Genomic DNA, 72,089 nt, shown 5'->3' on the forward strand with positions numbered 1-72,089 from the left:
GTATAATGATTGACAAAACCCAACCTGCAAAGGCATTAGCATAGACACACACGAAACGCACGCACGTAAATACACGCTCTCCATCGCACAAAAAAGGCATAAATAAACCTCCAAATAAAACCGAAAAAACAAACCCATGGGAGGAAGAAAAGCTCGCGCATGTGTGCGTACGCGTGTGAGGGATGGTGAGAGGGGTGAGGGTGAGCCCCACGCAGGCGCGCGGTGGACCCCATCGCTCAGACGCTTCACGACACCGGCGCTGCGTGAGCTTGCCCCCCGCTCCCATCACCAGCAAGCATCCCCCATCTCTCTCCCTTGCTCCTCTACCTCTCCTCTCCTCTCCTCTCCTCTGAGTTGTATATAAAAACAGGCCTTCTTTTATATATTTTCCCTGGTGTGTGCATAGGCCTTGGAAAGAGGTCAGAGAAAAATCTCATAAAATATTTTTAGGGAGAGAGGGGGGCCATATAAGAGTGTGGAAGGAAAGGAGCAGGAGAAGAGAGAGAGAGAGAGAGAAAGAAAAGTATGACAAGGAAATGAAAGAAATGAGACAACAACCTTGTTAGCCTTCCTCTTCCATCCTCTCCTCTCCACTTCTTGTTCTATCTTCTTCTTGGAGAGCTAGCAGGAGGAGCAAAGCAGTAGGGGAGAGAGAAGAGAGAGTGAGGTTGTTGTTGCATCTATATGTTTTTTGGTTTGTGAATTTTTTAATATCTCTCTGTGTGTGTTTGTGTCATATATGAGTTTGTGGGTGTGGGTGTTTGCGAGCTTTTGTTCGTATGCTTTTTTACTTGTTTTGAGTGCAACTGTTTGTTTGGATTTCCCTGTCCACTTTGTTCTTTTGTTAATCTGCGGAAGAGTCCTAGAGCGGCCGAGGCCTTGGAGTTTTTCTCGGCTTCTTGTCGATTTGTTTGTTGTTTCAGATCAATTCATTCCAAGTGAATACATATGAGATAGGTATAGCCAGCCATTACTCCTCAGGGATTTTTTTGGGGGCGTCTCCTTCCGTTCTTTCCCTTTGGTTCTTTTCGTCCTACCTCCTTAATTTGTCATCTCGGGGGAGCAGAAATCTTTCCTGATCTTCCTCCCATGGTTGCTGCTTTCCTGCTTTGCCTTTGCTTGGTTGCTTGTGTTGTGTGCTGTGCTGTGCAGTGGCGATGACTGCTTTGCTGCTGCTGTTCTTAATTGCTGCATGCCATGTCTCACTTGGAAAGTATTTTTTTGCTTTGCTTTGTTTGCTTGTTTCAGCCGGGGGGAAGAAGGAAGGAAGAAGAAGAACACTGCTGCCAATCCGAGGAACAATCCAACGGGGGCAACAGAAAAGGAAATTTTCTGCTCCTGCGGTTGAGTTGGTAAAATTTGGGAGGTGATGGCATCGAATTCATCGGCTGCAGCTGCGGCGGCGTTCTTCGGGATTAGCAGGGATGGGGACCAGCATGACCAGATTAAGCCGCTGATATCACACCAACAGCACCAGCACCAGCAGCAGCAGCTGGCAGCGTCACTGACCGGCGTGGCAACAGCGGCGCCTACTGCGGCGTCCAGCCAAGGCGCACCGCCGGCGGCGCCACCGGCCAAGAAGAAGAGAAATCTACCAGGCAATCCATCCAACCAACCCAAGTACCCTTTTACGATTTCAGCCATGCATGCATACATATCTGTTCTCCGAGATCTTGTCTCGATTGATTGGAGTCTTATCATTTGGTTTCTGACAGTGAAAGCATCTTATCGATCTCACAGGCGCGCTTGATGATTTTCTTTTTCTCTCTCTATCTAGTCTCTATACTTAATTGTTGCATCTGTTCTTTGGTTTCTTGCTTCCGAAATATCATTCCTCATCAGTGCTGAATTGCCTGTTTCTTTTTTATGTAGACTGAATTTTGTGAACTGGTTCTTTGTCTTTTTGTTTTTTTACCCAGTTCGTACTTCGTCATCTATCTTTTCCTTATTCCATTTCTTCAGTCTGGAATCTGGATCCCTTCCCTACCATGCATCTAGGCGTCTACCAGTTCAATAAAAGCGAATAGACATGAACAACTTGGCTTTCATCAGTTTGCTCCTAGTACTTCATTTAAAGCTCTGTACTGTCACCTGAAAGAAAGAGAATTAATTCAGGTGAAGAATACAGAAAGTACTCCGTCTTTCATGGTTAAACTATTCTTTTTTTTCCCTTGTCAAGGAGTATCGATCTCTTGCGTTTTAGTTAGATCAATCAGTAGTCCCAGAATTCCCAGTTCTTCCATGAGAAGTTTTAAGAGCATGGGCATAGTTCCATATATTTCGCAAGATAAAACAAAATCAGTTCATTTTTCAAGATTCCATGCATGTACATGAGCTGTTATCCTCTTCAGTAGTATAGATCAATATTCTTTTTTCTTCCCCCAATTATGAGAAGCAAATAGGAGCCATGGCACACAATCCATGTCTATTCCCTTGTTCTCTATATCTCTTCAAGCAAAGTTCTTTTTTCCTAAAATCTCATGCAAATATTCCCTTCTCCATGGTCTAGTTTGTCTCTACCTCTCAGCCCCACCAACAGAAAGAAAAAAAAAACATCTTCCCCAAATTAATCCATCATCAGTACTAGCTCCCACCACCATTAGTTAATCATGCATGCCTAACTTATAAGCAAACAAATCCAATATAGATAATTGTCGTGAGATAATTAAGACCCATACTTGTGATAATATATCCCTTCATCGCGACTACTGTTCGATATGCCTCTTTCCTAATCCACACAAAATGTTGACGACTGCCACTACCTCCATTAACTCCATGCTTGTGTGTAAAATGGATGCATTGTTTAATTTCTTTGCAAAGTGTCACGCACATATACATATATCTGAAGCGAAATGTAATATACACATTGATCATCAAGGAATTAATGAGCTGATTAACTGAACTTTGTGTGTCTTGGTACTGGTTTTTGATTTTCAGCAGACCCGGACGCGGAGGTGATAGCGCTGTCGCCCAAGACGCTGCTGGCGACGAACCGGTTCGTGTGCGAGGTGTGCAACAAGGGATTCCAGCGGGAGCAGAACCTGCAGCTGCACCGGCGAGGCCACAACCTGCCGTGGAAGCTGAAGCAGAAGAACCCGGCGCAGGCGCAGCGCCGCCGCGTGTACCTGTGCCCGGAGCCGACGTGCGTCCACCACGACCCGGCCCGCGCCCTCGGCGACCTCACCGGCATCAAGAAGCACTTCTGCCGCAAGCACGGCGAGAAGAAGTGGAAGTGCGACAAGTGCTCCAAGCGCTACGCCGTCCAGTCCGACTGGAAGGCCCACTCCAAGATCTGCGGCACCCGCGAGTACCGCTGCGACTGCGGCACCCTCTTCTCCAGGTACCCGATCTCCCTCTCCTTCATGCTGCACTGCAAATGCTCCATATATATACATTGCCGTCGTCAGTGTGCGTCGCCATATATAGGCTTTCGCATGGCCTCTGATCGATTCATCAGATCACCTGCTTGCTGGATGTGTTCGGTGAGCGGAGTAAAGTAGTAAACAAGGGTGTGGCCGGCTACTGTTGTGTAGTGCGTTTGGTTTGTTTCTTTAGGGTTAGGGTTTTTGTTTGGGCGTGCACAGTGGGTGGCATGGCTGTTAGTTCGTTCGTGCGATCGAGCTAGTGGCCGCGTCTAGCTAAGCCTGAGGAAGGAGGAGGAAGATGCACCGGCGATGGAGAACTGCTCGCACGTGAAATGGCATTCTTATAAAAAAAACATTTTTTCTTTTCTTCTCCTCTCTTTTTGTCCTTTGGCATTTGCTCACAAGACCCTCATACTTGGCTCTTCTCTCCCTTGGGAAGCTGGAACCAGCAACTCTTCTTCTCTCTCTCTCTCTCTAGCCAAAAGCTTGGTATGTGTAAGCATTCTGTTACACTGTCCTGTGGGCCCGCATTTATCATGGGCCAGCGTGTCAGTAGCAGTCCAGTTGTAAGGAGGAGCGGCAATGCAGGCCGGCTTCCTCTCTCCTGTCTACAGTTTTCTCTTCTCACTCTCTCTCTACTGAATCACTTGGCTGCCATGTAAGCCTAGCTTGTTCTCATGTGAGTTGGCTGGCTAGCTAGATGTGGCAGAACCGTTCTTTGGCCGTGGCAGTGAGCCAGGCTTGGCCAGGGGCCACGCACCTTTTCATGGATACGTTGCAAACGCCCGGCCCTCACATATATCTCATCACTCATCAGGCACCAACTAGGTGTAACTTTTAGGAACTCTTCATTTATTGATGGAATTAAACAGGCGTGTTCAATGCTGGCTAGTGGTCACTCCTACTTCTTTCATGAGTTTGGCAAAAAATTCTCCAATAGGGAGTTGACACATTTAGAATTAGAGTATCAACAGGAGTTGCATTGATGAGCCTTCGTGTTGAGTTTGTTCACTGTTTCTGCAAAAAGGAATCCATTCATGCATGTGTGTGAGTGATTTTGGGTTCCTGAAAAGGGGCACAGGAATTCTAGGCTCATGTAGAGTTTTTTGTTGTTAGTGTATGACCTACTTTAGCATTATTTTTTCCTAGTAGGAGTAGTAATTGTTTTGTGAAAACTATGGTCATTTCGGACAGGTGAATGAGCTCTACTTTAGCAATCTTTTTCCTAGGAGTAGTAATTGGTTTGTGAGAACTATGGTAATTTCGGACAGGTGAATGAGCTCGATCATATATAGCATTTCAAGTGGAATTGATGGACCCCTTGCTATATAGGAGTATAATTTTTTTAGGGATCTTTTAATACCTTTCATCTATACCCTCTCATCTTCAGATTCTTATAAAATTTCTGGGTGGGGCGCAACCAAGCACTGGTTTGAACCATTTGCTCAATTTCATATCACAGCTCAATTTTTTTTATGTTCATATGATTTTCAACTGCAATCGTATCAGTCCTCAAGCTTTTTCTTTTTCCTTGTGTGTTGGTTTCTAGGGAAGTGTGCTTACCAGCCCACAAAGTTTTCTGATCTCCTTGGTGTGTGTGTTGGTGTGCATGACAACGTCTGATGTCTATGTCTTCCTGGCTTAAAACAGTTTCCCCTTCCTGGCTTTCTCTTTTGAAGCTTCCTACTAGTGGGAACCTATGAGCGGCACATCACGGCAAGCTAGGATGAGATTTACCTCCTTTTTTACGCTCCCTTTGATTGACATGGGTTTCTGGGATCTTGGGCTAGCTTTTGTGCGTGGGTTGCATACCTCTCTGCATGCATGGATACCTAACACCCTTGACAAAAAGTGGTACTAGTTCGTTCTTCTCCTTTTTGAACAAACAAGTATGAATTGTCAAACCCTATCCTTTACTAGTAGTAGCATCATTAATGATTTCAGGAAGTAATATGACATCTTTTTTTAACTTAGATAATGTGAGTTAATAATTTGACGTGGTGTGGAACATTTTTAATTACCAGTAGCTACAGAAAGGGGGGAATGCATGCACAGCCCTGTAGAAAGTAAAGTTACTGTTCAGGTTCATGAAAACAACAGCTGCAAACACAACATTCAGCGGCACAGGCTCGCAGCGCCCAGTTGCAGCAGTGCAGCGCTCACATGCTGACCAGAAAACAATAACTTAACCCGAGATGCCGCTCCTCCTCCTCCTCCTCCTCCTCGGTGTGCGCGCCGCCCATGCACGGCCGTCTCTTGCAAGCTGCGGCTGCAGCTGCTACTGCTAGCACCTCTCACATCAACTTTTTACTGTTCACTTTTACTGCACACTCGAGAGCTCGTTGTCATGCATGGCAATGTCACGGCATGCAGAGGTCGAGTAGAGGGATCACTGGATCAAGTTGCACTCTAACCTAAGATTTTTTTTCTTTTTGTTTTGTTTTGCTGAATGCTTGTGTACTCGTGTCCATGGCGCGTGCAGGAGGGACAGCTTCATCACGCACAGGGCGTTCTGCGACGCGCTGGCGCAGGAGAGCTCCAGGCTGCCGCCGACGAGCCTCAGCAGCCTCACCAGCCACCTGTACGGCGCCAGCAACGCCGGGAACATGGCGCTCAGCCTCTCCCAGGTGGGCTCCCACCTCACCACCTCGCTCCAGGACGGCGGCGGCCACCACCACCACCCGTCCCCCGAGCTGCTCCGCCTCGGCGGCGCGGGCGGTGGCGGCGGGGCCGGCGGCGGGAGCAGCATCGCCGCGCGGCTCGACCACCTGCTGTCGCCGTCGGGCGCGTCTGCCTTCCGCCCCCCGCAGCCGGCGTTCTTCCTCAACGCCGCCGCGGCGGCGGCGGCGACTGGGCAGGATTTCGGCGACGACGCTGGCAATGGGCAGCACTCGTTCCTGCAGGCCAAGCCGTTCCATGGCCTCATGCAGCTGCCCGACCTCCAGGGCAATGGCGCCGGGGGCCCCGGCGCGCCGGGACCTAACCTCTTCAACCTCGGCTTCTTCGCCAACAACGGCAACAGCTCGGGGTCTAGCCATGAGCATGCCAGCCAGGGGCTGATGAGCAATGACCAGTTCAGCGGTGGTGCAGGCGGCGGCGGCGGTTCTGACGCGTCGGCGGCGGGGATCTTCGGCGGTAACTTCGTTGGTGGCGACCATGTTTCTCCTGCAGGGCTCTACAACGATCAAGCGGCGATGCTGCCGCAGATGTCGGCGACGGCTCTCCTCCAGAAGGCGGCGCAGATGGGCGCGACGTCGAGCGCGAACGGCCCGGGCTCCATGTTCCGTGGCTTCGTCGGCTCGTCGCCGCACATGCGGCCGGCGGCTCAGCACATGGACCAGAGCGACGCGCACCTCAACGACCTGATGAACTCCCTCGCCGGCGGCGGCGTCAACGCCGCCGCCATGTTCGGCGGCACCAACGGCGGCGGCGTCCCTGGCGCGGGGATGTTTGATCCGAGGCTGTGCGACATCGAGCACGAGGTGAAGTTCAGCCAGGGCGGCGGAGGCGGAGGCGGCGCCGGCGCCGGCACCGGCGACGGGACGCGGGACTTCCTCGGCGTCGGCGGTGGCGGCATCGTCCATGGCATGTCGACGCCGAGAGGAGACCACCACCAGAGCAGCAGCGACATGAGCTCCTTGGAGGCCGAGATGAAGTCCGCATCGTCCTTCAACGGGAGAAGGATGCCATGAATCCACCATGATCAAGTCATCGATCGAGCTTACACAAGCCGTCAAGCTCCGATCGATCGGTAGTAGTACCAAGTGAGAGTCTGAGACTTGAAGCAATGCAACTGCAACTCTGGGGGATTAACGCATGCGCGCATGAATTGGGGAGGAGCAAGCTAAGGTTATAGTATACTCATCATATATAGCCTAATGTCGAGTTAGCAACTAAGTTTGATCGATCGCATGAGCTGGTGTGCGAGCATGCATGGGATAAAAGCTATACTAAGCTAGCTCTTCAAGCATATCATGACATGGAAAACTTGGGGTTTAGTCAGGAAGAGAGGCGTCCTCTCTGACTAATTAAGTAATTAAGGCTAGTGCGAGTGGACGCGTGTGATGACCCTTGTTGCTCTCGGTGGGGTTGGTGTTAATGCCGTTGCTATTGTTCTTGTTGTTTGTTTTCACCTCCTTGTAGTTGGATCCTTGTTGGGTTAAGTATAGTTCCATAGAGCCAATAAGAATGTTCAATTTGTAGCTAGCTCAATGGGGGAAAGAGAGTGGCTTAATTGCCCCTCGTTCTCTTCCTCTCTTTTTTTCCCTTTCAATTTCTTGTTTTTATTAATTAATTACTGTTCCTTGTAGCAAAAAAAACCATATATTGCCCTGCAAAGTGCAATTGATCATGTTGGCTCAAATGCATGATTTTTCCAGTTTTTATGATTTTGTTTGAATTAATGGAGTATAATATGCACATATTTTATATAGACAGTATTATTTTTTTAGAAAAAGACAAGGTAATTTATGAACAGCCATGATATATGGTTCTACTTCTGGCTAGATTATACCACCAGCCGAGGAAAGCTAAGTTACCAGATTTTTTTATTAAAAAAATATAGTATATAAGAGTCCAACATATTTTTGTGGGGGTATACACGGATCGATGTGCGAATTAAAATCCGTCCATGCCGGTTATTTGATTGAGTCATCAAATTAATATTGATACCATATCTATACATATATACATATATGTGCATTTACATGTTATAGGAAGTGCTATTAGATTTTTTTTAAGTGATACTTTAGGAAAGGAAGAAATTAAATATGAAGTTTCACAATTCAATTGGTTCTCTCTCTCTATTTCAATAGCAGATATACATACTAGAAATGATTTATTTGTAGTTATTTTAAACTAATATTACGAGGGCAAGAAAATATCTTTTTTAACTGGAGACGCTGGCGTGCTCGCATGATTCCCATTTTCCAACATTTAGCTAACTGCCAGTTTAATTTGTATATGTGAATTTGAATTTTGTTTGTCAAGCAAACAAATAACTACTAGAACAATCACTGCACATTGTCTCATCCATATATGGCAGTTCCAGATTCAATCCATTTCAGATCATTCTATTTTGTCACATTATACCGCCTTTCTCATTTTTCTTCTCAGGAGACACATGCCTACACTGAGCAAGACCACACGACTTGTAGGGTGTGTTAGTTTGTTTCCTAGCTATATATACTTTGCCACCATTTGCACACTTGTATATATTGAGGAGATCAAATTCCTGGCCACACCTTAGCAAGCCTAAGGGAATCTTGCCACACTTTTCTGAGTCAATGACACGTGGGGTTCAGTTTGTTGAAAAAGAAGTTTGCCACATCTATGGCTACAACCAAACAGCTGCCAATATGATTAAACATGTCTAACATTAGGCGTGGCAAATTGTGGCTGGAAACCAAACATCACCGTAATACAACACATTTTTGTGGATGGGCACATTTTTGTTGAACCTCTCTTGGACTTCCTTTCTCGATTCACTTAATCAGTACTTAATCCAAGTGCTCTTGTCTTATGCCATCAAGCTGATATATAATCTTAACTGGTAATGTAGTAAAGGATGCATGGGTGATTATAAATGATTATATATGTATTTTATTGAAGTAGCATGACAATAAGGTTGATTTGGTTTTATTCTAGACGGCTTGAAATAAACATCTTAAATTGAGGAAAAGAAAAATAATTGATTTTTTATTTATATAAAAGCGCCACGAGGAGCCATTTGAGTGCCTAGAAATTATTGCATAGGTGGATATATATAGGAAAAACAAAGATGTGCATCGTCTGATTGTGGTGGGTCTCGATTACAACAATGTAGATTGATTTGATATAGATGTATAAAAAATAAAATATTGTTTATTATTGAAAATATAAGCAATATATGCATAAAATCAAATGTACTTTCAGTTACACTATAATCTAGCTATGTGTAAAATTACGCGAGAAATTTGGCTAGTTACATATATTCTGTGTTGGATAGCTCAATTATGCATGTAAAATGAGTTTTTACAGTTATATAAAAATGAATTTTCACTTTGAAAAAGAATTATCACATAATTATGCTTGGGATTCAATTACTAGCTTTTTCCTAGTAATAATTTTCAAGATGAAAATATAAATGTGGAACAAGAGAAATTGGTGTCAAATTAGTAACATAGAACAAATAGGCATCCTTATTACCAATTCCAAGACGATTTGATTCCATTCCTATCGTGATTGGGGAGCTTGAAATTATGAGAAACAACTGGTGGGAATCCATCTGGTGAGAATTTGGAGAAGTTGGGAAAATTAGCTTCTAAGTTATAGTGTATTTTCTAGATTTTGCAACTACGACTTCTCATAATATGAATGAAAAGCTAAATTGTTTGGAGGAGTTTTTATTCTAAAAAAAGCTATAGCTACAAAAGCTATCCTAAACAAGACTAGATCTTTTTTTAGAAAAGAAAAAGATAAGCGAAAGAAAAAATTCAGGTCCTTTGAAAGGTAACATAGATGTACCATGTTTTATAGTGTACAATGTATATGGTACCTCCTAGTATTGAATATATAGAGATATATTATTTTTTACACTAGAAATTATTGTTACCTAGAAACTACTCCCTCCGTTTCACAGTGTAAGACTTTCTAGCATTGTCCATATTTATATTGATACTAATGAATCTAGACATTATTATATATATAGATTCATTAACATTTATATGAATGTGGATAATGTTAGAAGTCTTACATTATGAAACGGGGGAAGTATATCCTAACAATAATTTGTGTTTATATTCCTCACTTCGAGCATTGCAACGTAGGAGAGATGCCTGGGCCAGAAGATACCCCTCGTCTAGCCCGTGACCACACCTATAGCCCTTGGCTTATATGCACAGTACGCTGTGTGGATCAGCTTCTCGCTAAGCTCGTGCTTGCTGCTGCTTGGTTGTGCTGCCTCGCTTCGTTTGACAGATGTATCGAGAGATAGGATGTACCTTTCGCCTTGTGCATGCACCCTTGTCGCGGCGCGCCACGGTATGGGCTCTCTGAATTATTGCATCTCTCTCGCCGATTTGTGCATCAGACATTCTATATATTGAACTCAAAGATGTGCTGTGCTATATTGTCGTTGTACAATATACACCCTGTTCCTTTTCTAGTACGTGAATGATGCTGGATCTTCGTGCATTTCCATTTGCAAAGTATAAAGGTAAAATCTATGTATAATTCAGTGAAAAAAAAAATGAAGCTTCAGTCGTTCAGTTGGATCTTGGAACAAAGCTTTCAAGATACTACTATATGCGTTGCAGATCGAGATGATGGTGAGTGTATATATACAGGACGGAAATTTCATGTGGAAGGACAAGGTTTGGTGGTTGGTACACATACCTCTCAGCAAAGGAATGTTTAGGTTGAACTGCTAGATTCGACAGCTAGCTAGCTAGCCGTATGCGAGAAAAAGTTTTGGCTTTCTCCGTTGGGCGCCTTGCGGTCAAGGCAATTTGCTCGCTCAGTTGCTCATCACGCTCAGCTCTCACTTTTAATTATTGATTCGAGCCGAAGCTCTCCGTACTTCTGCAGCTAGCGTCGGCTAGCCATCGACGGCGACGACAAGGACAGTCGCCGAGTAATAAAAAAAGCTCAAGGTCGCCCACAAAAGTGGCCGCGATTTCCCAGTGATTCTCCGGGGAGAAAGGGATCGAGCTGACGATGTATCTCGAGGGATATGCAGGCAGCAGGGGAAAGGAGGGCACTCACTCGCCATCAGCCTTTACTTTTGTCTCTGTTTGCTGCTGTCCGCGATGATTATGATGATGATGCATAGAGACAGATAAAGATTAGCCCAAAAGTACGGTTGTTTCCCGGAAAGCCAAACAAACGAAAAGGAGATGCATGATCGATATGATCAGCATGCATGCAAATCAATCAGCATGGTAAAAGGGGGGGAATATATGGTGACTGTAGCGGTGTAGCTAAAGCACAGGGAATCTTGTGGATCAGATCGCGTCAGAGGTACTTAGCCGAGCTATTGGATACAGTGATCGAACAGATGCCGGCCACTGCGTTGAGTTACGTAGCGTTTGTTTGTCTGACCGTCTGTCTGTCTGTCTGTCTGTCTGTCTGTCTGATTTTTCTTTTTTTTGTGTGTGTTCTAGTTTGCACATGGCTGCCGTGCAAGATTAATTTACGGCTTAGCCTAGAATTGGAAACGAACAAGGTTGGGGGCGAGGCGAGCGATCGATCGCCGTGCTAGGCGCTAGGAATATATGTAGGTACGAGACATGCGCGCGCATGTGATCTCATCAGCTCATCTCTGAAGAAGCGCGGGCTTATCTGCAACTCTGAATGTTTATTGGTGGCTCTCCAAGAACCTGAGAGAATCTTCGCGTTTTCCTAATCGCCCGCCCAAGTCGATCGTCAAACGTGGGAAGCAGCATCTCGATCGATCAATCATTTTTCTTATGTTTCGCAACCTGGGAATTCCAGCCCGCTCAGTCTGCTGCTCATCTATGTAGAGCAGGTACAATAGCAAGCTACAAGTCAGTTATAAATATATTTTAAGTATATAAAAGATAAGAGAGAAGAGCTACGGGCTATAGATTTGTAGCCAGCTGCAGCACGGACTTCAAGATACGTGTGTATGATAGGTGGGACCAGACAATAGACAACTATTATATAAATTAGCTATTAAATTAATTATAAATAATTTGGAGCCAACAATTAGTTACACTATTAAACTTGCTTGTAGAAGTACTACTGTACTCCTATTTTTCTGATCTGCAAACGTTCCACCAACCGAGACCAGACATGACAGTCGAGTATCTTTCTTATGACCGGCACAGTGCTGCTCCATAATACTACTAGTTTAATAATCCTATACACTAATATGAGCAGCTGGGGCAAGTGTAATACTAATCTGGGCTGCGAATCAGCGTGTGTGGGGGAGGGGTTTGTTTTTGTTTATCGGTTCAGAGATTGGTTGGGAGAGGCGATGGCGCGTGTCGTTAGCGTCGTCGCGGCATGTTTGGCCCGCGCGGGAGCGGGGAGAACCTTCGCCCACGCGGGGGGTGGTGGTGGTGATATGTTGTCGCGCGTGCGCACGCGCCCACGGCGGTCACGGGACGCGCTAACGTATCAGGCTCAGGCCGGGCGCGCGCGGGGGGACGGGACGGGGAGGGAAGAATCCGATGCGGGCGAGGGGCGAGCGAACGATGCCGCGCGCGCGGTTGATGCGTGCGCCGTGCGACGCCATGCGGATGCGGCCTCTTGATGCGTGCGGGTGGATCGACGCTAGTCTCACGGTCTCACCGCCTTTTCGGCCGTAATCATGTGTAGTAGGGCGTCGCGACGCGACTCGCGAGCCGCGATAGTGATTTTCACCGTGCACGCGTCGTGTGTGAGTCGTGCTTTTCACCGTGTGCATGCGTGGGTGGTAGATTTGGTCATTTGGAGGCCCCGCCTCGCGCGAATTGAAGGGTCGATCGCCCGGGGTACGTCGCACGAACGAAAGTCCGCCACTCGTGAAATATCTAGGACGGCGTGTTTCTTCGGGTTGCACACCTGGTCTGGCTAAGAGTAGGTACAATAGCACTATAAATCGGATACAAACATATTTTAATGAGATAAATAAGAAGAGAGAGGGGCAACGTGCTATAAATTTGTAGCCAGCTGTAGCACGGACTCCAACACACAGTGTGTGTATGACAGGTGGGACTAGGTATTAATAGTGTAGTATGTAACTATTGTATGAATAAGCTATTAGATTGGCTATAAATGACTTGGAACTAGTCGTTGGCTACTATTGAACTTGCTCTAATACGCGATTACCCGTTAAACGGCTGCGGCACGCGATCAGCGATACCTACACATTTTCCCTGGGCCACGCTCGCGGCTCACCTTCACACGCGTGTACTCGATAAATTTAGAACAACTTTAAAAGATAAGTTGAAAAAATAAAGAGAAAGATAAATAGCAAAACCAATATTTATTTGTCCATATATATATATATATATAATACATTACAAACTCATACGCTCATATAAACACGCACACACTTAAATTTATGAACACACACTCACATGTGACACCTTTATTCCTATGATCACTTCAGAAAACCGTTCGATATAGATTGACGAAGTCTTCATATGCACCTATTTATCTCGTCTATCACTGAAGAAATAATCAGTCGTAATGTAGCCACACACGTGTTAATTACTTGCCTCGGATAAGAAGGTTACAATACAACAAGGAACCTCCATATATTTATTTGTTATACCTCCCATAATAATTTGGCACTTTTTAGGGGCTATGTCAATTAGAAAGATCATCGGCATGTAAAAAAAAAGAGAAAGATCAACGCGCTAATTAGATAGATATCATTATCAATGCCATAGATCTACATTTAACATCATGAGCCACGTTAAAAACTTATCTACAGATCTGTACACCGTTTGAACTGAGGCAGTAACTTAAATGTATTAATTGGGCCTTTCCTATGAACTTCCAAATTATATGGTTTTATTAGCATGACCGTAGGTCTACCTTTAATATTGCGAGCCACGTTAAAAACCCATCTGCTAAGTTTTTATCGATTCTGAATTTCATAATTATCAAAACATGGAAAAGCTACAACCTAACTAATGCTCTAAACCGAGTATAGCTCAATATATTTAATTAAAAATTTAGAATTATCAATATTTTAAATATCAATAATAATAGAACGTCATACCGCGTGTGTGGCTGAGTCAATAGCGATTAAAGCAGACGGAAAACAATCGAGAATTGACGGACGTGTTAAAAAATAGGTACGGAGTAAACTTTAGATGCTATTAAATTAAACCGATATCTATTCATGCTATAAAATTAAAAACGTGAACTTTCGATACTATGTAACCAATTTTACCATGCCAGACATCGTGGACGGCTATAGTATGCTTAGACGATTTTGTGCGTGTTGTGCCCAAGATTGAAGTGCCCAAGCGATTGATGTACTACTTGCTCTACTGAGGCTCCATGTTCGGACCTATAGGTTCGGAACTTTTTCTCTCAAAGGCGAAAAGGGGATATCTCATTCGAGTAATTAAATACTAACTATAAAATCTTCTAAAATAGATTAATACATTTTTTAAAACATTGGTTCTATAAATTAATTTTATAAAAAATACATCGTTTAGCAATTCCATAAACGTGGTTACGAAAAACATAAGAGTGGATGATGGGAGGTTGCTGGGACTGAACAGAGCACCTGCTTATGTTGACCTTTCCATAGATTGTACTCCACTCGCAAGTCGCAAGCCATATCTTTTGAAGTCGCGGCAGAAACGGGCCGCGGCCCAACGTGTTCGGCCTGCCAGAATTTAAGTCGCTGGTAGAGCCTCCAGGGCTCCAGTGTCCTCGCTCCGAGTTATTTTTTGGTGTTATCTGAGAACCTGTTCATTTTGATATCATTTTTAACATTATCAAGTTTTGATAAAGTTGTTAAAAAAATAGCTACATTTAGTTTACTGCTAAATTTTGGTAATTATATAAGAAATCCTACCAAAATTTTAACAACTATACTAAAATTTTGACAATGCTAAAATTTGAAAAGATTTTTTTTTTTTGTCAAACAGGCCCTTTATATCTTCTCGGCAGGACAGGGCGTCGTTGGCCGGTGGCTACAGAGGCTCTGAGACGCTGTCAACCGGTCAAGTGCTCTTTGCAGCGAACACACCGTGTCAACACTTCAGACTTCAGAGCATAGTAGTACCTGTGCAGTGGAACACCCCCTTGCCTTCACCTTGTTGGGTTTTAGCTGTTGAGCATCCTTGGAAAGTCTGAATGCTGGTGTAAGTAGGTGTACTATCAACTTAATAATCCAATCAGATTAAGACAAAAGGCGCGTGATGGCTCGTACTCTCTTGCAGGGGAAAAAAAGCGAGGTGCAAAAGGTAAGGTTGTCCCTGCAGATCCGAAGTGCCAGCGTACGGATTACTCCCTCCGTTTCACAATGTAAGTCATTTTAATAATTCTCACATTTATATTAATATTAATGAATCTAGACATATATATTTATCTAGATTCATTAACATTAATATAAATGTGGGAAATACTATAATGACTTACATTGTGAAACGGAGGAAGTAATAGAGAACGCAAGACTTCACCGATAAACACACATGACAACATGTCTAGAGATATATTCACTCTCGACAGTAGACACACACTAAATGAATGCCGGTTACGAATTACTTATAGGTGCCGGTTCTTAACTAGCACCCAACAGAAGACATCAATGTCCATCGGTATTAGTGCACCAATGGCCATCGGTATTTGTGCCGATTTCAGAACGGACGCCTATAATTTTCATATGTACCCTTTTAATTTTTAGAAATTCCGATACTTTTAAATGAGCCTATCAATTAAAAGTTGTCGACCGACCGTTGGCGAGCTTTCCAATTACAGATGCCGATTTATTTAAAGGAACGATATGTAAAGTATGATGTCGGACGGTTTTATTTACGAACCATTACCTATAATAGATATTACTAGTGTCGTAATCATTGTTTTTTTAGAAAGAGGGCAGAACCCTCCCATTTCATTAACAAAATGAAAAGATTTTTACAGACTACCACAACGAACGACCCAACTCATGGCACACACGCCGTAGGATAAAAGTAAAACTCCTATTACAAACTCAGGATGGTGCCGTAATCATTGTGGGCCTGTTTGGTACAGCTCCAACTCCTAAATTTAACTTCAGGAGTTGGGTCTGGAGTGGAGTTGTGGAGCTGCCTAAACCCAGCTCCACAACTCTAGTTCATTTTGTGAGAGAGCTCCACCCAGCTCCACTCCCAATTTTGGTGGAGCTGAAACTATTTGGCTGAACTCCAACTCCAGGAGGGGTGGAGCTGGAGCTGGAGTTGTGCCAAACAGACCATGTATATCACTGTACCAGAACATAATGCAGTTCTTTTTCGTTTTCAAGCACTAATAATGCATATTTTAGTGCAAACAAATTCACATGCCATGATGCCATCCCCAATCAATGATCTCTGTGGGAAGGTTTGTGTGGCCGGCACCTGCCAGTGCAAGTTGCAGTAGCGTTATGTGAAATTCAAGCCAGTGCCCATTTCTTCTGCTTCCGGAAGTGGAATCAGTATGCCGATATGCAGTATGATGTATATGCCTCTCTGCGAACACGCAAATGCAGAACAGCAGAAGTGTTGATGGTGTCTACTAACCCATGGACGGATGCACCCCATGTCCCCATCCTCTGTCTCCATTATCGGTGGCGCTGCGCCATGACCATGAACCCTTGTCGATCAGAACGGATCCGGCTGATTCATTAGCAATGCATCTATCTACATGTTTTCTCATCCGGCAGATTCACTAGCAATTTGGCGCCCATGCCTTCGACGTCGTCAGCTAGTGACCACATGTCTACATGTCATTCTCGGTTCCTCACTCATTCTCGATTCCTCAGGTTCAAGCCTATGTCACTTCTCGTTGTTCTTGCACGTTGCCAATCGCCCCTGTGTGATTGGCCTACATGTCGGCCATGTGATTGATCTCCAAATGCGACTGATCAAGAACATGTCGTCAGCGAGAGCTATGGATTGAGTAGGGTTTTGTTTTATTTCTGTTAGAAAATCGCTCAATTGCAAAACGAGCAATCACCCATGGAACATAATTGATCTAGCGAGACATCAATGCAAAATTAAATGAAAACGCTAGAAACACAATACTTGATAATGAAGTTCAGCCAAAGGCATATGCTCCTCCCCAAACAGATTAATACCGAATTACCGATATATCAGGGTTCCAGACTACTTCCAGTGACCATCGAACGGCTAATCACCCCCAAACCTATGGTATGTACGGCCGTACAAATTGAGAAGCGTAGTCTAATACTTTTGAAACAGTCATTACCTGACCATTGTGCACTGCCATCCCAGTTCTCCTGCTAGTCAATTACCATAACACAGCCCCTAACAAATGGCTTCAAGGACACGTAGGGAAAATTGACCCAACAAGCGTGAGCCTGCTATTTTTAGATAATGAAAGTTTTATTTAGACTCAGTTAATTACATCAAAATGATACAATTAAACTAAGTCACCCTCGGCCTCTGCATAAAGTGCACACAGCCAAAAAAGAAGAAAGAAACAATTAGAGCATCTCCCAAGCATAAAAGTTTGATAAAAACATATATTTTAGTGGCTATCAATCCGTAGGCTAGACCACCACCCATGCTCCTGGGTAAAAAACTCATGTGCCACCTGGTCCAACTGTCGAGATACCACCGTATATCTTAGTGGCTATCAATCCGTAAACTAGACCGCCACCCATGCTTCTGGGTAAAAGAACTCCTGTGCCACCTGGTCCAAACATCGAGATACCACCATAATAGTATCCCGCAGTTCCGGTTGGTGGAGGATAGCCCAGGTACGTAGCCATCGGGTAACTAAGGTGATAACCTGCAAAGGAGAAGACACCATCTTGTTATCAAAAATTACTCCATTCCTACTTAGCCAAATGGACCAACACAGAGCTGTTGCACCCATCAAAAGCAGATTCCTCATTTCTTTGGGAACACATGATAGCCAACTCCCAAACATATGACCAACATTGCGAGGAGGTTTCAGATTAGAAGCCAATGAATTACAGTCCACTGAAAGAATAAATGTTAGATAGTTTCATCCTTGTGACAGTAACAACATGTCTTGCTGCCTTTCTAATTTCTCTTAGCAAGATTGTCCTTGGTGAGAATTACGCCCCGACGTAAATACCAAAGGAAGATTTTAACTTTTAGGGGTACTTTCACCTTCCAAATCCGGCTATTGATATTCGGAACCCCGGTATGTGTTAGAGCTAGATAATGAGATTTGACCGAGAAAACCCAATTCGGGGTGAGGTTCCAGTGAAACTCATCTTGCTCATGTACCAGAACCAAATCAGCTATGCGAGGTAATAAGTTATGCCAAGCAGCAATTAAATCCCTATACTGACAGGATTATTTAACTTGGTTCTTCAAGCACAACAAAGGTCCAACAAGATTTAGGTTCCCACAAACACAACGATACAAGTACCAGACTTGCGTTGTTCACGCTCTGCAGCGTCACAAACACAAATACAAAACAAGTAGTACTACAATACCCAGAATAGTCCAACAGCTTATGGTAGCATACCCGTTTTAACGGGATCAACGACAGAGTGCAAGTGCTAAAATAACATAACATAGTACTACATTCCTTGGCGCATACGGGGTACAGCCCAAGCTCTTAGCAGTAAAACATGACACGCTTCACGTTTTCCTTGAGAGCAGGTAGAGGCCTGACGGCTACATTTCCAGCAACCCTGGCGCTGCGCACACCTGGTGGAAGGCCACGGCTCGTTGCAGCTCCACTCGCCATTGATCCACTGTCAGATGTCTCTGGCTCCATGTAAAAGCGAGCTCGGAAGGCTGCCAGATGAGCATAGTACGCAGGAGGCACTGCAAGAAACCAAAGTGGTGTAGGTTAACATAGTGATTTACAAGAGTTGTACAATGCACTGGATTTAGGAGCCAGGAAACCGAAGGGGGTGATTTCAAAGATGGCTTACCAATTGATACAGAGCGAGTGCACCTTGCATACCTACAACAGTAGAAATATCATTTAATAAACCTGTAAAAAGTGAATATAAAAGCCATACTGGTGGAATAGTAAATTACGTGTAGCACAAGTTGTTCGTGAGGGTTTGCAACTCGTCTGCAGTAAATTTGTTCTCATCCCACAGAACATGATAATGAGCAGGACGGCTTGTTCCCTAGAAAAGAAAATTAATTCAAGTCAGCAATCATATACATCCATACCACTCCATTAAGTGAAGAAATTGCAAACAAGTTAAACCAACCTGTATGCCAGCATGGCTACACAGGTAGAAATCAAACTCGGTTGGATGGCAAATCTTTGAGTCAACAACAGTTCCTAGAAATTAGGCAAAAAGAAAAACAGGTACAATAAATGTCAGTCAGAATAGATCACCTAAGCCCAAAGTAAAATGAATGTGCATCAACAACTAACCAGGCAGAATGTTTCCACTTCTATCAACAGTACGCTGGTCGTTGTGATTATTAGCAAACAACCTTGTGTGATGCCGCTTCTGGACCACCACAAAGGTAACTGGAGGCTGATAGTTGGGTTCCAGGGATGCACAAGCCTGCATCCAGAAATTAGTAGATGTTAATATCAAAGAGAAAAATTTTGAAGATCAAATTCAGGTCAAAACATGTGTACCTTTCTAATGGCATCAAGCTCATACAACAAAACTTGATAAAACTGCCCCTCGCTGACACCATCCCTGAAATGACAGGTGTTGAAGTCACATACAATTATGGTCAGGAAGATGTCCATACAGGGATAAAAGCCTGCAAAATGTTGTCCTCTAAGATTTCTGTACAAGGATAAAAACCTGTAAAATATTATCCTCTGAGGTTTCTGTCCAGTAGCCCTCTTGAAAGAAATGAGAAGCTCCCTGCACATTCAACATATTTTATGCACAGTGACGTACAAACATAGGGAAGTAAAAATTTATCATCTCAATAAGTCCATACTTGATCATGCCACCAGTAACAGTTCCTCTATGCGGGTCTTGCCATACTTTGAAAAGATCTTGTATCAATTCTTGACGATGGGCTTGGGCACTCACCAATCCAGCATACTTAGTGACTTCAGGCCAGTCTTGAGAAGCAACCACCTAAAAGGGAGAACAGTTACAAACTAGCCAAACTTACATTGTAACTTGGTAGAATTTCTGGCCAATCTTCATCGTAATTGCACTTACAGCTGCAATGGAAGGACTGGAATCTTCTCCAGGATGAGGATGAGTAACATCCGCACCAAATATGATAGTTGGTCTGTCACTGACAAGGGGAATCCTCCTTGTCAAAGCATCCACAAGTACAGTATTCCTTCCCCCCACCTGAAAAGTAGGACCAATGTAAAGTTAGAAATAGAGTTCAGGTGAAAGGTCAAGAAAGTATAGTTGGCGTGCAACACATACCTTAACGTTTATTTTAAGGGCAACATTTGCAAGATACTGCTTGCTCATTTTAAAAACATGTTTTGTCAAACAACATTGGGAGACCAATCCAAGATCAGTCTCACAGATTCTTTTGAGATCCCCTGAGGAATGAAAAGAATTATGTTAAGAAAAGGTAGTCACCGCATAATGGTCAAGTGTCTTTAGGAACAGAGCATACCATAAAGAGAACCATTATTGTCAGGCAGTATTACAATCAGTAAATCAAGTTCCCTGCCCTGCGGTCTGAGCATGTTCATTGCATCTTGATAGCGTGCCTTCAGTGCTCTTTCCACATGTTCAGGTCTAGCAGTAAGTGGGGGCAGCACAGGTTCCAGTGCAAAATCCTATAGAAAGAAAAAAAAATGCATAGGTTGAAACAACTAATAGAAAAAAGAAAACCCTGAAAAATGAACTGCTACTGAAATGACTTGTAAATACCATTCCAGATATTTGGCACATGATAGCCAGCTCATGACAGAAGCCCCTGGCAGCACTATCTTGCACATTTCTAGAGAAGTTAATACATGCCCAGTTGTTGACTCTCCCACCATTGACCATTTTCTACAAAACAAACAACCAAATAAATAATACATATATGTAAACAAGCAATATAAAATTACACACAAAAAAGAGGCAGTAAGCAAGTTCCAGCTACAGGTGAAAGATTATATCAAGATTAGTAACCTAACCAAAATGACAATATTGGTCCTATGGCTACCACAGTGAAGATGGGAGTAGAAGCAAAGGAAAGTTGGAGGGAAGTGCCAGAGAACTCTGTGGTTTATAAAGGATCCTCAAATTAAATACTCCAAATCCCTCCAAAACAGTTTCTGTACGTAGGACACATGACATGAGAATGGAGCTTCATAACAGTAATGAAATTCTATCATGAGAATGACGTTTGTACACCGTATAAATATTAGTTTTATTACTGTACTGATCATGTGATGAACAGAAGTACAGCTTAAAAACTAGACCATATCTCGCGCCCTCGCAGTTATTTTAAAACCACTGGTTAATGATACATTAAACATTGGGTTCTTTATTTTGCACATACCTACGTACAATATTGACTCTGTTTTGGTACAGTTCACCCTTCTTAATATAAAAGATGAACATAGGATATGCCCAAAGGAATTAAGAGGAAGAGACATTTCATAATGATTCTCCTTTTGAAAGGTGTACCTTATTCATCATGTTCCACTGGCCAACTCTCGGCAATACATCCTTTTCTCTCCCACTATCATGGTATTTAAGCTAATAAAGAGATAGAAAAGCAATCAATAGATGTGAATATCGAATGCCCAATATGGAAATCAACTGCTGAGTCTGTCAAACCACATCTGAAAATTGATTTACCCTTGGGGGAGGCAGAACACGAGCTTCAACAGATGCAAGACGCTCATCAATTTTTATGCCAAATTCCTGCGCATACTGATCTTCATGGTATGCATTGTGAGATACAGTCTGATCAAAACAAGGAAAAACAAAGATTTAGATCCCTGAACTCAGTATCTCAGTGAAGGGTAGATAATTAAAATAAACAAAAACTGCTCCATCGGAAGTTTGCCATATTCTCTTATACATTCATGACAGATACCACTACACTCACAAATAGCTGGAACAAAAGAGGTGGCAAAATGCATGAGAATCAACCCCTCAATATAGCTGTTTTAATCTTGGAGAAAATAAATACAACCAAAAGCAATACCATATTTATGTTTTTTCATAGTACATAACCATAACATATAACACTATTCTGGTAGATCGACAAAATATACAAAAAAAGGACGACTTTGTGTTGTAACATCAGAAGTCTAGCAACAGCCAAAATATTTTTTTTTAAAAAAAAAAGAAGAAAGAAAGAAAGAAACCAACATAATTAAGCGTCTTAGAGATCGCCTACAACCAAGGATTTTCCTCTTCAAACGCACAAAGTAAATGTGAAAGTACAGAGAGCAGAAATCAAAAAGCTAAAGATCATCCTAGAAGTTTTAACTACAGCAGCATGCTAATGGACATGAAACATACAACTCATGGATTCATCAGATTATCAGCCCCATCGTTTCGCTTATGCTTATGCTTATAAACCAAAATTTGAACTTTAAAGCTTAATTTTGGAGTTGATTTTGTGGCTTTCTCATCGAAGTTTATTTTACAACATTTGCGTTTGAATTGCTAAGAACACATATATACAAGTTTTACCCATAAATTATTTTTTAGTTAGTAGTAAGTGGTTCAGATAAGTGCATTTATAAGTGAAAAGATGGGGCCGATAATACAGCACTATCAAAACAAATGTCATCACAAAATATGATCAACAGTTACCCGCAAAATATCCAGTTCACGCTCTTGAGGTCGCTGGCAAGTCACTTTCAGTAGCGCGGTAATCTGTTTCTCGTTAAGCCGCTTCGAGTAACGCTGTCCCTCAACGATCTTACAAACCTGAACTCAATTCCAAAGGCAAGGTAAATACTTGATAACATGCTGAAGCTGGATTTAGCATTTGGAAAATATTTTCGTACAAAAACAGCATGATACATCACTATAATTGAGCACAGCAAACATACTGACCTCCATAGGCAGATAATTGGGCCTTTGCTGATTGCCCACTTGAAGGCAAGGTAAAGTGGTGTGCTGAATACTAAAACCATATGTCTCCAGAAAATATTGCACCACAGTCTTCACAGTACCACGATCATCGACAGGGAATCTATCACAGGAGAACGGACCAAATCATATCAGTGCACAATCCTTTCAAATACCCATCTGCAGGAGTGCAATAGATTCTCATATAAGCTAGGGAAGAAGTACATACGATAACTCCCTTGTTGCCTGTGAAGTGAGTCCAGATATACGATATTTTCTACGCATGTTTCCTCTATGCGTCACCTCAACCTTCACACCTCTTAGAGCTTTCTTTATCTGTGAGAAAAAGGACAATAACGGTTAAAAAAAACATTTTCTTAAGCACATACGGAGGTATTGTCAACAAAGGTGGTGAGGTAATATAACCAAACCTTCACACGATCAGAATCAGATAATGGTCTAACTGAGATGTCTCTGTTCAGAAGCTGAGCAACAAAGTCAATCACAGGTAGAGGCTCAATAAATGCAGTTGATGACATATCTGAAACAACAAATAAGCAATTTCAGTACGCCAGATGACACCAATGGTGAATCTGATTATACCAAAAAAATGTTTTTTGCATCTAGATACACAATGACAAATCAGGAGAAGTGCAACAGTATCTAACCAATATTCAGTGAGAGACCCATCTGGGTAGGCCTTATGCTTTGGTAAAAACCACGCCAACTTTCCAAACCCTCACCAAGTTGCTGGCGTCTCCCTAAATTGGGAGAATAAAATGACCGACCAACTGGTGAGTACCTAAAAAAAAAGGAAATAAAGCCATTGTCACAAGAAAATCAATAAACAATAGATGGCTAGATCAGATATTACCTTGTGGTAGGCAATTCACGTAACACAATGTCAAGGACTTGAAGGGCTTCTTGAGGAGCATCTGCTTGCCTTCCAGCTAGAAACATAGCCAAATGGTGAAGATCAGCACGGGCAGCAAACTTGATCACCACCCTAAATAGTCTCTCACGCCTTAAAATAGAAGGAATGTCAGTAACAAGTTTTTAATAGATATTTAACTAAAGATAAAATAGCAATAGCATACCTTTGGGTGCCTTGGCCACCACCAAGACTATCTTCCTCATCTTGAAGAGTAATTTCAAATGTCCTAGAAGCAAATGGCAATGGTCCAGCTGTGTAAAGACTCTTCCTTCCATCATAGGCAGGTAGACGCCCGCCCAAATGGGAATATCTATACAGCGTTACTAACTCAAACATAACAGCACGATTCACGCCACGTGAAGTAACCTCAGGAGTAATAGATACCTGAAGGAACAAGATAGGTGATCAAAATCACAAAATGAAAGCTACAGCAAGGAAATAGGACTTACAAAAGCCTTACGTCGTATTGGTGAAGGTCTTTATCAGGAAGTTCAGCAAAGAAATGGTTCGCCTTCACAATGCACCTGTCCCCATATGTACCCTTGCCAGGGCGCAACGGGAATCTAACTGATTTGCTTGACGGTGGTGCTATTTGAATGGCTTGGCTGGTCGAACTTTGATCACGGGTGGCAAGTTGCTGAAACTGTTGTTGGACTTGTCCACTGCTCACCTCCGCCGCAGGCTGAGAGGATGAGCCAGCTCCCGATGGGGTTGGTGAAACCATCGGGGCTTGGTATTGGACATGTGGGGCTTGGTGCAGCTCGGGAACTGTTCTTGATGAACCTGAAGGAACACTACGTCCACCACTCCCCCTAGGTCCGCCATAGTACGGCTGTGGCATTCCACCTCTGGGGCGTGGACCACCACGTCCTTGATAGTCACGCGGTTGATACTCGGGAGGCCCACCACCTGGGTGATGTGAACCTGATCCTCCACGGCCCTGATAGTCAGGAGGCCCACCACCTGGATGATGTGAACCTGGCCCTCCACGACCCTGATACTCAGGAGGCCCTCCGCCTGGATGGTGTGAACCTTGGCCTCCACGGCCCTGATAATGTCCACCACGGCCCTGGTATTGCCCACCACCACGGCCACCCTGTTGAGGCACCCAACCACGTCCTCCCCCATGCTGTTGAGGACCTCTCTCAGCTCGCTGTGAAGAACCATGGCCAGGAGCTCCTGGAGCCTCTCCAGAACTCTCACCGGTGCTGCCAGACCCAGTTCTTTTCTTCTTCACCATGATGGGCACTGGAAAGAAAGGAACACAGAACTGTAAGACCACAAATCACATCTATCAAAACTTGATAAGAAAAATGGAAAATGAATATTCTGAATAAGGGAAAAAAAAGGAATGGGATTGTTCCACACTGAAAACTAGGCCAATCCATCCACAGAATTGCAGGACCTACAGTAGATTCTAACATCCTTAACTCATTGTGGAAGTGATAATGTTACTTTTAACCTCCATCATCATCAGCAGTAGCAAGAAAAACTTACTAAACAATGACACAATTGAAACAATTAGTCCAATCCAAATCATTTGAAGAAATGGTGCGCAAAGAGGAGACACGATTTGGAGGGATACAACACAGACAGACAGACAGAGGTTAGCAGAGTGTAAAAACAAACAGGCAAAAGAACCACAGAGAATTTTTTTTAAAAAAAATAAAAGATGGCTAACTGCTCAGAACTTCACATCTGCGCAGATAAAATTAGGACAAACACAATGTTTCAATGTACAATGAAATTTGAATAACTAACTCCTCAGCACTTCACATCACCACATACAGAATTAGGAAAACAGAGTGTTTCAATGTAAATTGGAATTTTAATAAGTTGCATCAAGGTAGTTTCAATGGAGAATAATCCTATGTATGGTTAACAGTAACAGAGCCCGCAACACACGCGCACACACACAGTGACTAGCATAGCATAAAAATACCTGCTCAGGACTTCACGTTCACACCCGCGCACACAAAATTAGGAAGAGTTTCAATGTAAATAGAAAATGTAATAAGTTCCATCAAGGTAGTTTTAGTGGAGCATGAACCTATGGTAAGAGTAATAGAGTACACAGAATTTCTGCAATAAGAAATAAACTAAGTCACTGCGAGTCTGCGACACGGCTAATAAAAAGTGAAAGTGTTTGCACATGTCGGCAATCAACTGTAAATTAGTAAACAATGTTTAAGAAAAGGATTGATAAGCACATCAGTAAGCAACATTTATGAAAGAACTAAAGTGTATTTGACTATTTTCCAAACGGTGGCTTTCATTTTCCTGTAGTGGCCTAAAAGCATTTTATGCATTTGCGAGACAACCTAAATGTAAGACATGAACTGCTAATACGCAAGCACCATATGGTATATGATCACGATCAAACGGAAGGAATCAACAATCAATGAAAACATAAAAGCATAGCATGTATAAGGGATGGCTGGCTCATTTCCATAGCTAATACAAATGATTATATGTCATTCATTTGCATGTGATAGCCTAAAGAGCATGAGCCAATGGGCAATAAACAGAATTAATCAATAATCCCTTGTGGCGAGCAGAAAAGGTTATAGACACTGAAAATGCATGTACTACTTCCAGCAATTGAAGTATGTGAGCAGGTCACGTGCAACCCGCACCAGAATATCATGTGAGCAATTGAACTACTTCCAGCAGACAGATTACTCGGTAACATGGCTGAAGAGGTGAAAATGGAAAAGCATGTCAATACGCAAGATCAGAAGCTTCCTAAAGAAAGGTATGGAGCACAACAAAAAAACTCTGCTATAGTGCTACATAGAATCAAAAACAAATATGAAGAACTTGAAAACGGAACACTACATATACAGCACATGATGATCAAAATCCCGCTACTTTATTTTGCAAAAGTCAATATTTCGTAATGATCAAAATCCCACTAATTTATTTTGCAAAAGTCAATATATGTTCCTAGCTACCAATGAAGGTGCTGAGTTCAAGCTAAGTGGGAACATTTAGCTCGAACGTAGGTAAAGAAGCTAGAACTCAACCACATTCTTGAGTGCGGATCCAATTCCACTCCTGGCTCCATGATGCATTTGAAAAACCATCAGGCATTCGTTTAGTTGCTGGACGACAGGAAAAGCAGCAACCCTTCCAAACTTAAATCAGTCACAGAAACAGAGTGAACGAAACTTTCACCGTACCTTAGCGTGATGTCATCACGCAATCACACGCTATAGCAGCAGAAGGGGGAAAAACATGTTCAGAAAATAATTTCGCCCAAATGTACACACTTCAAACCACACAAAGGAAAAGAGTTTTCTCATGCGATGCACCAACTCGTATCGCACGCACCATTAGTACTAAATCCAAAAATCCAAACGCGATCACACAGAACACGAGCGAATCGCCAAAGCCCCCTATCGGATCAGCTCGCCGAGAACTAGATCCGCCCAAATCCACCGACAAACCCCGTCCAAACCAACCCGCGCTCTCTCATGGCCGTACCATCACCATAACCACGCGGCGATGCCAGAGCCGGACCCTCCCCTGAACCGATCGAACTTATCGGCCGCACGCCCCCGCGGCAGAATCAGCGAAGACAGACGGGGGGAGACACACACAGATCTAGAGAGCGGGAGGCATTACCGGAGAGCGCGCTCGGCGAGCGGCGGCGCGGGCGCGGGGGGAGGCGGTCTCGGGAAACCCTAGGGGGCCTCCTCCCAACTCCTCCACTAGCGCTTGCACTACCGCACTGCTGCTGCTGCCTCCGCCTCCGCCTCCACCACCCCCCCTCCCCCTTTTTTGAGGAAGGGGAAAGACGACGAGCGCTTGCGGTTAATTAGCAGCAGCGGTGAGGCACACGCTGGGGAAACAGCCGAAGCGAGCGCCAGTGCAGAGGAGAGGAAGGACGGGTGCGCTCGTGTCAGGTCGCGGGGCGCGGGTCGGGTCGCGCCGGACCCGTCAGTGGCTGTACGGAACGAGAGGGCACGCGGCTGTGTCGATGACGGTGTGGGGCCCGTGCGGGGATACGGGCGTCGTCGCTGATGGCCCGGGTGGGTTCAAGATGGCGACTAATCGACCATTAAGGATCGGACTGCCGGGCCCGGGATGTCAGAGTGTTTGGTAACTGCGCCTCGCGCTCCGTTGCTCCCCACTCCCCCAGGGCCCAGGGACGTTTCGGCTGCTGATTGGATCACTCTTGCCTTTCTTTTTTTTTTCCCTCTCTCTCTCTCTCGTGTGTGTGAATTGGATCAGTATCGCCTTGTGTCCCGTGCGCACCACGCGATCAACCGGAACCATGCAGATCAGCACTCCTAGTACGTGCCTAATCCAATGCCGTCATCAAAATCCAAGAGCTGGGCTGGCTGAACATGGCTGGGGAAATGGCTGCCCTTGTGCTACTGCTACTACAGCTACAAAGCGGTGAAGCCGTGCAGGTGGACGAAATAATGGCGCAAACGGATGAGGACGGCGGGTGGGTCGCCGTCGCTGTCGCTGTCGAGGCCGTCCCGTTTTGGTTAGGCCACTCCGACCCGTAAAAAGGATAGGGAAACGGGTCAATGGGCGCCGATCGATGCAGCAAACAGGTCACAGCGGTGACGCAGCGTGCAGCACTCGCAATTGCACCAACGGGTACAGCACAGCGACACACCCTACCGGAATCGATGGTTCAGATTGGTTCCGCTTATGGGGCGCACGCGCCAGTGCGTGGGCCCAGCACCCACGGCCTCACCCTTCTCCCCCGCTCTCACCGAATGACATCTGGGCCTCCCAATATCCTCCGGCCCACCGCTCAGTCACACACCACGCCCGCACGGCCGTGACCGGATGTTTTGCCCTGTGTATACAGGACACTGAACAGACGCGAGGGGCCCACCTGGAGGGCCGTACCGAGAACGCAGCCAGGAGTCGCTCTGCTGGGCCCGCGGACCGAGGCCTGCGGCCCGTGGGGCCCACGAGGCAGGTGTGTGGGTGTGGGGGGCCTTTTTCGCGCATCGTAGCGCCAGGTCGGTCGCTGGGCTGCCTCGGGCCTTTTCCCCCCGACTAGAATCGCCCCGGCCTTCACAAAGGCAAAAGCCCCTTCGGCCATCGATGCAGCTATACCGGCTATCGCTCTCGCTTGCAGCAATGCAGCTGCAGAGCTGCAGGCAGTATTGGAGGTGTACACTACGAGCCAACTGTATGATGCTCCTCCTTTTGTGCTCCTGCTACATTGATAAATTAATAAAGTAGCCAGTGCTTATATAGGAGTAGTAGTACCTCCATCCCAAAATAAGTAAAGCTATAGATATTCGTGTTTAGTGTTTTGACCATCCGTCTTATTTGAAAAATTTATGAAAAAATATTAAAAAAAATTAGTCACACATAAAGTACTATTCATGTTTTATCATCTAATAACAATAAAAATACTAATCATAATCTTTTTTAAATAAGACAAACGGTTAAACGTGGAACATGAACAGTGCTAAAACTATACTTATTTTGGGACAGATGAAGTTCTATAGAATTTTGTTTGATGGAAGCGTTCTACTCCACCCTAGAAGCTTTTGGTAGGATAGCGATGCGCAGAATAGTTCAGTCGCTAGGATGGACTACACAGTCCGGAAATACTGGATCATTCTGCTAGGGAAAAAAAAAAGGACACGTAGAGGTACCTTGCTATCCCAATGAGAAATAAAGCGGGGGGTAATAGATAGTAAAATGTATGATTTATGAGTAATTTTTTTATGTGCGTATTATTTGTGTCTTTTAAGCCAAAGCTAAAAGATAGACTATAGTGCAAAAGCCTCAATTTCAAAATCAATTTAATTCTTAGGATTCAAATGTTGGTTACAGCTAATAAGCCAACACAGAGCGACAAGAGGCAAAAGATCATGTCTAACTATATGTAGAAAGAAAAACATCCCAAAAAAAAATCAATGTAACTACTCCGTACATTAAAATGTTTTAGTAGGAAAAAGAAGATGTTGATTCGTGGATCACTCAATAACGCGGTCGTGGATTCATGCATCGTACCATGAACACCTTAATACTTTGGGGCATTTGCAAATTACTTTACATACTAGTAACATACTCCCTCCGTCCTAAAAAAACTTAATCTAGTATTGGATGGGACGTTTTTTATACAACTGTATTTTTTTTTTTGGATGAAGGGAGTACAACTGCAAATAATAGAAATTTTAGAAAAGAATATGCAGAGCAACAAAGAAAAGACGTACTATAAGGTCAATGCAAAGACTCAGGGTGTGTTTAGTACACGCTAAAATTAAAAGTTTGACTGAAATTGAAACGATGTGACGGAAAAGTTGAAAGTTTATGTGTGTAGAAAAGTTTTGATGTGATGAAAAAGTTGAAAGTTTAAAGAAAAAGTTTGGATCGATACTCGGCCTCACATACTCTCCCTGCAAAAAAAAAACAAGGAGTCACGTACGCATAGGTAATATACATGCGCTCTCACATCCGTTGCATTGATTACGGTTACATAAAGTCCAACTCAAATGTGTGTTTCGTGCTCCTACAATGGCAGGACTTAGGGTGTATTTAGTTCACGTCAAAAATGAAACTTTGATTGAAATTGGAATGATGTGACGGAAAAATTGAAAGTTTGTGTGTGTAGGAAAGTTTTGATGTGATAGAAAAGTTGAAAGTTTGAAGAAAATGTTGGGAACTAAGCTCGGCCTTAACACTTTCAACCCCATGGTCTAAGGGTCCCTTTGAATCAAATGATTTATATAAGAATTTCATAGGATTTAAATCCTATAGAAAATTTTCCTATTTGGTCATTTGATTCAAAAGGATTAAGGGTCCCTTTGAATAGCAGGGTAGAAAAAATGAAGGAATAGAAAAAACACAGGATTCTGATAGAGATTAAAGTGTAAAATAGAGGATTGCAAACACACAAGAAAAACACAGGAATGGTCGTTTAATTGGAGCGCAGGAATCGGATAAGAGAGATAGACTCAAAGGAAATTTTCCAAGAGGTTGGAGCTCTTGCTAAATTTTCTCCAAAATACACATGCAATGTGACATTCCATAGGAATTTCATAGGATTTGAAAGCTTTAATCCTTTGAATCAAAGAGCCAAACAGGAAAATTTCCTATAGGATTTGAATCCTATGAAATTCCTACGTAAATCCTTTGATTCAAAAGGGCCCTGAAGCATTCCAAATCCTATAAAATTCCTATGGAATGATACATACCATGTGGATTTTGAAGGAAATTTAACAAGAGCTCCAACCTCTTGGAAAATTTCATTTGAGTCTATCTATCTCATCCGATTCCTGCGTTTTTTCCTGCACTCTAGTCAAACGACCATTCCTATGTTTTCATATGTTTTGCAATCTTCTGTTTACACTCCGATTCCTGTCAGAATCCTATGTTTTTCCTATTCCTCTATTTTTTTCAACCATGCGATTCAAAGGGGCCCTAAGGGTGTGTTCGGCACCTCCTCTTCCCAAACCCTGTCCCTCGTTTTCCGCGCGCACGCTTTTCAAACTGCTAAACGGTGCGTCTTTTGCAAAAAGTTTCTATACGAAAGTTGCTTAAAAAGTCAAATTAATCCATTTTAGAAAAAAAAAGATAATACTTAATTAATCACGCGCTAATAGACCGCTATGTTTTGTGCGCTAATGTTCCTGGTTAATGACATCTCCTAGCGAACACACCCTAAGGCTCTAAGCTAAATTATACGTACTTTTCCTTCAATCATAAGTGGCCCTATTCGGCAACATTGCTATGCAGCTGTAACCGGTTGCGTTGTACAGCCAGTGTATCGATTTTTCTTTATCATGCACGGTAGTGGCTACTGTTGTGCAGCTGCAGTTTAGCTACACCAAACAGACCAAGTGTTATTTGGTCTACAGTCACTAATGCTTTTCATTTTCTATCGACTTTTTTCAAACGGAGAATCAACTTTTCATTTTCTATCGACATTTTTCCTCTAAATCTGTCAAGGGGTAGTAACTACAGTGACTAATGCTTCCTTTTTAAGTCAGTTTACTCATCTCCTAATGTCCTAAACCACAGCCAGAATTCCACATGATTTAATTTACAGAATGCATTTCAGCCGTAAAGAAAATCATGCGTTGAAAATGCGACTGCAAGGGAAGAAAACGTTCTTTTTCCCCCTGAGATGATCAGAACTATAGAGGGACCCGCTCGGTCTCCATCCCGGACGGACGGACCCACCCACGGTCGCGCGACGTGACCGTTCGCGCACGCGCACATGCGCCCAGGGGAGGTCCAGCCAGCGAGCCGAGCCAACGCCGCCGTCCCGCGCCCCTGACGCGCGGGCCCGTAACCCCCACGCCCCGCAGGCCGAGAGTGCAAGCGCCCGTGAATCTGCAGCGCGGGCCAAGAGAGAAGAGGGCCGCCTCCCACCACCACCACCACGCGTCGCGCGGCTCCCACGGGCCTACGACGTGTGTCGGGCCGCTGGTGGCTCGAAACGTGTCCCACTACACGAGGGGGGGAGGCGCCGGGATCCACGCCTCCACGAGGCGACTGACTGGTGGTGGATATGGCGGAGGAGGGAGGCGTGCACAGCGAGCGAGCTCACCGCACTGTGGCGCACGCACCGCGCCGTGCTGTGGCAGTGCTGCCTCCTCATCCATATCGTCGTCGTCCTCGTCCATAATGCTGTGGAGGCCGCCGCACCCCGCACATGGGTTTTTGCTTCCACAAATTCCTATGGCCCCCACCGCGCCATAAACTTTAGCTAGCCGTCGTGCGATGCCCCGCCATGGCTGCTCCTGTTTTCCTCCACGATTCTGATCGGCCGCTTGCTCAGGAGGAGTAAAATCAACGGAGTGAAATCAACGGCAGCAAGGATCAAATGCCAACATGCCATGTAGCTATAGCACCAGCGGCGTCAGTCATGGGCGCGCAGTGGAGCACTGTGCGATCGGCTTCGCTCGTGCCGTGGCTCCAGACTGACTGATCAATGTAGGCCTGTATGTTTACAGGTTGTAGCGGTTTGGGGCGTTTGGCAAAGAGCTGATGATCTAATCCTTGCTGGGTAACGAGCTGACTCTATTTAACAGAGGCAGCATGGCAAACTAACCTAACCTGAAAAAAGATCTCGAGGGGCCAAGGCTAAACCCCTGTAGGCTGTCACTCTGTCAGCTAAACACTCAGGCCCGGGGCCGCATGGTGACAGCCAAACACAGGGTCGACGAGAAAACTCACCCAGAAGCACACAGGCGTCGAACAATTATCGCAGGCACCAACAGTTAAAACCCGTGTCACGCCCTCACGCGCGCAAGCACTGACGCGTCGTGTGTGGCCGCGGCCTCGACGCCAACTGTATACGATCTGATGGGACAGGACGAAGAGGGGAGGGAAAAAAAGGGGAAGAAAACGATAGAATCGCCTCAAAAGGCAAAGGGTTGCCGAAAACGGGAGAGAGCCGAGGGAGGTGGGGGGGGGGGGGGGGGGCGACGGCATGGGCAGGCATACCTTGATGATGATGGGGACGGCCATTCTCCAACTGCAGCGCCATGTCGAGATCACCGATCGTTCATGCGGCGCGCGCTGGAAATGGAGCGGAATTACCGACCCGACTGGGTTGTCTTTCTCCGTGAGCAGGGGGTAGCTAGGGGAAGAAGGGTGAGAGATGGGGGCGGGAGCAGTAGCGTGATGGGAGGTGTGAGAGAGCTGAGGCGCGCGTGGTCTTATCGGGTAGTAGTTGCAAGCCAGCAACAGCTAGTAGCTGCTGGATGTTACCACTGCACACCGCAGCAACGGCAAGCGAAGCAACTGGGAGAAGAGCCGGAGAGAGAGAGAGAGAGAGAGAGAGAGAGAGAGAGGTGGTGGGTGGGACTGGTCACGTAATCGAAAGATATTGCTGATGCGTGCGCCAAGATATGCCCAATTATTGCAGCCGGTGAGATGTGGCGATAGATGGTGGTACGGGCACGATTAATACGTGCCAATGGTGCCATGTATTCTTGTCTTCTGCTTTCGATGATTCGTTCATTGTTGTGTGTGTTGCGTATGATAGCTTGGTGAGGCGCTACCAGTGGGTCATCCCCCTCCTGCCGATGGTGTCCATGATTGGACGATTAAACAAAAACGTGGTTGCTATACAAAACTGGTTATGCATGTATTGAAATACCGAAAGAAGTTAGAGCAAGTGCAATAATAACATGTTATAGGTAGCTACAAACACACAGTGGCGGATCTAAAAAAAATAATTCGTTGGTGTCATAATATATCTACTGATGTCATAGTATACTAATTATACTTAGATTCATGATATTATAATATATGGATAATCAGTTAAACTATAGGTTTTACCCAAAGTCATCGGTGTCGTCTTACACCGACCGTTACACTGTAAATCCGCCCCTGCAAACACATATAGAAATGAGAGAGAAAAACAAACTATTACATATTTATAGTTAATTGTAGTACATGCTTCAATATGTTGTGTGTATAAGAGATGAGTCAAATATTAATGATATAATATATTTATATAAAACTATTGTATATATAGGCTATCAAAGCATAAGTATATGATGTGTTAATTTTTATAACTAATCCTATTAAAGAAACAAGGCTAGAGTGCATATCATCTAAGGTGGCATCTACCTCGTCTAAACAACCACTATTGATTATCCGAAAGGGTTTAACGTCGCCGTAGACAACCAAACTAATGACCTAGTGGAAAGGGACAAACGAAAGCTGAGACTGTTTCCAAGCTCATCCGTTTTGTCGCCATTGATTGGTCGATTTGGAGTCTGACATCCTTATGTATGCTGGTGTTTTGGCCTCTTTGTGGACTGCAGATGTGTCATCGACTTAAAAAAGGGCACAGTGGTGTATTACGTGGTGTTTGGCCGGATCAGGAATTATATTTTAGTTACTTTCACGTTGGACGTTTGACACTAATTAAAATTATTAAACATAGACTAATAATAAAACTAATTGCACAAATGAGAGCTAATCCGTAAGACAATTTTTTAAGCCTAATTAATCTATAATTAGCACATGTTACTATAGTATTACATAGGCTAATCATGGATTAATTAGGCACAATGGATTCGTCTCGCGAATTAGTCCATAATTATGAAATGAATTTTTTCATTAGTCTATATTTAATATTTTTAATTGGAGTAGCGTTCAAATATCTGATGTGACAGTTAGTCCTGATCCGAACAGCCTCTACCATGTACATTGTCAGGAATTGAAGAAGCCGACTTTTATCTCTCTCTCTCTCCCTCTTACTCTCTCGCCGGCATTTTGCTCTAATAAACTGTCACAATTTATTTAAAAAATCATTTAAATATAGTTATAGTGTAATTATACAGTACTTATATCATGGACTTATCTAAGGGCCTGTTTGGTACAGCTCCAACTCCTAGATATAACTCCAGGAGTTGAGTCTGGAGTGGAGTTATGAAGCTGCCTAAACCCAGCTCCACAACTCTAGTACATTTTGTGAGAGAGCTCCACCCAACTCCACTCCTAGTTTTGGTGAAGCTGAAACTGTTTGGCTGAGCTCCAACTCTAGGAGAGGAGAGGTGGAGTTGGAGCTGGAGCTGTGCCAAACAGACCTCCGAAAAACAAAACTATCCATAGCAGTGTGTTTCAAAAGTAAAACAAGGTGTGCATTGCCCAGACTTGAAAATTCAGCCCATAACAACACAACAAAACCATCCCACCAAAATAGAGCTGAAAGTGCCAAAGTGGCGCTTACTCAAAAGGAAAAGGTCCACTTCACATTCCTCGTGTAATGCTCGAGTTACAAGTATGTCCCTCGAGACAAATAGTCGGAAAAAAATATTTTTTAATAATGGAATAGAAAAGAAAAAATATATAAAAGTAAAGGAGGTTGTATGTTAAAGAAAAGGAGGAAGTACTACAACACAAAACCTTCACATTAGTAACAAAACACATACTCTCTCCGTCCCAAAATATTACAATCGCATCATAATACAACAAATCGAGTCTAATCTATTATGAATTACAATATTTGGGAATGGAGGGAGTATAGAAAGACGATAAGAAGGCCTTGCCTTTCGGTGAGGAAAAGGAGATCTATTTATCTACTATATACTAAAAGTCCATTAAATTTCCTACAAACGCTCTCATGCCGCCACATGGTGCTTTAAAAACGCTCTCAAACTGCCACATGGCGATATAATGAAATAGAAAAAAACTTAGAAATTCTGAAAAAACAAAAAAAAATCTAACCCTCAATTTTCATTTAAGTTGGTGGACCCATTAGTTTATACCATTAGATTAGATCTGTTATAAATAATCTATCCCTTCTAATCTACCGAGTAATACTTTCCAAAAAAATTAGGGCTGAGAAGGCATGCGTACTGAGTACGTACGAATTAACAACCACGACCGAGAAAAGAAGAAATGATATACAGCAAAAAAAAAAAAAAACTGTATATGTACGTACTACTGGAAATTAAAAAAGCATCGCTTTTTTTAAACTTGGATTTTCACTTCCACTGTATTTTTTTTATGATGGCCAACGTTAAATATTCAGTGAAACTACCGAAAAAAAACAACGCTCTTTAATCTAGATTTTCTATTATACTTCCTTTGTATATTTTTATTTTTTTTATATATTGATGACCAAAGTCATATATTTAGTGAAGGTGGTAGTATAAGAAAAATATACCACTTCACAAACATACAGCTAAAAGTAGATCTATAATATAATATAAAATATCAAATAAACGTATCATTTCACACTATTATTGTTAAGTATAGATAGAATTTATTTGCATCAATGGGCCTATATTGATAGTTCAAGATGAAATAATGAGTAATTAAAATATTACTCAGGACATATTTGTCAAAAACAGAAATAAAAAATGTATTGTCTAAAAATATGTCGCATGTTTTTATCGCTAAACACGGTTAGAATTTTAGCAGCTAATGACTCAATCTACGCTTTTGATTTGTACATATTTTTTAAGTATATAAGTAACAAATTTAAGGTTGAGTTGTAAAGAGCTTATCAGATTGGTTCCCTCATTTATCTTGAGCATGTTCTCCAAACTACTAAACTGTGCGTGGTGTGCAAATATATTATATATATATATATATATTAAAAAAACTATTTTCATGTTTGTAATATTTAATACTTAATTAATTATGCGCTAATGGCCTATATCGTTTTATGCGCCCTACATAAGCTCACCCAATGGGATCGAATGTAGCAGTGATCGAATGTAACCTAAGTAGGAGATAAATTAGATTATTTACTATAAAATTTAAAATTAAAGAACCAAGTTAACTATATTATTAAAAAAATTCATTACTTTGGATCATATATATTCTACGGACTAGCTATTGTTCACTAATCCATACATTTTTAAGAAAAAATCAAATAGATCTTAGCATCCCTTCCCTCTCTCTTAGCTATAAAACTAAAACAGAAACAATAAATAATATTGGAAATCTTTTAGAAATACATCATGCACGCACCCTACCCCTTTAGTACCTCTAAAAGACTATGCGAGCACATTTTGAGATTGAAGAAGTTACCACGGCGTCTCGTTATCAATGGGTACGTCACATACTACTGAAAGAATAATTAATCGTAAATGCCAACACCCATGTCAAATTTAGGACTTGAACCTGGGTGGGCAAATTCCACCACAAGAAACCTAACCAGTTGAGGTGCGTCCACTTCGCAATAACGTTGTATATTAAAACAACCATAATTTTTAAGCTATATTTCTGCAATACTCCTATGCCTTTTAAACCGGCAAACTATTAGTTATAATCGTTAGATCTATCTTACATAAAAAATAAGAATGTATTCGTGGTACATGATATTTTTGAAATATTACTGCGCAATTATATTTCGTCTTTATCGTATTCATATTCATGTTAGGCTGCATGGAGCCTCTCACCCACCCTACATGAAATGTTCATATATGACCGCCTCTCAAACTACATCAATCATATTAGTGGAGCTATATGTTCCACCTAATTAATCCTTTAATGAACTATGATAATAGATATGCAATTTAAAAACACCTTATTTTTACTTTCATTGACATGTTTTTTTAAAAAATAAGTCTACCTTAATTTCAAATGATAAAAGAAGATTATAAATAATTGTTTATAGATATTATTTAAATATGATACAATATAAAACTAATAGGTTAGAAATTTATAAAAGCAATTAATGCCGATAAAAACAATTTATGAAGAAATCGTGGTAGATGTTCTCCGTTTAATATTTTACTTTTATAAATATCTCAAACTTAGCGTACGGCACATGACTGCGCGAATAGCTTCCTAGTTCTCCTAATTGGCTAACTCTGGTAGGAGCAAGGCCTCCATCCGACTGGCCGCCCACATTACGATGATCTCCAACACGTTGCAAAGAGCGGCTTGCAAAGGGACATGTTCATGCCTAGCTCTTGCTGTTGCGCCATCTCATGTCTGTGGGACGACATGAGCAGGTCTCTCGCCGTGACCCGCCACGCGTAGCAGGCGTGTGCGGAGGCATGGGAGAGAAGGTCGTGGACACCCACCTGGGACATGATAATCAATTGTCACTCTCGTCTGATACTTCGATCGGAAGTATTATTCGGAACCCACCGAGCGCGCACGGGTGCCGCGTCGTCACTCATCAACATACTCGATGAGCGCTCAGAATCGAGAGGAAAGGGGGAAGAGAGGGATGGCAACATGCGGGGCCATTGTGAATTTTAACCGGTGGCCCACTAATTTGTTTGTCCTTTTTATTTTCGTTTCTAGTGCCACATAGCACTATATAAACTAAAATCGGTTTCAACACTGCCTTAGACTGTACTCGATACCCCTTTTCTCAACCTCTTTCCCTCATTTTTCACGCACACGTTTTCCTGTCATGGTTATAGATAAGTCATACCTCCTATCCTATGACTTATGAAATATATGGATATGACATACCTTCATGTACACAGATTGTTCCTGTGCACGTTGTAGGAATCTGTTGCAAATTATGGAAAATATTTCCACGAGTCAAGTGATTTCCAAAGCCCTGCCCGGAGGGGATAGAGTTTATGTCAAGATGATCCACGGTATAAAAGGAACCCCCAGGGAGGGGTGCAAGGCATCGAATATCATCGTCGACACACCCATCATAGTTTACGAAGCCGGAGTATGCGGAGCCAAGTCGCCGGGAGATCTCGTCGAGAACATCGACTACGATTTTATCGGTATCGTCAGTTTCTCTACTTCCATTGTAATATGTGGTTTTTCCATATCAATCTCATATAAACTAGAGTATGGCTATTACCTAGTAAGGGGTCCGAATCAGTATAATCCTTATTCTCTGTTTGCTTGATGTCGTATTATGTAGATCCTCGTTCCAACGTACCCCAATACCCTAATCATTTGGTATACGAGTATCACTCGTCGATATTTTCAAACTGCCAAATGGTACTTTTTTGCAAAAAAAATTTATACGAAAGTTGCTTAAAAATCAAATTAATCTATTTTTGAAAAAAGCTAATACTTAATTAATCACACACTAATGGAACGTTCCGTTTTTCGTGTGTACTGTTCCGGTTGGGAAACACAGCCTTAGAAGGAACCTACTATATTTGCACAGGTTTTGTACGAGGGATGTGTTATTTTGCAGTTGAAGGATGTGACAGAAATTTGGCCCTTACACGAGGGACATTAAGTGAACACTGGAATTTCCGTGGGCTGCGTCTTTCGATCCATTCAGCAGCATCACGGGCGAATTGGGCTGGCTGCTGAATTCTGCTGTGCTGTTGAATTATGCAGCACACGACCCATCCAGTCTAGCTTGGCTAGCCATGCCAAGGACCCAGCCCTTGCTTCTTGCCCCTCAAAGAAAAGAAAAGAAAAGAAAAGAAAAGAGAGATCATCTCTCTCTTAAAGGAAGCAAAACGTTTTCTATCTTTTCAGCGTAGCACTATTGCCTGCAGTTGCTAACCTCGGAATTTTGGCCTATGCTACGAGACTACGAGCAACTTTTCTTGAAGTTTGTAACCCTCCGTCGGCCCATGTATATTGACAGACGACAAACAGAGCTCCAACGTACTATACACAAGTGAGAACTGATTTGCTAGCAACGCATGTCGTACGAGCTGGAGCTTGATGGACAGAGATTTGCATCGAGCTTTCTGTCTAATGTGTTGCATCGTTAACCTAGGCTAGCTGTCTCATGATTCACATTGTACTGCAAGTTGACACGAGAACAGGGACGGTTTCGACGGTCGAGCCAGCAACTCGATCAGCCAGTTCGACGTGGATACTGTCGAGGGGATTTGGCCGTGTTAGGCTTTTAATGAGCTTTTGCAGCTCTCTCATCACTGGCCCTGCGTTGCCTTCGTACCAATTATTTGACAGTCACGAAATCACCCAGTGTTTCCAAGGTTTTCTTTCGACGCGACACCGATTCTGTTTGTCTCTCTAGCCCTTCGGCGGGGTTTTAACCCTTTTTCGCGCCTTTGCCCCGGGTTTGTCGCGCCGGCAAGTTAGATTGCTTCTGTTCGAGAATGATCAACGTGATAAGCAGCTAATTCCTCCGTCACACAATACTTGTCTTTCTAGCATTCAAAAGTTATCCCAAAATATTTGTCACTTGAAAGTACTATGTGTCACATCAACCATTTTTAATTCAAATTTCTTCCCTTTCTACCCTCAACTACCATCTCACATCCATCTATACATTAGTAGTTATTAAGGGGTATTATAGGCTTTTTCTCTTAATCTTAGTACATGCTAAACAATCTAGAATGACATGTATTTTGGGACGGAGGTAGTAGCTAGCTAGCTAGTAATGCCCCAAAGTCACTCCACGAACCATCACCCGGAGTATATACATAAATTAGTCATGAACTTCATGCAAAACAAGGCGAGTATGCTTGTACATCGGATGAGTACTAGCCATCAGCGCCTGATTTAGTGAAACGTCAAGTTATACGCTGTGGAGAACAAAATGAAGTTAAATCATCGAAACATTTGAAATATATATAAAACATGGTAAAAGAGTGTCTTTGAAACATTTCGTTCTCATGTATATATGAAATATCAAATTTTAACGGTTAAAAAGCATCTTCAAGCACCGCAACATCCGGTGAAAGAAAGCAATTGAGATCACTTACAGTTGCTACTACGACTGCAACTTTAGCAGTTATACATGCATCGTTAGATAGAATAACAAGAATTCAGATTGCACAAGAGTACTGTTCAGCATATTACTGTAGCAAATGTTAAGAACAGTATTGCTCCATAAATCCTTATCATTGGAATCTTTGATCTGACAGTATTGAGAGCTTGAGACCGCTAAAGTTGCAGTTCCTATTCAAACTGCACCGGATCCCAATCCGAAAGAAAGGTATGAAATAGTGTGGAATGTCAAAGTTCAGGTCAAAGTAAAATTTTTTCATTTATAAGCTAGCCTAGGACAAATTGCCAACGTGGGAGAATAAAAGGAGGAAATTGAAAGCTGAGGGATGTACCCAATCTATGGAGCAAAAGAGGATAATAGCTACTATGCTATAGTCGAATGAACAAAATCTAAGGCACTAAGAGAGGCACTAAGAGAGGCTCTCAGAGCAGTTTGGCACCTACCTGAAGAGGACAAATTCGCATGGACATGACCGGTTCGGTTATTGATATTATTGGATGTTGTAAGTGAAGGGGAAAGAGTGCACATTAGGTATATGTTATAGCGGGCTTGGTATCTACGGAATGACTTGATTCATGGTGATGGAAGAAGCCCAATAGCAGCATCAATGAGCTTCCTAGCTATGAGGAGGTGTTGTTTCCCATCCGACAACAGCCGGACGACACAAAAGGAAAAAAAAAACCAATGCATTGCGAAGTGTAGACTGAATCTCATAAGGCAAAAAAGCAAACAAACAGATGGGTGGCTCCACCTGAAGACTCAGCTAAGATCAATGTTAATGCTGATTCAGGGCGGAAACATGGGAAGTAAGCGCATGAGTAATAATCAGAGTTGCAGAGGGTTGATCCTACTTGCGGCATGCAAGACGCTACACCGATGCGATTCAGTAGCACAGGCAGAAGCACTGGCATGCCTGGAAGGCATCCTACTGGAGATTGAACGGGTGCATATGCCAACTATTCTGGAATCTGACAACGCGGATGTTGTGGCTAGCTTTACAATGAAAAGCTCATCAAGATCGATGTGGGAAAGAATAATTACGCCGTGTTTAGTTCTAAAGTTTTTTTTTTCAAACTTCCAACTTTTCCATCGCATCAAAACTTTCCTACACACACAAACTTCCAACTTTTTTGTTACATCGTTCTAATTTCAACCAAACTTCCAATTTTTATGTGAACTAAACACAGCCTTAATCTCTAGAGTAAAACCAGCGAGCAATAAGTGAAAGTGATCCACATAAAGAGAGACTCAAACAAAGTAGCTCATGCTTTGGCTCAGCTGGCACTTAGTTTAGGAATCTGCTCATAGTGGAGATTGTGTGCACCAACAGAAATTATTGAGTTATTGAACTAGAAATGTAATCCAAATTCTAGTCATTAATAAATTCTCTCTTTACATTGAAAAAAAACATAGTGTATATTTATTTTATCAGAATAATATCATATGTTTCTTGTTGTAAAGATTTATTTGCAATAAATATAACAACATAATTTGATCGAACATCAGACAAATAATTTAGAAGGGAAAAAAATTAAGCCTTACGAATGAAGCCTTATATTTTACACGCAGCCTCTTATACCATACTAGTATTACATCGAGAGAAATGAAAGAGAGAGCAACACGTCCAAGCAGCATACTCTCTCCATCTCAAAAAAAACAACCTAGGTGGTGTGGAATTGACACTACCTAAGACAATGAATCTGGACATGAGGTTGTCCACATTCATTGTTCTAGGTGGTGTCAAATCTTCACCCAGGTTGCTTTTTTTTGGACAGAGGGAGCACGTATATAGCATCTTCAATAAAACTTTGTCGTTTTATCTTGCAATAAGCTCTGTATCTACACAATATTCCACGGTTAGCCTATTGTGGTACAGAGTACTTCCTCCGTCCAAAAAAACTCAACTTCTAGAGTTTGAATTTTGTCATACAAAAAACCAACTTCTACCATACTACCTATCCTCAGCACATAAAATGAGAAGTTTTGTCCCTTCAATACCCTTTACTTAGCTATCACTCTTATTACTTTTTTTTAATGATTAAGAACATTTTAGTCATTTTCATCTCCTCTATTTTTGTCTTGAGATGCTAGCTAGGATTGGCATTTTTTTTTATGGAGGGAGTATACTGTACTGGCACTGCTTGGGATGTAAAACCCGGGCGGGACCCGGCAAGAATTAGCCGGCGAATGATGGCACGTACGTACGATACCAGGGTGTGCTAGTGCTAGAGTTTCCACTCCAAAGGCCTCAGGCTTTTTGCCCGTCCGTCCGTCCATCTGCGTTGGAATGAGAGGGGTGAAAGCGCCGCGACACAATGATGAAGCGATCAGAGTCCGGACACGACGCTGCGCAGTGCGCGCGCGCGTTCGCTTGCATGGGGATGATGGTGCCTGCCATGGTGTTGGTGGAGCAGCAAGTGCACGTCGATCTCCCCTCCCTTTCTGCTCTGAAGCGTGCAGGGACGTCGAGCGCGCGTGTGGGGGTGCTTTGTCGCGCGCACGTACGTACCTTTCAATTCCGGCTCGTAAATTGTTTGGCTCTCTGCCTTGCATGCATCGTGGTAAAACAGGCCAATTGTTACTGTTACAAATCGTGGAGAGAGACGCGTGCAGCATACCCATTGCCATACGACTTAGATCCATCATCCATGGATATGATAATCCGTATCCCTGAATCTATTTAGCATAGTTCTAATTTCAGCTCCATCTAAAATAAGAGTAGAGCTGGGTAAAACATTCTTATAAAATAAACTAAATAGATGGAGCTGTGTTTAAACTGCTATATAACTTCACTTCAGACCTAATTATTGAAGTTAAATTTAGAAATTAGAGTTCTACTTAAATGATCCTAGAGGTAATGAAATCGCCATCCTTTCCTCCCAATACGAAAACCGCTTCTTTGTGTGCGTAACCACCAATAAGAGCAAGTTTAATAGTGCAGCCCGTTGCCGGCTCTAATTTCATACACATCATCTGCAGGTAATATAAGAGCCAATTAGTACAATAAGCATTGGCCCATCTTCTATAAAACAAATTTACTTTATTATATGTAGGGCCCGCCATTTCAGTCTTTTATTCTCAGCAAGCCTGTGTAACCCACGTGCATGTAGGTTTGGAGCTTCTGCCAACCCGGCGATAAAACTAGCACCCGTTTTACACTCTCTCTCTCTACTTTTCCATCTTCCACGTATGATATAGCCAGCGTATGGGTACCTATTGTACCTGCTCTTAGTAATTTATGCTTAACTCACTCCTCCCGTCAATCCATAATTATGCAAGCATGATATGCTGCAAAACTTGAACATATTATTGGTCCTCGGAATCTGGAAATTCTTCTCTGATGTTACTACAAAGGTTGGGAGCAAATACACGATCTAGAATACACCTGGTCCAATCGTAAAGCGGCGTGCTCCTTGCATTGCCTTTTTTCTTCTCAGGATCCGTCTGCGCGTCCTCTTGATTTTCCGGCCGGGGAATGATGCCCTCATCCACGCTCCTCGCCGGCGAAAACAATCCTTTTGCTGTTCCCGCACCCGTGATATATACCCCACCATCGCACGGTGTACCGTGTACCGTGTACGGCACCAGCTCGGCAGGTTGGGCCACCCGCGTTAGCCGTAGAGGCCCATCTGTTTCGCCGTGGCCTTCCGCCCCTTTTCTGCGCAGCCCAATGATATGCTGCGCGCCGCGGCCTACTAAGCTTAAATCATTTTGAATCTTCGATTTACCCGAGGGAGAAGTATTAGCGAGCACTGTTGTTTTCTGTCCCGTCTCCTCTAAAAGAGAGGGAATTCTCCTCGTCGCGTATAGGAGTGGAAACGAGCCGAGCCGGCTCGGCTCGGCTTGCAGTGGCTCGCAAAAAATTAGGCTTGATTTGGTTCAGCTCGGTTAGGGAAACAAGCTAAAACTTGAGCTCGGCTCGTTTTCTGGCTCGAGCCAGCTCGAGCTGGCTTGCAAGCCTTCCTGTTGAAATACCTCTTCATATATATTTTGAAATTATTTAAAAAAGCAAGAACAAATCATTAACATGTAAAATTTAAACAAGTTTATATATTCAAGTTTTCAAAATCTTAATGATAAATTTCAAGTTGACAAATAATAACGCCATATAAAGTGAAATAATCGATATAAACACACAATGGTCTAGGCTCGCGAGCTAGCTCTGCTTAATTCATTTCAGTAACGAGTTGAAAATGAGGATTAGGCTTGGCTCGGTTGGCTTACGAGCCGAGCCAAGCCAACCAAGCTCGAGCCAAGTCTGAGCTGAGCTCACGAGCTCGAGTTTTTTTTCCATCCCTAGTCGGGTATTAGGGAAAAAGAAGGAGGAGGAGGAGAAGAACTCTCTTCGTCGCGGCGTGCATCCGAGCGTGCGTGAGTGAGTGCATGGGCATGGCGCCGAATATTCTTCCCAATTTCTTTACTCGCCCACTGTCCTGTCTGTCCGATTTGCCGCCGTAAGTGAGACCAGATCTCACCTACTCTCTGCCCGTTGCTCCCTGAGATGGATTATACTCATACTACTACAAAATGTTCTCTGTTTTCTCGCTCCTAAAAGGAATAATCAACAGTTCGACAAAATTGTTCTTTGCTCGGTTTTGAACCTTTTGGTTGAGTCGTTTGTGTTTACGTACGGCCGAGTAGGAGGATAGGAGCACGCACGCTATAGCTTGTCGTTTCAAGCGAAAATTGTTAGTGTTTCACCGGCGAGGCAAGAAAGCGAAAGCGAATGATCGATCGTGCATGCATGCATGCCTGGTCGCGATATGACAAATGTGCGTGGGGCACCCAGTCAATTGCTGCTTGTAAGTGGTGAACAGGGGATGCCCAGCGTGGGCATCCCAAACGTGTGCAGTGTGCATATGTAGACATGTAGTGCGCGGTTCTGGCCAGAACAGGCCATGATTGCACGGTAAAATAGAACACGTTCGGCTCTGCCCCCACACGTCATGATTTGATACTACTGAGTGCAACAATAACCTACAGACAATGTGGGGAGCTTCCTCTCAGAATTTTAGAGGGTATAGTAACTAACCCATAGTACAGTAAGTGCTATGGATTACTACGCCTAGATTAATGCATGGACCCGTTTTTTCATCTTAACCACTCAAGCAAAGTTTTCATACATTATTGTTGAGTATTGTTTAGTTCTTTTTAGGTTATTCGTCGGATTATTAACATGATTTGTTTGTCCATTCGACAAATATGTTTACTGACAAAACTTTCTTTTGTTGTATTACTTATACCAATTGTTAAATTTATTTACCAAAATGTTTAGTTCCCTATAATCAAGTAAATCCAGAGCAATAATCAGTTTTTAACCGAACCTACAGAGTTGTTATAATAGATGTATAAGGTAGAAGTAGAGTCGGACTCTTATTTTTAACATTCTTTCAAATAGAAAAGCAAACATGTAGCATAGGCCTAGCCGGATTGAGGGTTGTTAATTGAAACCCTGATACATTATAATTATGCTCGATTAGCGATGAATACTCGTAATGGGCGCTCAAGATATAGGTTCGGGCTAAATCTCATTAATAAATATCATATCTTGGTCATCAACTTCTGAATCTTTCGTAGTGTTCTTCTATGTTTGGCTTTTAGGGTCTACACTCTCTGTTTCAAAATAATCCAGTACTAAAAACAAATATGGACATAGCTGTGTTCAAAATTATCCTTAGGATCAATCTTTTTTTAAGGAAAAACGTCCAGATTGGTGTCCCTTTTTTTAAACATACAATATTACTACTATCTTTGTCACATAATATATTATGTCGCTTTGACTTTTTACTTGCAACGTTTGACCATTCGTTTTATTTAAAAAATTAGTGCAAATATAAAAAAGTGATAAGTCATACGTAAAATACTTTTGATAGTAAAGAAAATCACACATAAAATAAATAATAATTTCAAAATTTTTTGAATAAGATGAATGACTAAACATTGCAAATAAAATCTTAAAGCGACAAGTAATATGGGACAGATGTAGTACTTCTACCACCTAAATAGTAGTAGGTACTACATTCGTCCAAAATATAGCAACCTTTCGCTATAATATGAATCTGGACACATAGTTGTTCAGATTCATAGTTAAAAATACTAATATTTTGAGATGGAGGGAGTATTAAAAGTTGTCAATGGCTCAAGCCCATCTTGACCGTACGAAGCTTCGGCGAGATGGTAGATGTTAAATGTTCAAGATTATATATAAAAGAAGATTGGAGTGACATACATTTCTATAACTAACATGCACTTATACTCCGACATAAACTTTATGTTTTTATTTTTAATTCTAAAATTGATGCATGAGAAAGTTACAAATGATAATTCAATTTTACATGACAATCGGTTTCATACAGAGATGTACTCCTTCTATTCCAAAATAAACAAACTTTTGTACACATCATGTTTATACACAACAAATGATTTATTTTGGAATAAAGAAAGTATGAATTACCCTTTACACATACAACTACTATATGTCTTGATCCGACCCACTTACACCACTTATACTTATAAAGAATGCAAAATACCATATCCGTCTTAATAAAATATATATAGAGAGGTAACCTACTACTAAATTAGATTGTACTCCCTCCGTCCAAAAAAAATCCATTTATAGCATCATAATGTGGAATTAGTAGTGATGGAAAATGACTAAAATACCCTTAATCATTGAAAAAAGTAGTAAGAGTGATAGGTAGGTAAAGGGTATTGAATGCATAAAACTTCTCGTTTTATATACTGAGAGTGAGAGTAGATAGGATATTAGAATTTGATTTTTTTATGAAATAAAATTTAAACTCTGGAAGTTAGTTTTTTTTGGGTCGGAGGAGTATATGCTCGTAATCCCTCCGTCCCATAATATATGGGATTTTGAGTTTTTGTTTGCAACGTTTGACCACTTGTCTTATTCAAAAAATTTTGAAATTATTATTTATTTTATTTGTGACTTACTTTATTATCTACAGTACTTTAAGTACAATTTTTTGCTTTTTATATTTATAAAAATAAATTGAATAAGACGAGTGATGTGGGGGAGGAGGGAGTACATCCGAGCTGGGTGGCTGGCAAACAGATCGTGTTCATCCTGCCATCCACTGGCCCTCCTGAGCAACTACATCATTCCTTTGCAGTAGGCGCTCGTCGATCGATTGTTTTACTGTTTGTGCACGTACTACCGTTGTACTTACTCCCTTCCATAATATAAGGGGTTTTACGTTTTTTTTAAACTATTTGACCACTCATCTTATTAAAAAATTTATGTAAATATAACAAATGAAAAGTTGTGCTTAAAGTATTTTAATAATAAAGTAAATAAAAAAATAAATAATAATTCTTAATTTTTTTTAATAAGACGAGTGGTTAAACAATGAAAGAAAACGTAAAATTCCTTATATTATGGGACGGATGGAGTACCATTGTACCATGCTACCATCTCCATCAGCATGCATGCCATCTACTCCGTCAGAATGCGACAAGGAAACCCGATCTACTAGCTCGTGCCTCATTGGAATGAGGAAATCCGAAAGCCATCGACGCATGAAAGCAAGAGATGTTTTGGATTAGAAGTGCAATTGAATGAAGATGGAAAAATTTGAAGACTTATATAAAAAAGGAGATAAAGAAAATTTGAAGTGTTGGTTTTTATGAAAAAGCTAGCTATACACATACTTCAAAATATTTATATTAAATTCATAGTGAGAGTGAAGAAAAAATAGAACCAACTTTATAATTAATCTATTATAAATGTTAGTTTTAATATGAACCAATAATCAATATTTCATCCGTCCCATTTTAAGTGCACCTATGGTTTTCCGCGTCCAACTTTAATCGTCCGTCTTATCTGAAATTTTTTTGAAAAAAATTAAAAACATAAGTAACAAGTAAAGTACTATTAATATTTTATCATCTCATAACAACAAAAAAAAAAACTAATTATAAAAAAAAATTCAAATAAGACGGATGATCAAAGTTAAGCACGGAAACTCATGGTTGCGCTTATAATGGGACGGAGGGAGCCCAACTTTGACCGTCCGTCTTATTTAAATTTTTTTTTAAAAAAAAAACATAAGTCATGAGTAAAGTACTATACATATTTTATCATCTCACAACAACAAAAATACTATTCATAATTTTTTTCAAATAAGACAGAGGATCAAAGTTGGGCGTAAAAACTTATGATTGTATTTTGGGACGGATGAAGTAGTTAGTTATACCATGACTATTAAACTTTGTACTCCCTCCATCCCATAATATAAGAGATTTTAACTTTTTTCTTGTGCTGTTTGACCATTCGTCTTATTCAAAAAATTTTAGAATTATTATTTATTTTATTTGTGACTTACTTTATTATCCAAAGTATTTTAAGCATAATTTTTCATTTTTTATATTTGCACAAAATTTTTTTAATAAGACGAGTGGTCAAACAGTATAAGTCAAAAGTCAAAATCCTTTATATTATGGGACGGAGAGATTACTCCCTCCGTCCCAAAAAAAAGACAAACTCTGGGTTTCCGTGTCTAACTTTGACTGTCTATCTTATATAAATTTTTTTATAATTTGTATTTTTATTGTTGTTAGATGATAAAACATGATTAATATTTTATGAGTGACTTGTCTTTTTATTTTTTTTCATAATTTTTTTAAATAAGACGGACGGTCAAACGCTTACGAAAAGCAGAGTTTTTTTTTTTTTTTTTTTTTTTAAAGACGGAGGGATCAGACTACTAGCCTAGAAGTTGGCGTCTCCAATTGACGATTGTTATGTCTTGTCTCCTCGCTTCCTCGATTGCTTGCCCCTCGCCATCGATAAATTCCGGCGGCTTCTCCGCCTTTCTGTTCACGGGCACGGTTTGATGCACAGTGCCCGTCAAGTACTGCATCGCAATAGTAACTACACCCTGTTACTGAAGGGCATAACTTGCGGCGTCGAATGCACAGTGGATTTACTGTTTGAAATCCCTGTGCTAAACGTTGGTATAGTAGTACGATATACGATCATGTCTAGTCACATTCTTTCTTTCAGGCAGGTACCCCTACATGTGACTAATACTACTAGTATGTACTGTTAACGTTGCAAAGACCAGACGTGCTTATGATTGATCTGTTAATTACCAGTTCTAACCACCAAAGCAGGGTTTACGCGGAGACACACGTGGAAATGCAGACAAAGCAATTCACTTTTGCAACTCTGCACAAGCTTCCTCCTGGCTACAAATGGAAGCCAGCTACACGCACTGCAAATTCTCTCCTTTGGACAGGCTTGCATGCAGCAGAGAGGCAGAGGGCATCAGAGGGCATCTCAGTCTTGTACCCGCTCGGCCACAGAGCTGCCAATATGCCGGTGCATGCAGGCAGGAGTGGCCCAAGACGGCAGCTACTCCTCCACCTAGCCGCTGTGGCACACTGCTAGCTAGGCAGGCGAGACGAGAAAGGAGGGGATGGAGAGGATGTCACTGTGCTCCACCGAGTTGCCGCTGCATCGATCGAGTTTTCGCGCTGCTTGCTGCGCCTCGCCAGCCCGCACAGGGCTACATGCCTCTCCACTGTAACACACACCCTAGCCTTTCGCTTGGCTACTACTCCCTCGATCCTATAAGAGCAAAGCTAATAATATAACTGACCTATTGGCTATAAGGTTTTTTTAAGCCTTCTCTTAGCCTAATCATATAATAGTTAGCTCTTCACAATTAATACAGGGCCCACTAGTCTCTCTCACAGAATTTATTGGTTCTTGTGTCCAAGCCGGCTATAAGTTTACAGTCCGCTTCTCCTCTCTCTCTTCTCTTCTCTTCTCTCCTCCACCTCAGCATTTAGCCGGTTTATAGCCTACTAATATACTTGCTCTAATAGATATTTTGACATTACTTACATTGTTTGATCATTTGTTTTATTTAAAACAAATTAAAATTATTATTTATTTTATTTGCGACTTACTTTATTATCTAAAGTATTTTAAGCATAATTTTTTTAATATTTGTACAAACTTTTTTAATAGAATGAATGGTTAAATAGTAGAAGTAAGATATCAAAAAATTTTATATTAAAAAGACGGAGGGAGTACTACTGCTGCTTGCAGCAGCGGCATGTACTGTGTGCTGCGACTAGCCCTGCTGCTATACTACGGGGTACTCTACGTACTCGAACAAGACAAGGAAGCCGCTGCTTCTGCACAGGGAGTAAAAGGGCCAGCCGCGATAGTATACACATGCAGCAAGCGAAGCAAAGCTACCGCTACCGCGTATCCCATCTGAAAAGACGTGATATTGCATGCGAGGCTGCGAGCGCAGGAGAAATTCTGCTACTCCGACCAGTTGAGGCCGACGTAGAAGTACGTTGTTGGATCAGCGCATCACCGCGGATTGAGTTGCTGCTTCTGCTAGTAGCTACTGCATAAGGACTAGTTTATTTCCTAACATTTTCTTCAAACTTTTAATTTTTTTATTCCATTAAAATTTTTCTACACATAAATTTTTAACTTTTTCGTTATATTATTTTAATTTCAACTAAATTTTTAATTTTAACGTGAACTAAACACATCATAACACAGGACCAGCAGCCGGCGCACAGCACGATGACATGTTTAGGAGAGAGCATTGCGTCGCGCTAGCTACGGGTGAAAGGCCGGAGAGTTACGCAGGCAGCAATGGCGGAGTGGGGAGTGGAGATACGCTCGTCAGAGTCTCTGCAGCCGATGGATGTGGCCGCAGCCTGCAGCTAGCGGCGCAGCGAGCGAGAGGGTGATCAATACGCGCCTTTTGGTATGTGTACAGTACCCCTCTTCGCTTGCTGGATCACTCGACGTGCATGGTTGTGGTGGTTGTCCGAGAATGATTTCATCAAATCGCTGCGAGATTTCGGCCTCATTAATACGGGAGATTTCACTGTTTTGTCGTGCCAGGAAGAAGCAGTTTCTTGAAGACTAGAACTTGTAGGGCCTGCAGCTAGGATTGCAATTAAGCATGCCGTTCCTCTTCATTCTTCAAAGAGGCACGCGGTACAAAAATTCCACCTTCAAGCAGCCGGTTGACTTTTCTACAGAGGGAAAATTTTCCCATGTCATAGATTGAGGCCAAGTTTAGTTCCAAACTTCTAACTTTTTTATTATATCAAAACTTTTCTACATACAAACTTCTAACTTTTCCATCACATCGCTTCAATTTCAACCAAACTTCTAATTTTAACGTGAACTAAACATACCCAGAAGCACGCTCCTGTTTGAAACGGATTGTACACCGAAATATTCTTACAAACTACTCCCTCCGTCCGATAATATAAGAGATTTTATAGGAATGTAATATAACCTAATACTATGAATCTGAACAGAGGATGTTACGTCACATCCCTCTAAAATCCGTTATATTATGGGACGGAGGGAGTACTAATACTATCCAGATACTTCTAACTATAGGAATAAAATAAATATTTATAAAACAAACTTAATAAATACTGCCTCCGTCCCAAAATAAGTGCAGTCGTGGATATCCGTACCCAACGTTTCACCGTCCGTCTTATTTGAAAAATTTGTGAAAAATTTAAAAATATTTAATCACACATAAAGTACTATTCATGTTTTATCATCTAATAGCAATAAAAATACTAATCATAAAAAAGTTTTAAATAAGATAAACGATCAAACGTTGAACGTGAATAGTGCAAAACTGTATTTATTTTGGGACGGAGGGAGTACAACTTAATTATAACATGGGTTCTAAACTAAAATAATACATTAGAAGAAAGTTTGGTTAGACAACGTATTTCAGATACATGGAGTAAATAATCTGTAATAATAATTTGGTGAAGTGGCTAAAAACAATGGTAAATAAAAAGGGTGTTTTAGCAGCAGGTCGAACCGCACAAGGCGGTCGGCATTGCTAGTGGAACCATGGCAATGCCGACGGGTATACCTGCACCAGCGTACGGTCCATCGGAGGCCATGCCAAAGGCATGCCTTGGTGCCCAGGGTGACGGAAGGGCGAGGATATGATTACGTGAGAAATCAGACATGTCGAAGAGAGAAGCATTTGAATTCATGAATTCATGTAGGACTTGTTGTTTGAGATCTAAATTAGTCTTATCAATATTTGGTAATTTTAATAGTGTTTAGTGTCTATTTGGTTTAAAACTAAATTTTGACATGCCTAAGAAAATAGGCCATTTCAATAGTGAACTTAGGATATTTTGGTTACAATCCAAACACAACTTTACCTTACCAAAATTAGTCATGTTAAAACTTGCCAAAATTTAGCATTGATAAAATTTAATAAGAACTATTTAGGCCACAAACCAAACCAACCCGTAATCACGCGGCACCCAATGGCCCTCGCCTACCATGTTATGCAGGATGCGTAGCAAGCCGTCCGAGGCGGCCGACTAACCGGCCTCATAAGATCAAGTTTAATAGTATAGCCAACTACTTACTCTAAATCATCTATAGCTAATCTAATAGTCTATTCATACAAAAGTTATTTATAAACCATTAATATATGGTCTCACCTCTCATATAGACATAACGTATTGAAGTTCATACTGCATTTGGCTACAAATCTGTAGCCCGCTTTCCTTCTTTTTCTTGTCTTCTCTCCTCCACATGTGCTTATAGCTGACTTGCAGCCTGCTATTGTACTCACTCTAAGAGCAGGTACAATAGCAAGCTATAAGTATAAGCCAGAACCACATATCGAGAACAAAAGAGAAGAGAGAAAAAAAGCGGGCTACAGATTTGTAGCCGGCTGTAACACAAACTCCAAGACGATACGTGTGTATGAGAGGTGGGACCTGGTATTAATGGTGTAGTATATTTTTATAGTTGACTATTGTATGAATGGGCTTTTAGATTAGCTATAGATGATTTAGAGCCAACAGTTGGCTATTGTCGAGGAGTGATCCTCTCTAGCGGGTGGTCGTGAGACCGCCCCCCCTTTGTGAATTCGGCCAGGGGAGATGGCCCGATGATCGAGAGCCTACTTCCGCTTAGCGCTCAACCACTAAATCGTTCTCGTGGCTGTATGGCAGACCAAGAATTATACAGGTTCGGGCCACTATCGAACGTAATACCCTACTCCTGTGTGTGGGATTATGATTAACTTTTACAAGAGGTCTTGAGCTCTGGAGGGAAACCTAGCTGTTCTTCCTCCCCAGCTCAAGCTGTCTAAGAGTCGTCCACTTTCTCGGTGGGTGAGGTTCACCTTTTATAGTTCAAGGGGATACTACATGCACCGTCCATACCTACCCCTCCATGGGAGGGGGACTCACCCTGCTTGGATTAGACCACCATTCATGCCTTCAACCGGAAGCAAGGTGGCCATGCGTCCTCAGGTGGGGCCCAGCACCGTCCCCCGCCTGACACGGGGGACATCCCTGTCATTCCCCTTTAAATGCATGGAGATTTTGATGGCTCACCACGCGCAGAGGGCGCTCCTGGCAACGCCTCGATGGGACAGGGAATACCTGCCCCCACTCCGTCTGATGCAGGGCGGGACGTTGGGGCACTGCCGCCTGTCCAATCACCTGTGACTGGTCACACCCGATTGTCACGGGTTAGCCAGGCGGCGCCGCACGTTCACCCACACCACATTAAATACGGTGAGGGACGGTTGGGGCACCGTGCATTAAAGACCCTAAGAGGCGCCTTCCGCTCCGCTCGCTCTCCGTGCCACGCGGTGGCCAGGCGAGGGCCTCGGGGTAGCACGCCCCGAGAACTCGAGGGGTGTGACGTGGGACCCCGAGGCCCCCTGGCCACCTGAGCGCTATCCAAGGGGCGGGGGGAGGTGAGGCCACGTGACCACATGACGAGATGGGAAGGATACTTCCCTTTACTGCGCGTAACCCCGGGCTTATATCACCGACAGCTATACTATTAAACTTGCTCTAAGGCCGTGGTGATGACACCGACCCCGATGTATTATGAGCAGCCATTAACCTTGCAGGCTTGCCAATGCCAGGTGGCATGGTCGGATGGTGTTGGGCAGCGATTTCTCTCTCTCTCTACTATACATTAAGGGTTTAATCCCTCCCAGGAATGAAAAATAGCTTCTAATGTACTCCATAAATGAATTAATGTCAATTTCATGTTTATTCCATTTAGTTTTTATGGGTTGTGTATTTGTCATTTCATTGTTTTTTTTTCCAATTTATCATGCATTTACTTTTGAACTGTCGAGGCAGCTGTAGCTTCATGCCTACTAGTACCTGATCCGCACCCACTCCTTATCCCCTTTGGCATCGAGTGCACCACCACCACTCCACCTTGTGACACCATATGCTGCTGTTAATTAGCAAGGATCGTCCTCCTTAGCATCATCCCTCCCTCCACCTCACTGATATTTTCCGAATTCTTCACTGTCGTTGCCTTTATATCCAATCTTTTTACCTTCGATGAGTTCTTCACAAGCTCCTCCTTTCCTCTCAAGCCTTCGGTAGTTCGGATTACCAGATCCACTACCATTGCCCTGCCACCTATTACGTACCGCCCTTTGCCCACACCACACCCACACCCACAACCCCTCATTCATGCATCTCCGGTTGTGTTGTTGTTGCTCTCTCATCTCCACTACCAGTCCTTCGCCACCTTGGTCTTTCCTCTAAACAGGGGCGGATCTATTGCCTGGCAACTCCGAGCAGCTACTCATGCTCGTCAAACGGACATTAAAAGTCCATATAATTAGAAAATATGAAAGTAGAATTTCTATAGTAAATACTGGCTATAGAAAAGTTTGCTCAGACTCTACAATATTTCTAGTTCTGCTACTGACGCTAAAATCGCCTACAACCCCCTTACCACCCTTCCACCGTGAGAAACCCCATAAACCTAATCTGGTGAACACTTGGTGAAGTTCAATTGTCGACATCGAGGCCTCGTCAAGAATGTCTACATGCAGCCTTCACCATTTCTGGTGAGTTGTCTTGAACAACTCCCTTTAAAACATAGAATTGTGAATAACAAGAACAGTAAAAAAAGCGGAAATAAAATGACATGCTCATTGGACTCCTAAGAGAGCAAAAACATAGAAAAGTCTCTTAAGATGAAACTAATAATTGTCCAACACAGTTTTGTTTAAGATGTGGTCCTCGATTTTTTTTTAAAAAATGACTTATGCGAAATTAAAATATTTACAAATAAGTCCTTGCCATCAACGTCATTGGCATCAATGACCTATCTGTAAATATTTTTTATTACATATAGGTCTTTTTAAATTACAAGTAGGTTATTTTTAGTAAAATTTTACAAATAGGTCCTCAATGCCTTGGCGCCATCATATTCGTTGGCGTCGCGAAAAGGATTCATTTTCAGGATAAGTTTTTAGAGAGGTCTATTTGTAAAACAAGTTTTCAGAAAGTCTAATTGTAAAAGAATGGCCACAACAAGCTGATTTCACTCCATCCAATAGATAAGACACAATGCGCACGACACAAACAAAACGCTAATACAAAACAACTTTGACCCTGCACGAGCGCAACGTTCGTCGAGCTAGACACACGTGAAAAAACCGCGCATATGTTGATCTAATACTCCCTTATTCCATATGTAAGGATCAAGGGCATCAAATTTTATCCTTGAATATTAAGGATTGGAGAATATTACTTATCCCATCAATCAACTTCTCTTGTGCGCACGTTATGGACACCTGCATTTGTAGTGTTTCTAAAAAAAAAAACTTCTCTTCAAAAAATTTGTCTCCCATTGCTAACTACAGGGGAGTGATACTTGTCAAATTTCTTCCCGTACTATTATTACCATTAACAACCCCACCTTTATATTAATTATATGTAACATTATAGTAGTTGTAGTATTTTTTTTATCTATCTTTTCTTCTTCAAATTAAACAACCCGAATTGTGTTATTTGAGGATATATGGAGGGAGTACATGATTTCAAGTTAGGATGATCTGTCAAAGTCCAAACAGGACTTACATCCTCCTTTCTCATAAAAGATTAACTTTTGAGGATCAATTTGTATTTTGGTTAGGTTCATTCTCATAAGTTGTTTTTTTATGGAGTACATTGTATTTCAGCACGTAGTGTTTTTCTGAATTCTCTTTTCTGACCAACTAGAGAAAGAAAAAGGGAGGAAGATGTTGAAAACCCAGTCGCAAGCCAGCCCTCCTTTCCCATATATCCACGAGCCGCGTCACAGTTGCAGCCAACTTTGCTATGATCCTCACACAACTTTTATGGCAACTTTGCTTCTACTAGTAGGCAAACCAAAGGGAAGGATGCAATGCAAGAGGTGCAGGTAGGAGGAGAGTATAAAGCGAGTAGTGTAGGCTCCATAGGCTTCGGTCAGTGCCTCAGCTGCTTCCCTCTTTGAGTTCATACTGCTGCGTTCCTCGAGAGGTATTCTGCCGCATGCATGCCCTTGGTGAAAAAAAAAACTTAGGCCTGTCCGCTAGCTGCGCTCTCTCGATCTCTGAATCTCTGGATCTGCAGTGCTTGGAAAGCTGGTGTTTTGGAGGAATTTCTTCCCCCCAGTGCTAGGCCAAATCTTGTGAATCTTGCTGTTGTCTGTCTCTAGCCGTTTTCACCTCTCTTTCTCCTGAGAGCACAGAAAGTGACATTGTTGCTTAGCTTCAGTGACATTTTCTACTGGAGATGTGTCACCGCAAGGCAACAGATGGGGTACATTTCCCCGTGATCACTTGAGGGAATTCTTACACACAGGTATACTGAGCGCACGCAGACGCAGTACCACATGAGGACGGTAGGAAATAATAGCGTTTTGTTTGCATCTAATTAGACTGTTGCATCGGTGGAAAATTCCTTTGCTCCCTGAATGCAACGCTGTAGGAAGGCTCCAAAACCGCAAAATAAAATCCCTCTTGTTGCCTAGCGAGACCCTGCTTGAAGAAATGGGGACAGAGCCACAGTAGTGGCATGGCATGGCATGGACTCGTTCCTGCCCATGCCTGCTGCGGCCATTTACAACAGTTTACGTACTACTACACCCGTCTACACACGCTAGAGCTAGATGAGACTTTATTCTCATTCTTCTTCGACGGAGAGTTGCAACAAGTGCAAGTGCATACTGTCGGTTGATTTGATAGGAGAGTACGACTATGACCAACTGCTCCGACGAGCCGGTAGCCCTGGTCTAATCTAAGAGCTGAATAATGAGGTGGATGAGAGGAGATATATAAGAAAGCGAGCTGTAAACTTACAGCAGATTTAGACATAGAAAAAGAAAATATGTGAGACAAATATATAGATAATATATTTATATTAAAGAGCTAACCACTATATAAGTGAGCTGAGAGATAGTCTATAAAGATCTATACAGTAAACAGCTGGCTGTATTAGGTGGTGTTTGGATACAGGGACTTAACTTTAGTCCCTGTATTTAGACACTAATTTAGAGTATTAAATATAGACTACTTACAAAACTAATTATATAAATGAAAACTAATTCGCGAGACAATTTTTTTAAGCCTAATTAATCTATAATTAGAGAATATTTACTATAGCATCAAAGAGTACTTTGGCTCAATAGATTCGTCTCACGAATTAGTTTAAGATTATATTTTATTAATAGTCTATGTTTAATATTTATAATTAGTGTCAAAACATCCGATGTGATAGAAACTTAAAAGTTTTAGTCCCATCTAAACAGTATCTTATTACCCTTGCTATAAGACGATTTGATTCGTGTAGGAGTAGTTATTACCAGTAGTTTACTGCTCCCAAGGATCGAACTCTCTCAGCTCTGACCTATTGTAGCTGTACGGAGTAGGTTTTTGTTTGCGTCGTGAGCTCATCCCTTCTCACATCACGCTCATTGTGAACGCAAACTGCCGGAGATATACACCTGGATGCTGGAGTAGAAGTATCTATTCTACGCATGCAATTTATTATTTCTGACCATGACCATGCACGTTAATTACTCGTATCTGCAGCACCAGCGTACTGTCCAAATAGATACGCAAATCAACTTGTCTCAGAGAAACGGAGATGTGATGTATGATCACTGTGCTTTCTCTACTAGTACTCCTACCAGGCTACCACTAGCGCCAGTCAACCCTTCGTATGGACGTTGTGGCCGTATACAGGTATACTCGTATGGAGTAGGAGTATACACATACGAAAAAAAAGCTCAAATGTACTCCTACCGTATGCTAGCTAGAGCATCCAGGCTGTACTACGTATACCATCACAGCAAAATTTTACTACTGGCGATGTGCACAGAGCACCAAAAACATCCACATCAAGCCGTTGCGTCGTCTGCATGCCGTGAGCTAGCTAGGGCTAAGCTACGACGACTACGCTCTGCGTGTACTTGGCTGCCGCTGGCCGGGTGCGTGGCCAAACATGGAAAAAGAAGCCATGGACGCCCAGCGAGTAATTTTTTTTTTGAACATTCCAGCTAGTAATTGGAGCAGTAACAAAGGCTTTGTTTAGTTGGGGAAAATTTTAGATTTGGTTAATGTTACTCCCTTCGTTCCATAATAGAAGGGATTTTGAGTTTTTTTTCTTGCACTGTTTGACCACTCGTCTTATTTAAAAATATTGTGCAAATATAAAAAACGAAAAGTTGTGCTTAAAGTACTTTAGATAATAAAGTAAGTCAAAAAAATAAATAATAATTTCAAATTTTTTTAAATAAGACGAGTAGTCAAACAGTGTAAACAAAAACTCAAAGTCCCTTATATTATGGGACGGAAGGAGTATATCGGATATGCATACACGTATTTAAATTAAATTACAGGTTTCGCTAGAAAACTGCGAGATGAATTTATTAAATCTAATTAATCCGTCATTAGTAAATGTTTACTGTAGCACCACATTGTCAAATTATAACGCAATTAGACTTGAAGGATTCGTCTCACAATTTATACGTAATCTGTTAATATTCCATGCATGTGTCTAGATATTCGAAGTGACAGCATAAAATTTTTGTTTACAGGACTAAACAGGGCCTTGAGTGTGTCTATGTGGTGGTTGGTTGTCGTTGTTCTAACAGCAGCAATTGCGAGCAGTAAAAAAGGCTGTGGCCATGACATTATTTGGTAAAAGAATCCGGCGGGCAGAGATCCTCCTGGTGCGTGATACTTTTTTTTTGAAAAGTTGGTGCGTGATACTAGCTAGCCGTTTTCTTGTGCCCACTGGGGGAGGCTGATGGCCGGCCGGCCGTTCGGCCGGCTGGGCTGCGTGTACTCGTACGTACACAGTGACAGTAGATACAGAGATAATATTATGTGCATGAATATGTTCATTGCAAAGCTCCGCGGCGCCCCACATATATACTGGTCTGACGAGTGTCCGGCCATGCATTGCATGCATGCAGATCGTCGTCGTCTCCCCGGCGGCCAGTAGCGGAGTCAAAGGGCTTTGGCCGGAGCTGCGGCGTTTCTCATAATGGCTTCCTGCTGATGCTGATCAAGATTGGGTTCTTTTTTTTTTTTTTTTACTGGTGGACTGGTGTTGTGGTCTCTTGCTCTAGTAGTTGCTACTGCTACTACTGCTACAACCTTTCTGAATGTTTTTGGAGATGTTTGGACGAGAGGTGTAAAATTTTAGCGTGTCATATCAAGTATTATATAGGGTATCATATGGGGTGTTCGGATACTAATAAAAAAACTAATTACAGAATCCATCAGTAAACCGCGAGACGAATTTATTAAGCCTAATTAATCCATCATTAGCAAATGATTACTGTGGCACCATATTATTAAATCATGGAGAAATTAGGTTTAAAATATTCGTCTCGTAAATGAGTCATAATCTATATAATTAGTTATTTTTAACCTATATTTAGTATTTCATACAGATGTTTAATTATTCGATGTGAAAGACTTTGTTCAGGTGGTGGTGAAATACTACTGGGGGTGGTGGATGGTTGGACCAGTGCATCCGGTTTGTCCCCTTCCATTTGTTCACTTGCATGCACTTGAGTGAAGTGTGTCGTGTGCTTTTAAACAGTGTCTTCACTGTTGGACTGGGTGTAATTGCTCTTTCGTGTGTGTACAATGCAAATAAGTACCTTCATCTGATTATTCAGATGGGAGTTAACATTTATTTGTACCATTTGCATGAGCGCCATTTAATTCTATCTAAAAAAAATAACACCGTTTAATTTGTACTGGATGGCAAGTGCTACCGGCTTGATGGATTCTCATTAATATAATTAAGGTCATCTGTATTCTCTTGTACCTGTTTATGATTATCAGGGCTTGATTGTCTGAACAATTTACTACGGTATATATACGTCGAAGACACGTGACACGAGAAAGGAAAAAATTTAGAACAAGACTTTGTTTCTTAAGCTAAAATTGACCAATGAAACATGAAAAACCCTGCGAAATGAGTGTAACTCAACTGATTAGCTTAGATTTTTTGAGATCAAACGTGCCCATCTAGATTGAATTAAGTCTAGACTTGTAATAGGTGCTCATATTTACGACTAGTTATTCTTTTAATGATAGACGACATACTTATCGACAATAAATTATTTGTACTGACTTCATCGATCTTAATATATATATACCAGCCTAGATTTAGCATACCCTAACATGGATAGAGTGTGAGAGTGTGAGCACGTAACATGACGTTATGTGTTTGTACTGTCTTTTCTTTAAAAAGAATTCCTAAATTAACTGTAAAATTTAGTGTTAAAAAAATCTGAAAATGGCTGTGGATTATAAACCGAAGCTCAACCAATCAAATCTGACAGTACTCCTTTTTGTTTCATAAAAAAAACAAATATAGTACATAATGTGACATATCCTAACACTACAAATCTGAACGAAAATCCGATGAAAAACTTTGTATATGATATGACACATTCTAATACTATGATTCTGGATATATATACTTTTTGTTCAGATATGTAGTATTACTGTATTAGAATGTGTCACATTCCGTATTAGTTTTGTTTTTTATGAAATGGAAGGAGTGATGTACTCTCTATTCGACACCTTTGCACTGTACGGGCCCCTTTGAATCGCATGAATGAAAAAACATAGGAATAGAAAAAACACATGAATAGGAAAAACGCAAGATTCTAACAAGAATGGAAGTATAAACAGAGGATTGCAAAACACACATGAATGACTGTATGAAAAACATAGGAATCGGATGAGAGAGATAGACGAAAAGAAATTTTTCCAAGAGCTTTGAGCTCTTGCTAAGTTTCCTCCAAAATCTATACAGGATTGTCTATTCAATAGGAATTTCAAAAGGTTGGATGATTCAATCTTTTGATTCAAAGAGCATTCATAAGAATTTTTTCTATAGGATTGAAATCCTTCAAAGTTCCTATTTTTCCTCCAAATTAAAGGAGTCCTATATGTTTCAGTGGTATTATTACAAGAACTTCCAAATAACTACTAGTAAAGAATAATGACAGGAGAGCATATGCTCTGTGATATATAAGTCCGCCAATGTCATTTTCGCATGACAAATTCTATAGGTTGAAGTTTGGACCTTTGACCGCATTTGTTCTAACATATCTGGAATTTTAGAAGCATGATATATTAGTGTACGTTGCAGGTAGACTGGGAAAATTTTCCACATATACTATTTCTTAGTATGAGTACTAGTACTTAGATAGTTAGATTGATCCACGTTCTAACACGCGCCATAACTATTGACCTGCGGGGTATATTGACATTAAGCTCGCTTTCTTTTCGCTCGTAAAGAAACTTTCCAAAGCATATGGCATGGTTTTTGAAATTAACATTATTCCGTGGTAGCAATGCAGAAACAAGAGTATACTACCTCTATCACAAAATATAAATACCTATTATAAAATGAAACACATCTAATTACTATGAATCCAAATAGATTTCTGCATTTATAGATTTATAGTAATAAGATATGCTCCATTCAATATTATAGCCAGAGTGTGAGTTCTTCTTCCGTTTTAAAATATTGCTACCTAATACTCTGTCTAAATTTATTAGATTAAGAAATATCTCATTGAGGACTAGTAGCAATATATTGAAGGGGGGAAAGTAGATACTCACACTGTTACTACACAAAATAGGCTCACTCTTCCTACAACGGGACATGCGTTATTTGATTATTTCTCTCTTCGCCGTTCTGAACACATTAAATTCTTCTAATGATGGCCGTATCTCGTGAGCGTAGGGTCGCTCAACCAGTGCCTCGCTAATCCTAGACATGCCCAACGATGCGCAGTATATCAACCACAGAGAGAGGGAGTAGTATAAACCTACACCCCCTCTAGCGTTGAGAGAGAGAGAGAGAGAGAGAGAGAGAGAGAGAGGATGTTTTGAGAGAGCACAGCTAGAAGCTTGGCTTCTCGCAACAAGTGCTGCATCTCTAGTGAGCGAGTGAGTGAGAGAGACAGCCTTGGCCTTGGCGTTGGTGGTGTAGCTCCAGCCTCCAAGCATCCATCCATGCTTATTACATAAGTCAGACAGGGAGGGAGGACCGGAAGGAGGAGGAGAGAAAAAGCGAAGCTTTGGTTCTTTCTTTGCACCACCGGTTGCCTCCGTTGATCTCCTTGTCGATCGCCGGAAGCAAACCGTTGTTGGTGATGGGCAGCGGCGGCGGTGGCTGCGGCAGGAACGGCGCTGTGAGGCAGTACATCAGGTCCAAGGTGCCGAGGCTGAGGTGGACCGGGGAGCTCCACTGCAGCTTCGTCCAAGCCATCGAATTCCTCGGTGGCCAAGACAGTGCGTTTCTTCTTCTTGCTCCTGGCTACGTCCTCTTCATGCACGGCGTTTCATCGTGTATTTGTTTTTCTTTTCTCTGTGTGCATTCGTTGGTAGACTATTTTTCACCCTCTCCAGTCCATGCCTGCATTCCATAGCTATTTATTTCCAGGGATTGCTCTTCTTTCAGTTGTGACAGCCATGTTTTATGTTTCCCTCGGTTGTTAGTTTCTTTGATGTCGTCCTAGCTATAGCTTGTTCATGTTGATGTCTTCTTTTTTTCATGAGAGAACAACTTTCTCACAGTATCTTGAATTGTTTTCTGCCTTTCTGTTGCTTGTTACTCTTCGTCCTTTAGGAGTTTAGTATTTTTTTTTCCTAGCGATCTCTTCGTCAGGCTAACTTGTAAACTTGCTGGTTTGAATTGCAGAGGCTACACCTAAGCTCATTCTTCAGCTCATGGGGGTGAAGGGGCTGACCATATCTCATGTCAAGAGCCACCTCCAGGTTCTTATCCCTTCAGTCTCCTGCAGCCTTCTCTCTCTCTCTCTCCCAGAGAGCATGCAAATACAGAAATTTTGATTTTGTCCATTTATCCTTTTGAAACAGATGTACAGATGCTCCAGGCTCGGCTCCCATGGCACGGGAAGGAGATCAGGTGAGAGATGATTGTTTTTCTTCCATCATTACGTTATTTGGTTCTTCATCCTCCCAAAGTCAGAGGTTTTAATTTGCCTCCCTGTTCCCTGGGGATACGAGATGATAGTAGTTGTGGCAGCAGTAGTTGTTTTTCTAGTGTTATTATGTCAACGCTTTTTGTTGTTTAGTTGGAGTACATTGGTTATAATATTCAGAGGAAAAAGAAGGCTCATGTCCACAGTAGAATGACCATCCAGTTTATTATTATTATTTTTTAACCAAATAGATGCCTTGTTGTTTGTGTGAGCTATTTTTCGGTGTTAATTATGTGGGGGCATCTCTAAACTCCCCTTGCCACATGCCTACTGCGCCATGCAACTAACCAGTCTTACCTTCTCATGGAGTCATGGGGTACCTTCATCATGCAAATCCTCTGTTCAAAAAGATAGGAAGATAGCTAGATATATGAGAAAAAGAAATTGTTGTTGCACACTTTAGATGTTGCTAATGGAAAGCCAAACCCCTTTCTTTCATTGTACCATCAGAGATGCAACCACAGCTGCAAAGGAAGCACTCATGTGGTGCTGATGAGCAAGTCCCCAGAGAATTCCTGTGCCCCCCTCTGAAAAGGTTTGGGCCTCAACTTTCCCAACTTTGAATTGTGTTCAAGTTAAAGACAAGCTTTTTGAAGGCCTAATCTTGACACAAAGTCACCTTTTCCCCTTGGGTGTCCATTTACTCTCTTTTTTGGGGTCTTTGGATGAACAGGACCAGGATGGGGACAGAAGCCACATACAAAGGCATGCAAGGAAGCCAAGGAATCAGTGAGATGAGGACTACTGGCACCCAGTACTGCATTGATGATTACATGCAAGCCATGGCAATGGAGAGGAGAATAAAGGAGGAGGGCCTCAGATGGCAGAGGGATGCTGCTGCTGCTGCTGCTGCAGATGGTGGTGCTGCTGCTTCCAACCTCCAAACCGTGGGATGTTCGGTGCAAGAATCTGACCCCTTTAAGGTACATCAGCTGAAAAGAAAAGTTAAAAGAAACATTGGGAAAACTTAATCAAAAGTATCACATTCTCTTGGAATATTAACTGGTTTCACACGCTGACTTACTCATTCTATTCAACCATTTATAAATGGATCTACTGCAATTTAGCTAAGCTCTTACGTACACATTGCATTTGTCAATTTGCCATGCAATATATTAGATTTTTATATATATCTGTAGGGCCCACTTGTCATACATGGATTTGGTCAAGGCGGCAACAAAGTAGTTTGTAAAAAATATTTTTTATTGGGCTGTGCATGTTGTATTGTCTTGACCATACCTATATTTTCTATGTTCCTGATTTTGAATAACTTAGGTTGTTTGACTACTGTACAATCCGTATCCTGCTGCATTTTTAGAATTGTCAGTAAATGTTTGTTCCCTTTATCTTACTACATGTGCAAAACCCAGATAAGCTCATGAATACTTGTAGTAGTAATTTCAGAAGGACAAGGATGCACATGCACTGATATGAGAAGACTGCGAATATAGTCCTTAAAAGTTGAAACCCCCTGTCTTTAACAGTGATGACCCAAATAACTCCAGGCATTTACCTCACATCGCAGTAGTGATTTGTCATTTGTGGTAGTAGCGTTCTGCAGCCTTCAATTGAAAGCCTTCCATGTTGCACCCAGTAGAATTCATGCTGATAAAAGTGCAGACAGAATTAACCCAATTAAGACTTCACTGTGGTTTACCTGAGTCTGAAAAAACTGCTTATATCCTACGGCTTCTGGAACGCATCAATAGCGTAGATGTTGTACGTTACGGCACAGATCTGCCGATCCTTGTGATTTTACTGCAGCAAGGAAAACGATTTTCAGCAGGGTCAAGTCCTGGTAAAAGTTGCACGTTCAAGGAAATAAATTTGATAGTTACTGCATGCGTACTTCTCCTTAGACCATACTGTCATCAATGCCCATTATCCTAAGACCATTTTTTGTCATCAATGAAGGAATTTAATCCATCTAAACTGTTGCTTTCATTGGTGTCGTGCAGATCATCAAACCAGAAGTGCACCATCTTGGTCCCGTGTTGAAGCTGCAATGCTCCAAGGTGGAGAACAGTGGATTCATCTCCAGCAGCACCGGCACGGCTGCAAGGGATCAACCGGAGCCGCCGCCGCTGGAGAAATGTTCGCTGTCACTCTCCCTCGGTCCAGACCCCAAATGCATGCCGGCAATCGCCTCGTCGCCGAGCGAAAGCAGCTGCATCCTCTCGTCGTCGTCCAGGAGCTTCAGCGACTGCTCCGGGAACTCAGGTTGTCTTGTTGCCCCGGGTGTGAACTTGGAACTCTCCATGTCCATCTGTGGATCTTAGACCTTGGTTCCAGTAATCCAGTTTTTGTACATCAGTCAGTCTCACATGTCGGTTTTGAACTTTTAATCACCTGCTTCAGTGTTGATACGGTGATACCCTGATCATGTTAGGAAGTTAGCCAATTGCAAGATGTCAGTGTAGGGCCTTGAGTATGCAGTGCAATGATCCTAAATCCTAATTAGCAGTCCACCTCCAGTACGTGTATACAGTATAAGTGGCAAAGTTCTCTAGCTCCATCCAGAGTATCACTGTCGTACTGTTGCTTTCAGGCTTCAGCACCAAAGAACAGAAAAAAGAAAGGCGAGATTCTTGCCGCCTCACAACATCTTTTCCTTTGCCTCCTTTTGTTGATCATGTCAAAGATGGCTTTCCAGAGTAGGGCTCGGCCAATGGTAACATCAAAGTTCTCTTTGTGGATCACATAACTTAGCCAAGTCTAGGGAGAGGATACCTTGTTATTCCTTGGCTCTTTGCAAGTAGTCAAAAGGAAATAAAAGGAGAATATATACAGGAAACCTCACAAGTCCATGTACTAGTAGAGTGCTGCTGCCCATAATGTTGTTCCTAGTTCCTACCACTGACTTTGACAGCTCCTGCAGCTGTGAGAATACCCTGAACAAAGGAGATTCTCTTTTTCCAAAAATCGCCCCTGCATTTCTCCCTTCTGAGCCAGCTCCTCCTTGAGAGCATCCAAAGAAAACATATGGCGATTTTTGGAGGCTACAACAACCTCCTCTTGTTGGTGCCCTCCTCACATTGAGCTACTACTACATGCAGAGCATGCCTCATGCAAGCAGGGTCTCCAGCTGACCTGAGATGCCATGATCACTCCAACAGTCCTACTGCAACAGAACATGCCGGAGGCACAGGTGCAGGAATGATGAACAATCTTTGACCATTCTAGCCTTCACAGAAACATCTTGGTTATCAAGTATTTTCTCTTTGATCTCCCATTGCAAGCTGCAGCACTGCTTTATTGATTGGAGAAGAGTGTGATTGATTGGAGAAGAGAAACAGTCAAGGCATGTACTAGCCGCCGTAGGCGCGCGCGTGTGCAGAGCGTGTAGACACGGAGATTGGATAGAAAGGTGCAAAAGCTAGTCACACAGGACCACTGGCTTGCTGGTCAAAAGAGTAGACAAAACTGAACTATTACTACAAAATACTAGTAGTGTGTAGGGAAAAATGGATGAAACTAAAAGGTGGTAGAGTACTACTGTACTAGCAAGGAAATAACATCATTAGCTTTTGTATTCTTTTCAAAGCTTAAAATCCATTTCCACTACCCAAAAGTGTGAAATTGACAGAGTTTCAGCCGAAGTACGAAGTATTACCATGATGAGGCTGGGGTAAGCTGCATCGCAGGGGGGAGAAGTACGGTGGACGAAGCAAAAGCTATCACAGGTTTCCTTCGCTGCCTGCCTCTCGAGGATCAGCATCATGCAATGCTTTGTGAACTGGCCATTACTAAGATAAAGTTGTGGGAACGATAGCAGGGTCATCATATCCCAACAAGCTTTCTGGGCTTTGACAATGAAGGGCACTGAAAAGGTGACAAGAAGCTAAACTCCAAGAACAGGAAAGAATTCTGGGCTTTTAGCACTGACCTTCCCAAAGCGATCTGTCTTACTGAATGCCATATCATAATGGTTGGGCAATCATATTTGTTAGGATCAATTTGTTCTCCTAACCATATCTTGATTGTAGTAGAAATCAGTAATCCTCTGGAAAAGGCAGATTTATCTGCTACAGCTCGCATCCGTAGTAGTGCGTAGAGAACTTGAAAACTTCAGCAACATTTCACTTCACTGTTGCTTCTGTGCCGCACATGAAAATGTACACTATTCAGAGCGTTAGGCACAACGTATGATGCTTAATATGCAGAGAATTGTAGCGTGTTTAATGGGGCCATCTGAATACCTGACCGAAGCAAGTTCCGTCATTTCTCATCATGGATGAGTGGAAACTGGAAAGACATAGCCTTAGTCCTGCAGGCAAATATTGACATATTTGTTGTTTTCTCCATGGAGTTTTTCGACTTTGCTGCTTGGATTCTTCAGTCATTCAACCTGTAAATACCTTGTTAAACTTGAAGTACAAGGTGGAGGCAATGCCACCCCATGAGATTTGAGATCCACTAGTGGCACTGAATTTCCACCAGCTGATTATGCAGAAGCTGCCGCCATTTTGGAAATGCTTCATGCATCAAAACTTACAGATATCAGTCAGCATCATCATCATTCTTTTGTGCTACCTTTGCTCTGGATCTGTGTTAACGACCAAATTTAGTAATATCAGCATCGGAAAAGGAGATTAGATCGAGGTGGAGTCGAAGGCGGAGATTGATCCGAGAATAGAGCAAGAATCAGCTAAAGTCCAGATCGGCTATGATTAGGATCGGCTGGGTCTGAGTCGGACTAGGTAAGCCGATGCAGCCGATTCTGACAGTATAATTTGGTGTATGACATCGGGTTGAATTGAGGTGCTTCAAGATGATTGCCGCACATGTATAGAGTCCTGAGAAGGCAATTGTATCTATTAATTAAAATGTTTTATGTAACTTCCTTAGAGATATGTTTGGGTAAAAGTCTGCCGCAAAGACTTATGGTATCTTAAAGTTTGTTAGAGATAGTGGTCGTGTCCGGTATGGACATATCTTGTAATTCTCGGGTATAAATAGACCCCGAGCCCTATGTAATTTTTACCACATACGTTCAATACAATTTCGGCGCATCGCCACCTTTTTGCTTTAGTTTTGTTTCGATGAGTTCTTACTTTCGGGTTGAGCTGCATCGGTTTCGATCTTCAACAAGAGGTAAAACTTGTTATGACGACTTGTGTTCTCGAGATTAGTGCTTCCATCTTTATGACACTCTAATCTTGTCTATATAATTCGTCGAGTTATCATATATCTTACATAATCTTTGGCAATATCGTCATCTAACCTACAATCGGCTAACATCTGTTAATAGAAGGTAGCCGATTAGGTTAAATGCGACGTTGTCCTAGATTATATAAAATATCTACCACTTTATGAAACATCCAGCGGCTTGATTGTCTAGATATTGTTCTTCTTTTCATATTTGATCCTGCATCAGTTGAGTTTGATCTATTAAGTCGTGCTTAGAATATCAATCTCTAGCCTGTCCTCTGGTTGCCGATTAGGGTAGTATCGGAGTTTCAGCCGATCTTATCTGATTTAACCATATTTGATCTATGTGCTTTAGTGACATGTTAAATCCGCCCTTTATGTCAAGATCTTATTGCATTTAAGTATTTTAAGATTTTGTTTGGTATATTATATTTGTTTTGATATCTTTATATAAAGTAGTATCGGAGTATTAGCCGATACATGCTAGATCTATCTGATCGGCTATGCTATAAATATATATAATCCTGTTATTAATATAGATTTCGATCTAAGTGATTTATACTGTCTCCGCATGGTGACCGATCTATCCCAATCACTTGATTTAAGTATATATTAATATAAGAACTATATATCGTTAATATCTATAGCCGATCGAATAGATTTAGTTCCTTACTATCTATTTATAACTGCCGATCGATTCATAAATGACATCGGCTCAAAGATAAATGATATGTCATCGGCACCTAGCCGATCGGCTATCATTTACAGATTTAACCACGAATTATTTGTCTCTATTTCTTGTTGATTACAGGATTAAATCAACTGGCACGCTCATACATTCGAAGGCGAGCTTTGGACCTGCACTGGAGTTAAGCAGATCCCCAGGCCTCGTGTTTTCTGTCAACAATCTCTCTTTCATTCATGTACCTCAAAACTTTAGCCATGGTTAAAACTTATGATCACCCTTAAAGAATAGCTTTGCCGTAATAACAATATCGCAAAGGTAACTCAACTAAGATGATACTACTAATTAAATGTATGTCCGCAATAATTACGACATGTGAGCTCTACTTTGCTAGAGGTGAAGCATGGCACTGAAGGAAATTCGACTAGCAATGGTAGTGCATAGTTTCTCCTGCTTTAGTTAATTTACATGGAACACATGCACATATCACAGCATACAGACGCAAATGCTTTACGTATAGACAATGATGTTGTCATAATTTACACAAGAGATGTGCACAAAGTCTAATCCTGACCTGTTAATTCTGAGCTGAAGGACTCTGAAGTGGGCCGGCCGGCGTGATGCATAGATGATGGATGGAACTGACAACACTGAAGAATGAAAGTTGCCACTTACTACAGAAAGAGAGGACAATCAGAAGCTCGTTTGCTAAACGACATTAGGGTGTGTTCTCTAGTCTGGCAGTTGTAAAAGACAAGGCAACAGTGCCAAAAGGTACCAGCTAGCTTGCAAAAGCTGAAGAACCATGCAGCTGAACGTCATTTCCTAATACAATTAGCACGCCATTTGCAGATCATGATGGAATTATCTGTCCGGTTCAGAACATTTACAGAGCTCAGTAATTACCAATTCCCTTACAACAAAGCAAGCGCAGTTTACACCTTGATGACACAGATAGCACAGCAGCAGAAAGGCAAGTTTTTCGTAACAAACACTTACGGTTCACACATGTTTTCAGAATGTTATTTTTTGTTATCACGAGGTTTGGGACTTCAGTGGTGCGCCAGTTTTTATCATAAGATTCTGGAAGGTTATTCGAGACATAATCAACAGACTAAGCTGCACAATCAAGCCATAGCATTTTTGCAAACAAACAATTTGCCATGCTATGGAACAAAATCTACCAAGCCATAGTATTTTACCATTGAATGAAATGAGTTGGGGAGTTGAGGAAGCTAAGTTTGATGGAGAACATCAACATGACCTGGTAGAGATCAAATCAAGCTATAACATTTTGCATCTAAAACTATTAATCTTCTAACTTACAAGGACAGGTGAGTATCACCACATTGCTAACTCCACGTTTGTAGAATCTTTACTGTTCCCTCGAAATCATTGTGGGGCTACAAACATGCCTACTGTTGTAAATTCAGACACTACATGGCTACATGCTACTCTAAACATGCCTATCTGCTGTAAAAACAGCAATTAACCAATATGAAAATGCAGGATGTAACTGCAATTCTGAAACCAATGGCATGGGACTGCATATTCATTCTTCCCTTCAGTAGAAACATCAAGATAAACCACTGATATTCTACTGACAAAATTTGCAGCCTCGTTCTATTGCATTTATTCTTAATTGCAATACCAACACTCCAACAGACGCCAGTTATACAGGTTAAGAAAGAACCATAGACAATATACAGGCTAACATAAACAACAACCAATGTATCACAAATCAACCCACAACCCTAGATGCCTTAACAATAAAAGTATAGAACAACCAGACATGCTCTGCATCATTCACAGTTTCACACCTCTCTGCATTAATACAGCATTTATATAGCATCATAACATTGAGCTTGAAGTTCCAAATGGAGGT

The 72,089-nt window shown here is 42.0% G+C and overlaps 3 protein-coding genes and 1 pseudogene across 5 annotated transcripts; 2 read left to right on the top strand and 2 right to left on the bottom strand.

The window, feature by feature from the left end:
- Positions 1–377: 377 nt before the first annotated feature.
- On the top strand, positions 378–7,728 carry LOC127770410 (protein indeterminate-domain 5, chloroplastic-like). Of its 3 annotated transcripts, none has more exons than XM_052296119.1 (4): positions 378–667; positions 1,249–1,598; positions 2,938–3,340; positions 5,848–7,728. In XM_052296119.1, the coding sequence occupies exons 2-4, from the start codon at positions 1,370–1,372 to the stop codon at positions 7,055–7,057; spliced, it is 1,842 nt and encodes a 613-aa protein (XP_052152079.1). In that variant the 5' UTR covers positions 378–667; positions 1,249–1,369; the 3' UTR covers positions 7,058–7,728. The 3 variants fall into 3 exon arrangements, with proteins under 3 accessions (XP_052152079.1, XP_052152081.1, XP_052152080.1); XM_052296121.1 differs by having other exon boundaries at positions 2,941–3,340; XM_052296120.1 differs by lacking the exon at positions 378–667 and adding an exon at positions 689–1,092.
- Positions 7,729–18,343: 10,615 nt separating this feature from the next.
- Positions 18,344–33,577, bottom strand: LOC127769437 (protein argonaute 1B). The gene is made up of 23 exons (XM_052295019.1): positions 33,356–33,577; positions 24,378–25,165; positions 24,081–24,301; positions 23,858–24,007; positions 23,652–23,785; positions 23,415–23,524; positions 23,213–23,319; positions 22,969–23,107; positions 22,723–22,839; positions 21,754–21,861; positions 21,580–21,651; positions 20,833–20,955; positions 20,573–20,738; positions 20,374–20,495; positions 20,155–20,292; positions 19,925–20,067; positions 19,783–19,845; positions 19,608–19,671; positions 19,395–19,530; positions 19,225–19,298; positions 19,043–19,137; positions 18,934–18,965; positions 18,344–18,823 (listed from the first exon to the last, which is right to left on the bottom strand). Exons 1-23 carry the CDS (start codon positions 33,396–33,398, stop codon positions 18,612–18,614), a joined length of 3,357 nt encoding a protein of 1,118 aa, XP_052150979.1. The 5' UTR covers positions 33,399–33,577; the 3' UTR covers positions 18,344–18,611.
- A 29,627-nt stretch (positions 33,578–63,204) lies between these two features.
- LOC127769738 (myb family transcription factor MOF1) lies at positions 63,205–66,970 on the top strand. The gene is made up of 6 exons (XM_052295369.1): positions 63,205–63,655; positions 64,065–64,141; positions 64,244–64,292; positions 64,819–64,903; positions 65,042–65,291; positions 66,327–66,970. Exons 1-6 carry the CDS (start codon positions 63,517–63,519, stop codon positions 66,645–66,647), a joined length of 921 nt encoding a protein of 306 aa, XP_052151329.1. The 5' UTR covers positions 63,205–63,516; the 3' UTR covers positions 66,648–66,970.
- A 5,057-nt stretch (positions 66,971–72,027) lies between these two features.
- Positions 72,028–72,089, bottom strand: part of LOC127771905 (mitochondrial import inner membrane translocase subunit TIM23-1-like) — a 968-nt pseudogene continuing 906 nt past the window's right edge.

Source organism: Oryza glaberrima, chromosome 4 (genome assembly GCF_000147395.1).
Source record: "Oryza glaberrima chromosome 4, OglaRS2, whole genome shotgun sequence".
NCBI lineage: Eukaryota > Viridiplantae > Streptophyta > Magnoliopsida > Poales > Poaceae > Oryza > Oryza glaberrima.

Excerpts from the sequence above, each read along its gene's own strand:
- LOC127770410 (XM_052296119.1), top strand. The coding sequence starts at position 1,370 with ATGGCATCGAATTCATCGGCTGCAGCTGCGGCGGCGTTCTTCGGGATT. Across the intron at positions 1,599-2,937 it reads GAAGAAGAGAAATCTACCAG|CAGACCCGGACGCGGAGGTG; the intron begins GCAATCCATCCA and ends TTTGATTTTCAG. Across the intron at positions 3,341-5,847 it reads TGCGGCACCCTCTTCTCCAG|GAGGGACAGCTTCATCACGC; the intron begins GTACCCGATCTC and ends TGGCGCGTGCAG.
- LOC127769738 (XM_052295369.1), top strand. The coding sequence starts at position 63,517 with ATGGGCAGCGGCGGCGGTGGCTGCGGCAGGAACGGCGCTGTGAGGCAG. Across the intron at positions 64,293-64,818 it reads TGGCACGGGAAGGAGATCAG|AGATGCAACCACAGCTGCAA; the intron begins GTGAGAGATGAT and ends TTGTACCATCAG. Across the intron at positions 65,292-66,326 it reads AAGAATCTGACCCCTTTAAG|ATCATCAAACCAGAAGTGCA; the intron begins GTACATCAGCTG and ends GGTGTCGTGCAG.
- LOC127769437 (XM_052295019.1), bottom strand. The coding sequence starts at position 33,398 with ATGGCGCTGCAGTTGGAGAATGGCCGTCCCCATCATCATCAAG. Across the intron at positions 18,966-19,042 it reads ACGAACAACTTGTGCTACAC|GTATGCAAGGTGCACTCGCT; the intron begins GTAATTTACTAT and ends CTACTGTTGTAG. Across the intron at positions 18,824-18,933 it reads CACTCGCTCTGTATCAATTG|TGCCTCCTGCGTACTATGCT; the intron begins GTAAGCCATCTT and ends GGTTTCTTGCAG.